Source organism: Canis aureus, chromosome 17 (assembly GCF_053574225.1).
Source record: "Canis aureus isolate CA01 chromosome 17, VMU_Caureus_v.1.0, whole genome shotgun sequence".
NCBI lineage: Eukaryota > Metazoa > Chordata > Mammalia > Carnivora > Canidae > Canis > Canis aureus.
The window spans coordinates 13,616,987-13,675,175 of NC_135627.1; the positions used below are offsets into that span (position 1 = coordinate 13,616,987).

The 58,189-nt window shown below is 38.4% G+C and overlaps 1 protein-coding gene and 1 long non-coding RNA gene across 2 annotated transcripts; one reads left to right on the forward strand and one right to left on the reverse strand.

Moving 5' to 3' along the window:
* Positions 1-604: 604 nt before the first annotated feature.
* RAP2A (RAP2A, member of RAS oncogene family) lies at positions 605-35,960 on the reverse strand. Its single transcript, XM_077855149.1, has 2 exons — positions 35,556-35,960; positions 605-4,456 (listed from the first exon to the last, which is right to left on the reverse strand). The coding sequence occupies exons 1-2, from the start codon at positions 35,867-35,869 to the stop codon at positions 4,219-4,221; spliced, it is 552 nt and encodes a 183-aa protein (XP_077711275.1). The 5' UTR covers positions 35,870-35,960; the 3' UTR covers positions 605-4,218.
* A 1,388-nt stretch (positions 35,961-37,348) lies between these two features.
* LOC144287805 (uncharacterized) lies at positions 37,349-42,548 on the forward strand. The gene is made up of 3 exons (XR_013355557.1): positions 37,349-37,622; positions 39,103-39,166; positions 40,697-42,548. It is a non-coding gene; the product is annotated as an uncharacterized LOC144287805 (long non-coding RNA).
* Positions 42,549-58,189: the final 15,641 nt, after the last annotated feature.

Genomic DNA, 58,189 nt, shown 5'->3' on the forward strand with positions numbered 1-58,189 from the left:
CAAAAGGCATAGTTTAAATTGGCTTAGGGAATGAATGGGCTCCTTATCGGAGCAGCTGAAGGCTGTACATAATTAACAGCATCTGTCAACATTCACAGGGCCCCATATAGAACAGGCAGGCCCTCCAGCCCTCCAGAGCAGCAACCTCCAGCTTCTGGTACCTTAAAATCCACAAGACCTAAACAAAAAGACAGCCCTGACCCATCAACAGAAGGACACGGATACATTTTTAGTGATACTAGCAGGACCACAGAGCAACTGCTAATTAATATTAATTATCTAGAACAATTCTGTTCACATTGGCACTGAGACTTCAAATTAGCTATCATAAAAAACATAAAATACTATTTATGGAGATAAGTTTATATTTATAATTACTGATTTTAAAGTCTTTCTTGTGTTATTATTTTTAAGGGGTATGAACATGATTTAATAACCTCCCTTTTTATACGATGCATTCTCAATTTAATTCAGCTTGAATATTTTTCTATCATGAGTATTAAATTCATTCCATGGCAAGTTTTAGTTGTTTTCCTACATATTGAACACATTTCCCTCACAAACATGTACAAAACCAAACCGAACCAAACAAATCCACAGGAAGTTTCATTAAATAAATTTATTTGTTAAAATAATTTAACTCCAAATACAACTGTTGAATTTGCATTGAGTTATAACTACAATTCATGTTTTAATCGAAATGTCAAGGTTTAACAACTGACATTGTTACAAAACAATAAACCGTTGTTCAATTTTAAATGGTCAGTTGTATTAGAGCTCAACAATTAACTGTGAACTATATCTCTGGGAAACCCCAAATCAATAATGATAAGTCTGTTTCCAAAACCCACTGCAGTCATTCTTGAAACCCTGATCAAGATTTAATAGATGCACAATGACACGTTAATTAAAAAAAAAAAAAAAAGACCCCCATAGTCTTTAACATTTGATTGGCAAAGGAGACAAGTAAAGCTTACCAGTGCGAACACAAGGCTAGTGAGAGGAACATCTAACAAAACAAAACAACAAAAACCAACAGCAACAAACAAAATACGCACTTGCACATTCAGACATAACGCAGACAGCATTCCCACTGGAAAACTTCTGAAAACAAACAGCAGACATCCTTAGGCAATATTTCCTTATAAAGAAAAGCAAGTATCAGTAGTTTGACCACAGAAAAGTGATGGCAACTCTAAGCGCTTTGTCAAAAGCTCAGTTCTAATTCTACAAACCAAAGGAGAAAATCATCAAAGCACCTTTCAATAGTTTAAGGAAGAGTTTAGGTAATGCTTTTGATCAGATGCTGGCTTGTTCGGTGTAAATCGAACAGAATGAAAGGCGTCAGTTACCATCACTATCACAGCTTAAAAAAGAACCACCCCGCCCCCCCCCCACCCCAAAGCTGCTGCAACAGAAGAGAAAAAATAATTTTTAAAAAACACTGCCTTTGCTTAAAGTTAAACGAGACAAAATGAAAACAAACAGCTAAAGAAAAAGTGGGTCTTTGGATCAAACCATAACATTTTTTAAGGCATGTTAGAAAACTTTCACTTATCTAGTTGCTAGTCTGATCAGGGCATAAAATCCATCGCGACGCAAGGTCACCGACTTTTCTCTGTAGCCACTGTGACTTCGTGTGCCAACACATTTAATCCTCCTGTTCTTCAGCTTGTTATTAACATCTCAACAAACACATTCATTCAAACTGAGTTATATTCATACCAGATGAAACACCAACAGTAAAAGCACGAGAGGGTTCCCATGTTTCTGGGTATCTTTGATGCTTTGTCACCTAAACACGAAGGGCTGTGTGGAAACACTGATCAAGCAGCCAAATTGGTTCTTATTAACATCTGTACAGTAAAAGCCTGCCTACTTGTCTGACACAAACACTTCAAACGAAAATCTGAATTTGTAGATAATCTTTTTCCACCTTATGTTTTCGCCATACCTTTCGTATTATTTAACTTCTTTTTCTTGTCTGCATAGCGATCCATAATGTAAAACTGTAGTCTTTACAGATGTTTTTAATATGTCATCTTAGTTGTCATAAATTGCTGTTAAATACGGAAATCTAAAAAAAAAGCTCATTCTGAGAAGTTAGAGGCTTCAAATCTCAACCGCTTCACTGACAGATTTCTATTTCTGTAGATAAAATCATACTTCTTGAATCTCTGATTTCTCTAAATGTTTTGAGTCGAATCAACTGTTACAGACAGGAACTGGTTTCAAGGAAATTGGTTAGAACTTTCTGTCCTGTAAACAAGGTGCTTCACAATTGGGGGTTATAAAAAACAAACAAACAAACAAACAAAAAACTATATTGAAGGATGCAAATATTCACAATTCAAAGATTTTTGATAATCCCGGCCTGGTGGTACCCACATACCTGTTTTCTCATCTGTGAAGGGTACTGTCCATCTTTTTTGCTATCCTCTCAGCTCAATGCCAGTTCACTAAACACTTGGGGGCTAGCAATGATTCCAAATAATGTGTAAAAAAACCACACAAATAATTTAAAAGAAAAAAAAGGCTTTTGATACACTATATTCCGCAGTACGGATTCTCAGTATAGGCAATTATCTCTGACTTGTGCCAAATTCTTAGGAACAATAAACACACATGCACACACAAACACACACACTCTTCTCTCAGGTACACACATAAGACCAGAGGTTACTTGCACAAGTGTGTGAAACCAACAAAGTGTGGGGCAAGTACGCAGATCGCAGGCTTAGTGATACTGAGTTCTGAAGGCCAAATTTATCTTCAGAGGATTAGCTCAAGATACTCTCTTCAGCACTTATAACTCTGAAGTTTGCTGAAAACCCTTCTACACTTGATTGTAAAACTTATGAATAGGTTTTTCCTGTGCCATTAGTCATGCAAATAATAAATACTTCACGGCTATGGAAACCAAAAATGTCAGAGCTTGAGCACCTTTCCAAAACAAAATATTCGCTCTAGCTTTATTTGCCACTTCAGTAATCAGGGCAAAATTGTTGTAAGAAAATCTTTATATAATTCCCCAGGAAAATTAAAGATAAAAGGGTTTTTTTGTCCCTTGCCTTCCACTCTATAATTTATGTTCTACTTTTGAGCCCAAATTATTTCACATGGTTATTCAATTTTTAGATGCCTGCAATAAAGCTCTGCTATAGCAAACTGGATTTTGAAAGGTTAGCCAAGAATCACACCACAACCATAGCCCTTAAAGGCAAGAAGGAATTTGCTGCTTTAACAAACGTAAAAATGCAAGATACTTGTACTGTCCTGTGAGGTTTCTGCAAATGGGAACATGTGGATGCAACATGGCTTCATTTTCCTTACACGATGGTACTATAGTTAACTAATCTACCAGAACGCTTCTTGTGAGTAAGGCTAGGCAATCTTCCCATTACAGTTGCTTCCTTCTTGTTCAGTAAAGTAATTAAGACCATCCCTGGTTTGTTAACAGAGGGTGGGTTTGGGGTTTTAATGCGGATCAAACCCTTGTGAGAGCTTCCATCTTCTATGGCAAAGCAGGTGATTTCACACATTCTAAAGCCAGATTGTATTCTTACACAACCTGTTCTGACTTCTGCTCTATCAAGGATTGATGCACGAGTTAGTTCTGCGTCACAAATTAGGATAACATCTACAATTAGGCATCAATTTTGAGAAACAGGGATACATCAGCTCAGGAAAGATTCTCTCCCTGTAATGCTGTTGGCAGGTCAGCTGTTATTATCCTACTTGATGGAATACATTGGTTAGAAGCACTATCTCAAGTCCTGAAATTCAGTACTCTCATAGGAAAATATTTCTCCTTTACTTATTTTTTTTTAAAGAAGACAAAATATTTTAACTGCAAGTGGTCATAGGGATTCTTCTGTTTTCTCGTGATTATTTTAATTTATACAATAGTTGCTTCTGTCAACTCTGTGACAATGCCATCATAAGCTTTCAAAAGGAGATCACCCTGTAGATCGATTGGCTATGCCTTAAAGTTGCAGGTGCATACAGGAGGCTGAGGACCATAGTGAAGACTGTGGTTGCTGAACCCAAACGTTACTCAGAGATATCGACTGACAATCACTGCTCAATGCTGAATGAGGGCTGCTATCTCACTGTAGATTCACAGCACACGTCCTGCAAGCTCTGTGGTCGGGCGGACGAGGTGTGTGTCGCCTATGGTACTGGGCAAGTCCCGTCCAGGACAGCCATGTGTGAATGCTATTGTATGTTACATGCAGAACAGCACGGGTCATCCTTATCAGGCTGTGCAGCATAGTTCATCTGCCTCACGATTTCTGCAAAGAGTTCATCCACCATCGTTTTGCTCTTAGCAGAAGTCTCCATAAAGGGGCAGCCCCACTCTTCCGCAAGGGCTCTGCCTTCATTGGATGACACTTCTCTCTCACTTTCCAGGTCCACTTTGTTCCCAACCAAGATGACTGGCACTTTCTCATACCTACAAGGGAGTAAACGCAACATGTGAATTGTAGAAGTGAGTGCAAAGTTCGACGGCTAAAACGTATTTCCTTTCTTTCCTTTTCTGCTAAAAATATTCTCCTTAGTTGCATGAAAAATTATTTGCTCCACTTGCCTTGACATCTACCTGAGGGCATTTAGGAGCTGCTCTTACAGTGAATCATAAATGGTTTTTCTGAAATGAGGTTAATTCATCAATTATACATCTTTTAAAATCAATTTACCTTTCCAGATATATTTGGAAAATTATTCTCAGAATTTCAGAATAAATCCTGTGAGGTGGATTAATTTAAACTTTTTTTCATTCTAGGAGATGCTTACTCAAATTTCAGTTGATGAGGTAATAGCTCTACTGAGTAAATAGTTTATAATTGTCAGCATTTTACTCTGTTCCACAAATACACACACTGGTCATGTTCAAATAGTTCCCAAGGAAAAAATAGGAGAAATCAATAGGATGGAAACTATCAAATAAAACAATTACATTCTATCCCTTTATAAAACTGTCTAGATTAGCCAGTTGAAAGACGATCATGGTTCTTTTCAGCCTGACAAGGATTAAACATTTCAATCATTAGCTTTATTGATGTTGTCTCTTCTTTTCCTTCCTAATCAGAATAGGTATGTCATAGAATGAAGGTTTGTGCCCCTGTCCTCTATGCTATATGTTGAAACCTAAGCCCCACTGGGATTTTAAGAGGTTGGGACTTTGGGAGGTGAGTAGGTTATGAAGGGGACTGGTGCCCCTTGATATATAAGAGAGAGAGGTGAATACTCCCTTTCCTCTACCACTGTGTGAAGACACAGCATAAAGATGAGTCTATGAACTAAGGAAGCAGGCCCTCACCAGAAATGGAATCTGCCTGAGGCTTCATCTGGGACTTCCAGCCTCCAGAACTGAGAGAAATGAACTCCAATTATTTAAGCCACACGGTCTATGGTATTTCTGTTATACAGCCAGATAGACTAACATAAGGTGTCTGTGAGTTATGGCATTTGGAAAAGCCTCAACCAATAAGGATAACAAAAGGTATGAAAGGAAGAAAGAAAAAAGGCCCTACATCATTTTGGTACCTAAGATGATTCTCTTTACAATGCTTTCTTACCTTGTAAAAATACATGGTGCTACTCTGCATGTTTATTTACTATTTTCATTTATGTTTGTTCTATGAAATGTTGCTAATATATTTTCATAAGGCTATTAGGTTTACTTTAAACATCATTTTAAAAGCTTCTCATGATTTTATAGTATAAATCAACGTGTGTGTGTGTGTGTGTGTGTGTGCTGTCCCCTAAGCAAAATGCATCTCTAATTTATCAAAGAAGTAAACCGCAAAGTTGCACACAAGCAACAACAAATGTGACTGGACACAGCTAATCTCTTAAGACAAAACAGTCATGTGGGTCAAGACTTCACTGGGGCGAGACAGAGTCTTTATCATTCAGGAAACTGAGTAAGGGTGGGTGGTTAATATTCGTGAGAATACTTCCACAATTTTATCATTCTGTTAAAACGGGTCTTTCCTCTCATTCTAATTTGTAGAGTAAATTATATTTCCAACAGAGTCTCACTTTTTTCATTGGCACTAGATCAAACTGAGAATGGTTTCAACAAGAGGGCATGCTCCAGGTGGTGTGCCACTTAGCAATCTGAAACATAAAAATTTAAAAATGTGGGGGAGATAGCAGTATCAAAGGTAAATCTAGAACTGTTACTCTGCAGGAAACGGACTTGGACAACTCCGATTTCTATCAATGACTTTTATGAATTTATGGTATACTACTCGTGCCTTCTGCTTTCTGGCCTCACCATACTGAGCGCTCTGGACATATGACACAAGAGTTTTCCCCATCTTCTAAGATTCTTACCTACCAACAATTACGTGTGCCCTGTGGCCTCTCAAAGGACAAATGGCAGCAAGATGAAGCTGCATTACAGCCACGGTGTATCAGCTGCTTTGCATACAAGCCCTCTTGACCTGCTGTGCAGAGAAGCTTGGCAGGAGCTAACACTGCCAGTCATATCAGGACAATGTCACTACCTTATTTTACTTGCAAAGATATAACTGCATTTCATTTTTCTTATGAGAGTATATATGCCACAGTGTGTTTTAGAACACTTGGTTTGGCCTGAGGTAACATAAACATTAATATAATTGAGTAAACGTATTGGTTAGATTTAATTAGGTTAAAATTAATTTCAATCTCTGTTTACAAGACTTAAAAAGGAAAGTGATTAGACATCATTTTCTATTATTAGCTAAGAAATAAACATTTTAGAGAATATTTTTAGTTTAAATACAGTATGCTTCCTATGTGAAGAAAGATTTCTTACACTTCTAATTAAAAACTACAAATATGTGGATTTTCAAAACTTGTAAAAATATTGAATCATTATATTCTGTACGATACACTGTTTGAATCAAGAATCCAAATAAATGTTACCAACAGATTCTCAAAAGGGCAACCACAACCCTGCAAACATAGGTTCTTATGTGACAGCATTTAAGAATTGTCAAATGAAGATGACAATTTAGTTAGTATCAGAGAACCTGCCCATTACATCATTGTTTGAATTGTCAGTGATCTTTGCTAAGACCAACATGCTAAAATTCGTAGAGAAATCGACTGATATCCTCAGAAGACTTTCAAAGACTGGGTAAGGTCTTCAGGAAAAAAGGTATTAGGTACGTTTCAGAAGAGCAGACAGTGAGAAATTCTGGCTCTTTCTGTTAACATTAAAATATGACACGGTAGAAAAGATTCTGAACCAGGATTCGGAGGCTCAGCTTCCAGACCTGCCACTGAGGCTGCGAGCAAAGCATTTACTCTATTCACCTGTATTTCACTTCCTTGTCAGTAAAAAAGGAGTAAGAGTATCTGTTCCCACTTAACACATGGGTTGCTGTAAAGCTGAAGAGATCACCTAGAAGCATCCAAATACTACATAAATGCAGGGCAGTACTTCTTTCCCCTCCTGCCCACTGCTGGGAGACTGCTGCATCTCCAAGTGTCAGACACAAGAGAAGCTGATGGAGGTGAGGAGCTCCTGGACAGGCAGGCAGAACAGACTGACCCTAAGTTAAGGAATGCGCAGCCACCTGCCACCAACCAGGTTTCCCCCTTTCTCCTCCCCCCTGCCAAGCATGAGCATGAGGTTAGCAGGCAACAAGCAAAGCAGGAAAGCCTTCTCCAAATATGGGTATCTGTGGGGAAGCAAGCTCCAGGCTTTGGGTTGGGATGACAAAATGGGTCCTAGATGTAGGGGTAAGATTTGGAGAAACCAAATCCTCTTTAAGGAAAAAGGTGGGTGAGAAAGCAAAAGGAAAGAAGAAAGAAGAGGTGCCTTGTGTTGACAGAGGAGAGGAGGGCACGGGGAAACCTTCCTCCCTTGCTGTAGCAAAACAGTGTACTAAAAAACAGACACATGACCCCAGACCCGGACTCCAGTTCCAGAACTGCTTCCAGCTCGTCTGGTGAATTTGGAAAATGAACTTAATCTCTTGGTTCTCCAGGTTCTTGAACTAGTAGAGGAGCTGGACTAGAGAATTCCTAAGGTGCTCTTAAACTAAAAATCAGAACGCAGTGGGCCACCACTGATAATCAATACCTAATCATTTACCGAGTGATTGCTGAGAGCTTTAGTACTGTTCTAAGCACAACCCCAACAGGCTGATCTTTACAAGGGGTGTGAAAGTATACAGGAGAACAAAAGCCAAAATGTAGGGGAAGTTGCCTCAGATCTCGTGGGGACAAGACACCAAGCAGTAGAGACTTCCAACTCTACCAGGGGAGCGGTCCCTGCCAGTGTGCGGGGGCTCAGGACCTTGGCTGCGGGATGGTTTTAGCCAAGGGAACATGGAAGGCTCTGATGAAAGCTGCCTGCACAGCATAAATAACTAGTGATAAATGATCAATGCATCATATATACATTCATACATGTACTTAACATATAACTCTTTGAGTAAGAGCCTACTATGTGCCAGATGCTATTCTAGGCACTTAAGATACATCAATGGACGAAACAAAGATCTTTGCCCTCAAAGTGATGACAATCTAGCAGAGACAGACATCTGACACGAAGCAAATAATTACTGAAAGGTGTTAAGTGTCCCGCAGAAAGGAAAATGTGGGTCCGGGCAGGGACTGGGGGCACAAGGTGCAATTTTAAGTTAGATGATGAGGGTGGGCCTCATTGGGAAGGTGGCATGTGAGCAAGAAGGAGAGTAAGGGGAGTTTGCTGGGCGGGTGCCTGGGAAAGAGCATTCCAGAAGGACATGCAGGAGACAATGTGAAAGCCAGGGGAGCATCCGGGGTGGTTCAGGGCCTGCACACGGCCTGCAGGTTCCGTCTGTAGAACCTCCCACAGCTCCTGTGGCCTGAAGCCTCGTAGTGCAGGGAACTAGCTCACTGGCAGCTAAACAGACCTTGCAAGTCTGGGTGGCAGAGTGGCCTTGGAAGACAAATGTGCCATTTATAACAGGGTCAATTACACTATCTAGGAAGACCAGGCACTTGCATAGCAGCTGATGGCAATTCCTCTCATTTCATGTTCTAGATTCGTTAATAGTGTTACAAGTTGCCTTCTACTCCCCCTTGTCTAACTAACATAATTTGGGAGTGAAATTGAAGATGGATTCCAAAGCCGTTCAGTGTATGTATTACTGTGAACCTGATCACGAGCAGGATACCACCCTGTCTACGTCTTAAACATCAATCAGCTGGTTTCTCCTCGACTTTAGTGTATCTTCCTTGACGTTTCCTTTAAGAGCATGACCAGGGTTATGGTGATGCAGATCAAACAACTTTTTGTTTAAGAGTCTGCAGACACACACGTTTTATCAACATGCATTTTCACGTTGTTTATTGCATCCACGAGCATGATTACATAACGTATTGGTAAGTTAGTTCTTTTAAGCAGCTCTGTTCAATGCACTGAATGGAACATCAAAAATATAGACTGGAGTATCACTTTGCTGTAGATTGCTGACAGGCTTCTCAGTGAGGCAGCTTTGTGAACAGTTCAACACATTTGATATTTCCAATGGTCTTTGTTTTCTCCCCTTTTTTGGTAACTTCCCTGATATGTGTATATGTGTATTTTATTTATGGTTGTGTCTAAACTTGGCCAATCACCAATATAACTTAAGAATTAAAAAATACTGATCCCCAGGCCCTACTCCAGAGCTACTGAATCTGAATCTGTGGGGTCAGGACCCCCAAAGAGCCTATGAAAAAATATGTACTGTATGTGTAAGCTCTGAAGACTAATTGTGAGGTTCAGCAGGGTTTAGAAATCAAAGGCCTAATTGGTTTCATGATCTCAAATAATATTGTATTTATACAGTTCATGGTTTTCTATTGTGGCAAGTTCAGAATCAGTTCCTTCTTCCCTTCATTTCTTCACCAGTGATAAGTTGTAGACAGAAACCATTCCTGTCAGCTCCTTTAACTCCCTTTCGAGGATGTTGTATGGTAGCATATTAAAAGAAGGTCATGCCTCACGTGAATTTTATCATGCTGCTTCTCTTCCTAGCCACTTTTTCACAAGCAGGTTGAAATACAATTCTGAGTTTAGGAATGAACATCAGAAAGATTTTTATAGGTGCCCTTATTCAACCTTCTACCCGTGTTAAAAATCTCATCTACCAAGAGAGTCTCAAGGCAAAATGTCAAACCATTCGATGCTCCAATCACTTCCATGACAACCTTACCAAATGGTTCTATCTGAACATCATTAGTGATGCAGAACTCATATTTCAAACAACCCGTTCTGTCCTTTCTGTCAGTTCTGTTAAACATTAGCATTAAAAAGTCAATGTTAAAAACTTTATCCCCAACTCATGAGCTGTCATTTGTAACATCTGGGCCCTTCTCATAGGTTCTATTTCTTTTACCGTTTTGAATATAGAAATCTTTTCTTTTCTCCAAAATGAAAGTAGGTTTTCTTTCCCCTCTCCTTGGTCAGATTAAATAAGGTCAGCTGACCCTGAACAATGTGGGAAGACGGCAAATGACTGCATATAACTTTTGACTCCTCAAAAACAACTGCTAGTAGGCTTACTGTTGACTGGAAGCCTTACCAATAACATAAGCAGTTGCTTAACACATACATTGTATGTTATATATATTATATACTGAATTCTTATAATAAACTAGAAAAAGAAAATGTTAAGAAACTCATTAAAAAGAAAATACATTTACATTTACTATACTGTATTTATTGAAAAATATCTGCATATAAGTGGACCCGCACAGTTCAAATCTGTGCTGGTTAAGGGTCAACCATAATACATAATGATAAAAATCTCTAGCAATATTTAAATAGGTAAAGAGGGAAATGAAAAACGTTTTAAATCCCATTTCCACGAGAATAATATATTTTGGTATCTATCCTTCCAGATTCTTTTCCTGTATGAATCTTTATAAACATAGACATAAATTCTTGTAAAAGGGGATTATACTAATTATATTCAGTGGCTTGATATTTTCACTTGATATCATGGAAATTTCTATTTCAATAAATGATATACATTCTATTAATGGCTAAGGAGTATTACATATTATAGGTTCTATATTGTAGCTGTACTATAATTTAATTATTCCTTCCCTACTGGTACATAGAAACGGTTCCCATTCCCCCCCCCACCTTTTTTTTTTTTTTTAACTAACAAACAGCAATCTGATGAACTACACCTAGAAGTGTGATTTCCATCTCAAAGGTATATTTGCGTGAGTGTGGCATGACTTTTGAACCAGAAAAATCACATTTCTAAATTAGCACACGTGTGTACACACACACACACACACACAGTGTTAACTGACATCCCAAAATTGATACTTCAACCAATAGTGCTTAAATTAGAGTGTCTGTTTCCCCACCCTTGGGATTGATATTTTTAATCTTTCTGTAAAGTATTACAGCAGTCCTGAAGAAAAAGGATTGTTTTTGGCGAGGAGGTGACAGTTCCTACCACAGTTTGCTAGCATGAAACATCAATACTTCCAAGGATGGAAAACATAAGCTAAGTAAGGCCGCTCTCTTCCTCTAGACTGACTTGTTTTGAAGTGACTAAACATTTCATCTTAAAAGGGCATTTCTGGTAATTTAGCTTGAATAATGAAAGGAAACCACACTCCTCCACTCTGACTTTCTCTTGGTTCCAGAATGCATACTGAAGAAGACAGAGGGAAACTTATAAATGTAATATAAAAGTTAAGCAAGGAGAGTAAGGACACTAAAAAGATATTCAAAGCTATCAGAGACACTCCATTCCAATGTTAATAAAGATAATCTGCTTTCCAAGAAATTAAGAGCTGACACTGTATCAGAAGAATGGATTCCTAATAGTTTGTGAGGAACCAATGGATCATGACAATGCAACTCAGGCATTTTAAATGTATTAAAAAGCTTTTGAGGGAGAAAATATTTTTACATCTGATAAAGACACATCTGATAAACGATTATAATTCAAAACATACAAAGAAGTCTTGAAACTCAACAATAAGAAAATAACCCAATAAAAAACTAGCCCAAGACCTTAAAAGACACCTCATCAAAGAAGATATACAGATGGCAAATTAACATATGAAAAGATGTTCCAACATCCTATGTCATCAGGGAAATGCAAACTAAAACAACAATGAAATACCACTACACACCTACTAGAGTGGCCAAAGTCCGAAAACTGACACCACCACATGCTGGTGAGGATGTGAAACAACAGGAACTCTCACTCATTTCTGTTCCTGTTCCTGTTCTGTTCCCATTCTGTGGGAATGTAAGCTGTTAAAGCCATTTTGGTAGTTTCCTACAAAACTACACATACTCTTACCATGCAATTCAGCAATCCTTGGTATTTACTAACCATAGGAGCTGAAAACTTATGTCCACACAAACACCTGCACATGGATGTTTATAGCAACTTTATCCAAAATTGCCAAAACTTGGAAGCAACCAAGATATCCTTCAGTAGGTGAATGGATAAGTAAACTGTAGTCTATCCAGAAAATGGGATTTTATTCAGCATTAAAAAGAAAGAAATGAGCTATCAAGTAATGAAAAGACAGGAGGAACCCTAAATGCAGATTATTAAGTGAAAGAAACCAATGTGAAAAGGCTATACACTGTATGATTTCTGCTGCATGGCATTCTGGAAAATGCAGAACTATGGAGACAGTTAAAAGATCAGTGGTTGCCAGGAACTGGGATGGGTAGAAGGAAAGGATAAATAGGTGGAACACAGAGTATCTTTAGAGCAGTGAAAATACTCTGTAGGATACCATAATGACAGATACAAGTTATTAAACATTGTCTAAATCCACAGAATGTACAACACTAAGAGTAAACTCTAAGGTAAGAGTGAACTCCATGGACTTTGAAAGATTATGATGTGTCAATGTAGGCTCATCAACTGTAACAAATGTATCACTTTGGTGGGAGATGTTGATAATGTGGGAGGCTATGCATGTATGGGGTCAGGGGTCATATGAGAAATCTCTATATCTCCCTCTTTTTCCTTCTCTTTTCTCTCTGCTCACTTTGCCAGGAAGATGACCATAGTTGTGAGAAGCAGGGCAAAAGGCTATTAGCCAATTTTATCTAATTAACATTTATAGAACACTCCACTCAACAAAAGCAGAATACTTTCTTGCCAAAGTGTGGGGAACATTCACTAAGATAGACCATATTTGGGCTATAAAAACTGTAACAAATATCAAAGAACTGAAATGATACAAAGTATGTTCTCAGACCACAATGGAATTAATCAGTAACAGAAAGATAGAAAATCTACAAATATTTGGAAACTGAACCATCCACTTTTAAATAATCCATGGGTCAAAGAAGACATCGCAAGGAAAGCCAGAAGAGATTTAATAGAAAGAAAATGAAAATATAACACAAAATTTGTGAGCCACAGTTAAAGCAGGTCACAGAGAAAAATCATAGCCCCTCTGCCAGGGCTGACATTAGCTTTCAATTGGGAACCGTGTCATACCCAAACCCTTCTATTTAGTTCTTCAGCTATATCAAACTCTTGCCCTTCATATCTAATTCAACCTTATCTCCTACAACTTTCCAAAGAGAATCTTCTGCTCTAAATTGTTTCTTTGTTCAGGGTGGTCATTTAACTGTAGTGGTCCCCACCAATGAAACTGCTGTTATTATTTTTATTACTTTTAAATTTTTTTCAAGTTTTAACTTAAATTCCAGTTGGCTAACATATAGTGTAATACTAGTCTCAGGTGTAGAGTTTAGTGATTCATCACTTTCCATCAATCGAATTCTAAATATCATTCCAAGCTCAGGTCGAATTTCATCTTTTTTTTTTTTTTTATAAAAATCTTCCCTTACTTTTGTAAATAATTAGTTCATTTGTCTGAACTCTTGTTTAGATTTTATACCATTAAGAATTTGGGGTGCATAGATTTTTATTAATATAGCTCTTGAGTGGGGAACGCCTGGGTGGCTCAGTGGTTGAACGTCTGCCTTCGGCTCAGGGAGTGATCCCAGGGTCCTGGGATTGAGTCTCACATCGGGCTCCCTGCAGGGAGCCTGCTTCTCCCTCTGCCTGTGTTTCTGCCTCTGTGTGTCTCTCATCAATAAATAAAATCTTAAAAAATATATATAGCTCTTGAGTATCTACTAGGCATTGTTGAGGGACTGGGGATATATGACAAATGATTGGTCCTTGAAGTTTATTTTTTTATTTTTATTTTTTTTTTTAATTTTTATTTATTTATGATAGTCACAGAGAGAGAGAGAGAGAGAGAGAGAGGCAGAGACACAGGCAGAGGGAGAAGCAGGCTCCATGCACCGGGAGCCTGACATGGGATTTGATCCTGGGTCTCCAGGATCGCGCCCTGGGCCAAAGGCAGGCGCCAAACCGCTGCGCCACCCAGGGATCCCGGTCCTTGAAGTTTATATACAAGTTGGATGAAACACTATCAACAAATAGATGATATAACTAAAGATTGTGATGGCTGTTATGAAGAAGATGGATCCTGATCATTATGTAGTAACTTGGGCAGGCCAATATTAATTACAAGGGGTAATCAAAGAAGGCATTTCCAGGAAGAAGAAATCAAAGCACAAGCTTGAAGATTCAGAGTTGAAGCATGGGAAAAACCCAGAATTAAACATTTTAGAAGAAAATGTAAAAGATAGGCAGTGAGAAAGTGGCAGGCTTATTCACCAACAAAAAGGAGACCACCAAAAAAAAAAAAAAAAAAAAAGGAGACCACCATGGTTATATCATAAAGAGCAAGAGGGGGGCACCTGGGTGGCTCAGATGGTTAAGCATCTGACTTTGGCTCCAGTCATGAGCTCAGGGTCATGGGATGGAGCCCCGACCAGAGTTCAGCTCCCTGCTCAGCAGGCATGTCTGCTTCTCCCTCTCCCTCTGCCTGCTGCTCCCCCTGCTTGTGTGCACACACCCTCTCTCTGCCAAATAAATAATAGTTTTTTAAAAAAAAGAGCAAGAAAAAAGAGCATGAGGGATAAAAAGGACCAATGGCCAGTATTCTAAGAACAAGAAAATACCACTGAAGGCCTTTCAGCAGGCAATTTACAAGGCATATGTGTTAAGAGATCAGTGTGGCTAACACGCAGAGAATGGATTTTAGGGGGCACGACAGTAGCAGGAAGATAGGAGACACCTGCAGTGTTCTAGGCATGAGACAACAAGGACTTGAATTGAGTTGATGGCAATGACAGTGGAAAGAAATGAAATATAAAGTATATTTGTAGTTTACACCAACGAGGCATACTAATGGACTGGTTCAAAGACACAGAGCAGGCAGTGGTTTCGACAAAAAAAAAAAAAAAAAAAAAAAAAAAAAAAGGAAATTGGAAATGATTCATAGGTAAACTATTGTTTTTACAAGTATAGTTTTATCTCATGGCTAAGAACCTAAGAACCCCAAAAGGAACAACTGTTTGTCTTCTATTACCCTGTTTCTTTTTTAAGATTTAATTTATTCATGAGAGACACAGAGAGAGAGGCAGAGACACAGGAAGAGGGAGAAGCAGGCTCCCTGTGGGGAGCCCAATGTGGAACTTGATCCCAGGATTCAGGATCACAACTTGAGCTGAAGGCCAGACGCTCAACCACTGAGCCATGTAGGTGCCCCTATTACCCTGTTTTTAATACACTTTCCCTGGACCATGTTTAAAATGATCCTGGTTATCAAATCACTACTTCTTACTAAGAAGATTTTGGTTTATCATGGAATTCTTAATAGACATTAAAGACCATCTCCTCTTAGCTTCAAGCTTACAAAATGGTGATTTTCATGTGGAACTGGCTACTTTTTTTTTCCTATAAAAGTTTTATTTTTAAAATATCCTACTCAGTAGGTTATTTACTTCATGTTTACCTTAATATTATTCTGGATTTTCACCTATCCTTTATTGACAATACCTGTGAGTCTCTTTAAAGATGTATGTTGTCTCCAGACACAAATGTTTCTTTTACTATGCAAGATAAAAATCATTTGCCATTCAAATTTTACCTTATCAAAGGTCTTCCTATATATTCTCAAATTACTACTAATAAACAGAGAATGATATTTTAGTCTTCAACTCTTACCACTTGGACATTTTATTTCTGAAAGTTTGTGGATGGTAATTATGCAACACTGTAAATGTACATTTTTTTAGCTCTTTCTATATTATTACTTTAACATTCTTTAAGAATCTTAGAAAAATATATTAGGACACACACACACAAAATAACCATAAAAGGAAAGATTAATGAATTGGAATAAACTCATTAAAATTAAGAATTTATGTCATTGGGGAATCCCTGGGTGGCTTAGCGGTTTAGCACCTGCCTTCAGCCCAGGGCATGCTCCTGGAGACCCGGGATTGAGCCCCACGTTGGGCTCCCTATGTGGAGCCTGCTCTTCCCTCTGCTTGTGTCTCTGCCTCTCTCTCTCTCTCTCTCTCTCTCTCTCTGTGTCTCTCATGAATAAATAAATAAAATCTTTTAAAAAAAGAATTTATGTCATTAAAACAAACTCTTAAGCAAGTGAAAAGGTAAGCCAAAAATTGGGCAAAGGAATTTGCAATACATGTATCTAACAAAGGATTTCTATCCAGAATGTATAAAGAATTTCTACATAAGAAAATGATATAGTTTTTAAATGGACAAACACTTGTAGGTGTTTCTTATAAGAAGACACCCAAGTTATCAATAAACATGTGAAAAGGTGCTCAACATCATTATACACCAGGGAAACAAAAACTAAAACCACAACGAAGTACCACTAGAACCTTACCAGATTAGCTAAAATTCAAAAGACTGCCAAGATCAGTGGAAGAGGAAACTGGGAGAGCTACTTGGGAAAATCATTTGGCAGTACTTACGACTGCTGAATGTATGCATTTATGACCCGATCATTCCATTCCTACATATACACACCGAAAGAAAGCATATACAAATGCAGCCAAAGTTATGTACTGAAATGTTCCCAGCAGCCTTATCATCATAGCCCCTATCTAGAAGCCACCCAAATGCCCAAGCCCAGGAGAGAGAATAAAACCATAGTGTATACATAGGAGGGGACTACTGCAGCTCAGGAGGGAGTTAACTATGGCTATAAGCAACATGGATGAATCTCACAAAGAGGATGTCGAGGGACAGAGCCAGCAGCTCAGGAGTAGATATGGCTACTGTGTGTCAGTCTTTGAGTATGGAAGTGACAGGGACAGACCAGGAGGGAAACTGCTCTGTTGCATGAAATGTCCATCCTGCACCTTCATGTAGGATCTATCCAGCTGCACATCTAAGATGTATGCACTTAATTGCATAGAAGTGATACCTCAATAAAAAAAAAAATTAATTGAAACTGCAAAAACAAAAAACAAAAAACAAAACCCAAACAAACCCCAAACCAATCAATAAACAAGATAATTATCTAAATGGTTTCCTCACTGGGGCACCTGGGTGGCTCAGTTAAGTGCCTGCCTCTGACTCAGGTCATGATCCTGAGATCATGGGATCGAGCCCCACATTGGGCTCACAGCTCAGAGGGGAGTCTACTTCCCCCTCTCCCCTGCTCATGCTCTCTCTCAAAAAAAAATCATAAAAAAAAACTTAAAAAAAAATGATTTCCTCATTAAAATAGGAACAGAGAATAACCTTCAAGACAACCTGAGTGAGCATGCATGATGGCTATGGGGTTTAAGGCACATCAAGTGCATGACTCAGTTGATCATTTATTACTCAGCTGAACACAGCTAATCAATTTTAAATTTCTGTCCAAGTTCTATGCTGTTTAATTTATATTCAAAATTGGCTAAAGATTGAAAGTGTAAGGAATACTAATACTAAAGTGCATGTCGCTGGAAATAAAAATGGTAATAATTTTGAACATTTTCTTCACTCTCAGATCTGTAAATTGGATCCACCTGACCAGAGTTTTTTTTAGGCTTATTAGGATACCACAGCACTTCAAATGTCTATATTAAAAAGAAAGAAATAAAGTGATGACTACACATTTAGTTTGACTTTTTATTTATTAGAAATGGAGATTTTTCTATCCCAGTAATGTGTTCTTTGTAAGGAAGTCTTTATAACTAGAAGCCTAAAATCTTGTCACTTAAGAACCAAATGCAAAAAATTATCTGAATAAACCTTAAGTTGATTATCTTATTTTTTTTTAAGTACCATATTCAAGATACTCAAAATAAGGCAGAAGAAAGCAGTTACTGGTCTACATTTGATACTTTAATGTGTAGCTAAATCTCAATCTGTATTTTAATATATATTTGGTCACCAAATCAAAATAGATAATTTTAAAATCTGTCAACAAGGTATGGGTCTTCCTACATAATTTAAATATTGGGCAAAATTCAAGTTGGATACATATAAGAACACTCAGCTTTCCTCTATCAAAGGAACAAATGTGTTCAGACATAAAACATGAATTTTACCTTTAGTGAGAGTTCTAATCTGAAACCTGTGTATTTAAAGACTGGTCCAACTAATTGTCCTTGAAGAGACCACACTGAGTCAACTGCTCAGGGATATGCAAGTTATCTGAACTGTTACCTACATTTGTATCAGATTAAGTTACAGAATACATCTTCTTGGCACCTATTCATTTCAGAATTTGGGGCAAAAATGTTTATGAATGAAAACTTGTATGTATCTGGTACACAGTTAAGGTTCAATTACAAATATTTCTTAAAAGCTACCTTTGATTGAAGATGACTTAAAGATGCAAGCAAAGCTAGGAAGAGCTAAAATTTTTTAAGAACTTTTAAATTATGATTAGAGAGGTATTTGTCCTGGGAGGTTGTTCTACTATTGCTGTAGGATATCAAAGTATTTCTTACTTTTCAAATTACAATACAAATAGCACCAAATAAAACTGAAAGGAAAAACAAACCCCAAAACCCAACACACTAGACTTCTAGAAAGCTTGGGTTACCAGACCAACAGAGAATTAGGATTTCTTCTCCCCAGCAATAAAGAGCTCAGGGGAAGAATACATCAGTTACACATGACATGTTGTAACTGGTTGGTTCAAGTGGCAGAAGATGGGTTGGTGATGTCTATTAAAAAGGTTTTCTCATTTGAACCAGGAGAAGTAACAGGTGACATATGGAAAATACAAAACCAAACAAATGCACAATGAAAGAGCTGGAAACTATCACCATTGGCAGAGGTTGTGGTGCCCAAGAGTAGCCAATGGAGAAGGATAGGTTACAGACAGTGTCAGGATTCAAACCCACATTGAAGTTAAAAGAAATTAGAAACAGTTATAAAGAAGTCTCTGGGAGCCAGCAAGGGAGAATAGCTAGTGAGAAGTCTTCAACAGTCTTTAATAGTTGGGGATGGGGTTGGGATGAGGGGCTGTCACAGATCTAGTATAGATTACAGAGGATGGGAAGAGCAAGGATTATTGGACATGAGAAAATCTGTCCCTTTGTTTGCATTCCTGCTATAGAAACCTTTCCATTTCCAAAATAACTCATGCCTGAGCTATGCAAGTCTCATAACTGATCCCACCTTCAATTTTCTCACCTCTGTATTTTACTCTTTATGCCACTTCCACAGTAATTATATTAAAATACTACACACAGTTTTCTCCCCATCCCCCCAAACTGCTGCCTCAGAAAAATATGCAGTGGCTCTGCAATGACTAGATAAAGCTTATCCTTAGGTTAAGAGTCAAGGTCAACCACAATTTGCCCACTGGCTAAAATCTTGATGGAGTGTATCATAAGGGAGAGAGAACTGGATTTGGATTTAGGGAACCTAGAAAAAGTCTGGCTCTGCTCCCTTGGATGTCAGGTGATCTTTCTGAGCCATAGGTTCCTTATTTGTGACATGGAAATATTAATGAATCTTATTATTATGCTGAGGAGAATGATGGCGATGACTTTACTAATAATAGCTAGCATCTGTAGATGGCTTAGGAGATGCCAGACACTGCACTAAGCAGTTTACATGAATTAGCCATTAAAGTATTATGGATACTGTAAAATACTACAGAAATGCTAATTATTCTTTTCTAAGTTCTCTCAAACCATCTGTTAGTAAGTCAGTTCTAGAATCTTAATTGTGATGATAGATTTGTAAAAATGTACAAAAAACGTTATATAGCATCTTATCTCCTCTATCTCTGGCTCTCATTTGCCTGGCAAGGATGACCAAATCTACTGAAGATCATTTGATTTTAGAGAAAAAAAAAAAAAAAAAAAGAATACTATTCCTTCTAATATCAAAGGCTGACAATTTCCCATTTTCTCCAAACAGAAGTATCTTTTCTTATTCCAGTCATCTTCCCACTCCAAACACTGCTAAGTCATTAGATATGAACCATGGCTCTGAAGCCCTAGTGAGATAATGAAAGAAAGGAGAAAACAAAAACAAAACTGTGAAGAGAGTTAGGAGTTCTGAGATAAAGTCTTGTTTCTGCTTTACACCAGCTGTGCTATGTTTGAAGTTACATCTGGGCCCTCAGGAAAACAAGGGCTAGGCTTGTTTTTAACGCCGCTCTATTGCCAACACTGGAATCAATTATTTTATAGACATTCAAAACAGAATGGGTTAATGAAATGAAGATCTTCAAGTATGACAGTTTTTGCAATGTAGACTGTAGTGGAAATATCACAGAAACAATGCAAACATACCAATGGCTGCCAGTCTGAGAAAAGCATTTTTGGATGAACCCTATTCAGAATATTTTATTCTTTTTATACCTTGCACCAGATACTGAAATACTTAATCTGATTTGTGGTGGTGGGGGGGAGGGTTGGGATCTCCAGATATTTGGGAGGAAATGGCCAAAATCCAGAATGTAATGACCTGAAGGGACCTATACTCATGAATTCAACAAACTTTCTACATGCCAGGTGCTGGATATCAAAATTGAAGCAGTTGACCACCAAACAAATACATGGAAGAAACTTTTTTTTGTTAAATTAAATGGTAGTATATGTCAAAGGGCATACATATACTTAATTTTATGCTGAAACTAAACTTTAATATGTTATAGTCTTCTTCATTTTTTTTTTAAGAGAGGGATAGAGAAGCATACAGGGAGGTAGACAGAGAGCGAGCAGAGCCCTGATCCAGGGCTCGATCCAAGACCCTGAGATCATGACCTGAGCTGAAATCAAGAGTCAGATGCTTAACTGACTGAGCCACCCAGGAGGCCCTAATATGTTATATTCTTAACAAAATCAAACGTGGTCTCCAAAGTGTGGGTAGGAACAGTAAAAAGACACTGGGCAGATAAATCGTGAGGGCAAATGGTAGGTGCTTACATCAAGTTGCCACCTTTTATGATTTAAGATAAATTAACTCATTTACTTATCATCTATCTCCAGTAAGTATTTTTTTAAGATCTTCACAGAGAAATCCAAAGGATCAACAGTACTTTTGTCAAAATAATTTCTACAACAGGTACCCAAAAATGTTTTGCTGTTTCAGATAACTACTGCTGCATAAAAAACCACCCCTAAAACCTAATGGCTTAACATAATCATTTTACTGTATTTCATGATGAGATGGGTCAGGAATTCAGGCAGAGCTCAGTTGGGCAATTTTGCTCTGTGTAGCATTGACTGGGTGTTGGTTAGGGCTGGGCAGAGCGGAGGGTCAGAGATGGCTTCACTGCAGGCCTGGCATGCTGGGAGGCATGGCTACTCTCCATTGTAGCCTCAGCCCTCTTTGTGCGTTCTCCAGCAGGGTAGCTGGACTTGTCATAGGAGCTCGGGTGGAGGAAGGTGCTTACTCCTCTTAGTGACTAGGCCCAAAACCTGCTTAGCATCACTTCAGCCACACTCTGCTGGTCACAGTAGTCCCAGGCCAGCACAGACCGTAGGGGAGGGGAAACAGATCCTCTGCTCAATGGGAGCTGTGTCAAGGATCTGCAGCCATCTTTAAGCCAGCATGCTTAACAAAAATTTTTAAAAACTGCATACAAGTTCCAGTTCATCAGGATTTGCTGATCCACATTAACAAACGCAATACCAAAGAATGTTGGTTAAAGAGACAGACTCTTTATATAGACTAGATTATCACAAAAATATAGGTAAAAATGGGATGTGAATTGTGATGATTCTAAAAACAGGGAATTTGAGGTTAGAGTTGAAAATGACCATGTAATTTAATCCTGAGAGTTCTGAGATGGAAATGGGCACTGTAAATAAATGTGCCTTGCCAACAGGCAGACACATGAACTGTCCCTGGTAAACAGAGACATGTGGTCACTTTTAGAGAAAAGAGACCAGATCAAAGCACTGATACGAAATCAAAGGAATGTTAGGAGCCAATCAGTATGGCCTGCAAAGAAAAGCTTCTAGACTCATTATGTTAATAGGATGTGTTGATGAGAGCCATGGACCAAATCTCCTTCCCCCAAACAGTCCCTTCTTCCATAAATGTCCAAGTGTTTCTTTCAATCAAACCAGTTGATGTGCTCAGGATGGTCTTAGGAATAAATATTTTCTATCATCAAGGGCAGCCTTTCAAACATATGTACCTCTGGGAGGTATCCTACCATAATCAAGGTGCTGACTTGTTAGGCACAGATGTAAACATGCCACATTGGCTGCTTCTCTCAAGGTAACTGCTGCTGGTGACCACAGCATTCTTGCTGCTGCACCCACATGCATGCTGCTGGAGGGTCCTTCCCGCCCAGCACTCCATGCAGCAGCTCCATCTACTGAGACACTCTGTTCATGTCCTTCCTCAACTAAGGCACCTGGAAGCTGAACCTGAGTAATGGCCTTTTCAGAGCAAGAACAGATAGTTTATGCAAACATTACTGCTCCTCCATGCAAGTCTACTGAAAAAATGTTTTGTGTCATTAGGATTAGTCAGTATGCACGAACTGAATTAACCACTGAGAAATTACTTTCTCATTTCTTGCTCTTCAGAATAAACTAAAAAAAGTTGTCTTAATTTCCAGTTAGCTTCCAAGTATGTGTTCATACATGTATTTAACTATTGGTCTTACTGTGGGCATCCAGCCCTTCACTGTACCAACATTACTGACGGCCACAGTTTGTTTGGAGTGTTGATTCAAAAGCAGATAAAGAATAAAGAACAGTCTTGAGCATAGGTGTGGGTCATTTGGTGGAGGAGGGCATTATATTTTGGATTCTGTGGTTTTATATACACTGTATTTGGATATTTTGCTAAATGCAAAAATAAAAAAAATCTATAAAGATAAAGCTCCTTTTTTTATTTTTTAATCTATATTAGACTATCCTTGATAATTAACTTTTATCTTTAGCCAGGAGCCCAGCTATGTTCTCTGAGGACTAACTATTCTACTGTTTTTCTTTTTCTCAATTTTCCACAAATCGGTTTACTTTTCTATTGCTTTCTAAAATAACAATTCTGCCCAAACCATTCTATAACTAAATACAAACAGAAAATAAGATTTCATTTCCAGGGAGGGTCAAAATACACTAAATGTAAAAAAGTGAATATATAGTCATCAGCATTACTCTTATAGACAGATTTTTCATTTCTACAATGAGTTATAACGGATGAAAAAGTCCTCAGAAACATGGCCTAGTAAAAGCAATGTTTTTCGGTGGAAAAATATTTTGAAAACTTAGAAATCAAATTGTTTTAGAAAATGCATTTTGTTCCTCTCTCTATATACAATTAACTCAATACTGTCACATATACATTTACAGTACATTTTGGCATACCAGAAGAACAGGTCCTATCTTGTACTGATTTTGCCTAACAACCTTAGCAATGTATGCAAATGAAGTGGGTTAAACCCACCAGTATTTAATGTTGACAGTGATGACTTTAATATAAAGACAGATAAAACTTTTGGAATCAGTTTATGAAAAAGTGCTGTCAACATATTTCTCTCTCTAAAGTAGCCAGCTATCTATCTGTCTATCCATCTATCTATACTGGCCATATCTATCTACCTACCTACCTAATCTAGCCATCAAGAGTGTTAAAATAATCTTCAAAATTAAATAATTAAAATTATTTATTATTTTAATTTTATTTAAATAATTAAAATTATCTTTCTCATGTAGTTTTTGGTATTCATAAAAAGGTCTATTATTATCAACTTAAAGATGTTATTTAAGAAATATTATATGTGCCATCACTTTTTATAAAGTATTCTTTATACTTAAAATATATGTACTAAAAACATTATAATTCTTTGTGAGTCACAAAAACATATTGTCACCATTTATAGCCAACACAGTGTCTAGTGTAAGGCAAAGACAAAATAACATACTGTACTAGCACTTCAGACACAGATGAGAAAGCAATTGGAAAAAATGGAAAAACACTACTAGCTTAGCTAGTTTATCTAGATATGGGGAGGCAATTGAATCTAATTCTTAAGAAATCATGTGGCAGTATACTGTTTTACAAAGTCAGATAAATGTTTGAATGAATTCCTATGTGTGTGATTTTTGGGGAAACTTTACTACTGATATTTTAGGGTTACTATGTAAATGAAACACTACATTTAGTACTAATAATTAGTATTATACCCATACTACAGATGAGGAAGTTGAGGTGCAGATGTTAACTTCTCCCTAATTACATGACTACTAAGTACTGTGACTCAGCTTTAACCAGATTAACACTTACTATCTTCATAAATAAGATCAGTGTGCACAATAAAATAAAATGCTGAATTAGAGCAATTATCATATATGCAGTATTTATTATACTCACTGGAAACCTAAACATGGATGTATTTAGAATTTAGAACAAAACAACAAAGTTCTCTATCCCAGAACAGAGAAAAACACTCTCAAATTTCATTGACAGAAAGCTGTGAAAATACCTGATAAAGAAGAAATACTAATATGTGCTGAATTAATAATATGATATAGTATTTCCACATTTGAATTATTAATTTTTAAGGGTTGCTCCTAGAAAAGAATGAGAAATAACACTCCTACATGTCTTAAGTAAAGGTTTATGATCTTTCTCTTGGGTAATTCTATTAGGTGATACTAAGATATATATATAATTATGACCATCTTCATCTATTTTTACTGTCAAAGGGAGAACTGAATCAATATCGTCCTGGACAGATGCAACAAACCTCATAAAAAGATGACTTTCCCAAACCTCCTAAGCAACCTGTTGTCATGATGGATAATACTTGTAATTGGACATCCCGGTTTGAATCCTACTACATCTTTCTGTTTTAAGTTTTCACAAGGCAGGAGCTCCCCTGACTTATCAGAATGAATAAAATTACACAAGAAATGAGAAATAGATCCACATATTTCTAATATGTACAACCGAGAGAAATAAACACTTCTTCAAAAGATAGACTTCATGTTATCATTTTGTTTAGTGACTCAATGTTCTCTTTCTCTGTAACAGAGGTAACATTACTAACTCATCTTAGGAAGCATTTCACTTTTGTAGAATTTATATACGGTTGTCGGAAACTGGAAAAGCAGGAAGAAAAGATAAATGTTTCAAATTATTACAGAGATAGTTCTATTTATTTTTCTTAAGAGGACAAATATTCTAGGATAGCAGTTTTCAAATTGTGTGTAACAAGATAAATTTAGTGGATCAAGAGGAATATTTAAAAACAATGAAATAAAAAGAATAAAATAGAAAATATAATACAAGCAACATCGCAAATTTAACTATTATTTCATGAAATTTTGGTTTTAGTTGTATATATTCATGCTGTGTGTATGTGTGTCACAATGTAAAATGTATTTCTTACTGAGGGCCATGATTAAGAAAATGTGAAAGACACTGACTACTAAGTAAATACAAGGAAGCAGACAGAGAGATGTGTTATTTTTTTCAATATTTTGTTTTTTGACAGGTGATAACAATTAAAAAACAAAAATTTTAAGATATTGATAAAAGAAATTGAAGACAAATAAAAAGATATTCTGTGCTCATGAATTGAAAGATACTGTTAAAGTATCCATACTACTCAAAGCAATCTACAGATTCAATGAGATCCGATCACAATTCCAATGGCATTTTTCACAGAAATAGAACAAATCTAAAATTTGTGTGGAACCACAAAAAATCCTGAATAGCCAAAGCAATTGTGAGAAAGAAAAACCAAGCTGGAGGCATCACATTTCCTGATTTTAAATATACTACAAAGCTACAATAACCAAAATAGTATGGCAATGACAAAAAAACAGACACACATCAGTGGAACAGGCTAGAAAACCCAGAAATTAACTTATGCATACATGATCAACTAATTCACAACAAAAAAGCCACTAAGACTATAAAATGGGGAAAGGACAGTCTCTTCAGTAAACAGTGCTGGAAAAATTGGACAGCCACATGCAAAAGAATGACACTGGGTCAGTATCTCCACCATACACAAAAATCAACTCAAATGGATTAAAGGCTTAAACCATAAGACTAAAAGCCATAAAACTCTCTGCAGAAAATATAACAGGCAAACTCCCTGACACTGACCTTGCAATGATTTCCTGAATGTGACACCAAAGCAAAGGTAACAAAAGCAAAAAATAAACAAGTGGGCTACATAAGACTGAAAAGCACCTACACAGCAAAGGAAAACATCAACAAAATGAAAAAGCAACCTATGAAATGGGAGAAAATCTTTTCAAATACAGATCTGATTAATATCCAAAGTATAAAAAGAACTCCTACAACTCAATAGAAATAAAACAAACAACCCAATTAAAAAAATGGGCAGAGGTTCTGAAAAGACCTTTTCCCCAAGAGAACATACAGATGGCCAACAAATACATGAAATGGTGCTTTAAATCATCAAGGAAATGCATATCAAAACCACAATGAGATATCACCTCACCACCTATTAGAATGGTAATTATCAAAATGGCAAGAAACAATAAGTATTGGCAAGGATGTGGAGAAAAGGAATCCTTGTGCACTGCTGGTGCTAATGTAAACTGGTGTAGCCACCACACAAAAACAGTATGGAGGTTCCTCAAAAAGTTAAAAGTAGAACTACATATGAGCTGGTAATTCTACTTCTGGGTATTTAACCAAAGAAAACAAAATCATTATCTTGAAGAGATATCTGTACCCCTATGTTCACTGAAGCATTATTTACAGTAGCCAAGACATGCAAACAACCTAAGTGTCCACTGATGGATGAACGGATAAAGAAAGTGTGGTATGTCTGTATACACACATATCATCACAGACGCACAGAGTATTTTTCAGCCATAAAAAAGAAGGAAATTCTGCCATTTGAGACAACATGGATAGGTCCTGAAGACATTATGCCAAGTGAAAAAAGTCAGAGAAAGACAAGTACTATATGATCTCACTTACTTGTGAGATCTTAAAAAGCTGAACTCACAGATACAGAGAACAGATTAGTGGTTGACAGGATGTGTGCATGTGTATGTGAGAGAAATGGATGAAGGTAGACAAGTACAGATTTCCAGCTATAACATAAATAAGTCCAGGAGGTTTAATGTATAGCATGGTGTCTATAGTTACAATACTGTAGTGTATATCTGAAACTTGGTAAGAGAAAATTGTAAAAATTGTCATCACACACACACATACAATTGCAACTACGTACTGTCATGGATGTTAACTAATTATAGTGATCATTTTGCAATATATACACACATCAATCATTGTATTTTATGAGGAGTTACACTTCTAAATGTTTTAAGTAAAGGTTTATAATGTTTCTCTTGCATAATTTTACTAAGTGAAAAAACTTAAAAATAATACAAATTATATGTCAATTATATCTCAAACAATTTAAAAAAAACACAAAAATCATATTTTCCCTTAAAATACCAATTTTGATATTTTCAAACCTTAAACATATAAAGAAAATAAAAAATGTAACAAAGTGGAAACAATTTATCCAATTCTGACAGTGAATACATTTGCGCATTCTGAGTAAAAAGAGTGTATACTTTACAAGTGTACTTAATTTACACACTATAATCTATTTAAATAGCTTATTCAGATAGAGTTTTCAGCAATGTGCAATATTTTCCACATTAAGTAACAAAATGCATCAGATCTTAAAGACTTTCCATGCTGCTTTGTTACTGGACTTACCAAACCATGACTTCAATACAATGTGTTGATGATGCTTGATTCAGATACCCAATAATTTTATTTTGACTCACAGGCTGAAAAAAAATTTTTTTTTCAGTTGTGACCTTTAATTTAAACTGAGCTGTATTAAAAATCAGGCTAATGTAGTTGTTTTATTACGGTTTTCCTATCAGAACGAAAGGTGAAACAGTTGGCATATTGGGCCCAATGGTTCCAAAGGGGTTTCAATCTTTTAGAAGTATAGAGTTAAATCTAGTGAAATAGTATTTAGTATATACCATGTTAAAATCTTCACAACTAGAGTTATTCTATTTTTAGATATTTTGATAACCTTTAACTTTACAAACATATTTACATTTTACTTATATACTTTTTGAAATGCAGATGTCTAAAATCATAGCATTACCATTATTGGTATTATTCTACCAAAGGGCACAGTTTGATATGGTAAAGCATAAAGGTATGCTTAAGAAACTTAACTTTTCTCTGTCAGGCTGAGAATAATTTTTAATATAATGAACCACAACTGTGAAAGTAACAAATATAGGATGTATTTCTGCATACTGTTAAAATTTCACAACGCATTTCCTACAGAAATAATATCTCTACATTTATACTTTTGAAACTATTCTGTCTCCAAGTTTTATCTCATGTTAGAGTCTACTCCTATCCAAACTCAAATATTTTTCCAAAAAATGTATAGTACTTACAATTCTTTTTACTACTATAGGCCAGAAAAATATAAGTATACAAGAAAATAGTAAGTAAGAATAGGGAGAAACAGATAACAAGGAAAAAGTGAAAACAGAAGCAAAAAAAAACAAAAAACAAAAAACAAAAAAACAAACCTAGAGTGGAATCACACCTCCTTCCCCAGGGGCTTAGGTTTGAAGGCAATGGCTAAGAAAGAAACTGTGTTAAAAATTATCCTTGATTTAAAAAAAAAAAAAAAAACCAAAAAAAAAAAACCTCATGAATTAAGTATGGTGTACATGTTTTTTTTTTTTTTTTTTGGTGTACATGCTTTTATGTAAAGTTCATTACTTAGAAATACATATAAATGTGTAATTATGCATTATAGTGTGGCACATATAATTTCCTGGTAGAATACACAGAAAACACTCAAATGTATCACTAACTGGAAAACCTTAGCAAATAAAAGGATTCCAACTTTGTTGGGTCTTCCTGTTGGTTGAGTCATCTAGAGACATTTTATCAGTTCCCTCCCCCTCCTCCTAAGTGTTTATCTAGTCAGGAACTGACCCTACTTTTTCCTAAAGGAAAGTCGACATCATCCACTTGCCTGGCAACCGGAGTATTTCTCATTTGATGGTCAGTGGGTCACCTTCAAATCACCCATTTGTTCCTGTGGGAGAACTTCTACCCATATGCAGGGAGAGGTGGTTTGTCTGTGCGCACTAGGGTTGGTTGGCTATTTAAATTACTTTGGCCCCCTCTCCCTTAAAAAAAAAAAAAAAAAAAGTTGTAATCATGATCCCTTGGATTATTGATTTCATTGACAAAATTATAACCAAATCTTCACTAGACAAGATTTGCAAGTCACAGGTTGCTCATTCTCTAAGGCTCATATTAAAACCCACCTCTTCCATCATGGAGCCAACTACAGACAAGTATCAACAGAATATTGGGGTCAAAGGGAGATCATCTGCTCCCTCTGCAAAGTGAACTTCAGCCTTCTGATCCTGAGATGGCCAAGAGAGAACTACAATATTGTAATGTTCTGATTTTATAACGCAGCAAAAACAAGTTTCCCCCTCAGGAAGATAACACTTGGGGCTATAAGAAGTGACTCATGGCTTCTATGCTCTGCACCTTGGAGGTCCAGCTTTCAATTACAATTTTGGTTACTGGAAGTATCAAACTGAGGAAGGAGATATTTGTGGAGGAAGGAAGGGTGGAAGACTCTAGAAATTTCACTTACTTGGGACAATATTTGATGTATTCCCTGGTTTCGGCTCCATAGCACCAATATGTCGTGGGTCAAGATCTATGAGTGGCAATTGGCCACTTGCCTCTATTTTAGAGGTTTTTATGGCTACTTATTGTGAGGAGAAAAAGTACAAATGATCAGTTGGGTCACTTAAAAGTGATCATTTAAATAATATGGAAATAATGGTAATAAAAGTAAAAAAAAAAAGTTACTAATTTGCTTTGGGGAGTGCAAATCAACCACCTCTTCTTCTTGTTCTCTTTTTCCAATCTTAAAATGCTCCACACCTTCTAGGCTATAGTAACATGTGAAGCCTCCTCTATATTTCTTACAACTCCCAATTTCTATCCTTGGCCATATTCCTTTACAATTTCTATTTTTCAATTCTCTCTCTACATATTCTACCCAGGAGGTCTCATCTACTCTCCACATCTGAACCACAGGGATGATCCTGAGTCTCTATATTCACTCGTGAAGTCACCTTTCAGGCTTTATTCAAATATTCTAATTACATCTACTGGATGATCACCATCCCCAACTTTTGTTCCCCAGCTATTCCCCCATAATCCCGCTCACTCATGTTTCAAGCGTCCAGGTTACCTTGGACCCTTCCCCCGCCCTCTCCAACTAAATTTACTTCATTCTTTACAATATTATTCACATCCATTTTTTCCTTTCTGTTTCTACAAACACCATGCTAATTCAGATAATTTAGAAACTAGATTATCACAATATCGTGTGATTATTCCCCCTAACTCTGGTCTATTGCCACTAAACCGTCTATCAGATCACCTCCATGTTACCACTTCTATACCACTTTTGCTCTTGGTCCTTCACTACAAAACCAAGTCCAAAGTCTTTTAACCTTCTGGAACTTAGCTTTACATTTCTGAGCCTTACCTCCCTCCTTTCACACTTCTCTATGATTTCCTTGTTTAGCCAATCTGGTCTATTTAATGGTCAACAAACATACTTTATGAGTTTCCCATGCCACTTCCCTCATCTGAAGACTTTACGCTCCTGATGCTTCAAGATTCTTATGAAACTTCACCCATTTCCTTATCACCCCAACTAAATACAAGTACTGTGGCAGAATGTGAGAGCTGAACAGAGGTCATCTACTCCATGTACAAAATGGATTTTGAAGAATTATCTCCCCCATCTATAAAATTCAAATGTTTGGGGAAACTGAGGCCAGGGGCAACTAGTGTTCTTTTCAAACACTAGTCTTCTTTCAACACATTTTTCATGAGTGTTTCCTCTGTGCCAGGAGCTGTGCTAGCCACACAGGACTACAGTTTAATGAGAAAGACCAATGACATGTCTATTGTCCCACAGATAGTTAAACATAGGTTAGTACCTCAAGAGTGAAGTACAGGGTGCCACTAATGTCTGAAGTATGCATGGTTCAGGGAAGGGGTGAGGCATGACATTAATCTAGTGTGGGAAGACAGGAAGGAGTTAGTTCAGCTTGGGAGAGGAAGAAGGTTTACATGAGGAGGAAATCTTTTAAGTAGGGGTGAAAGTGAGTAGTAATTAACTGCAACATTGCTACGTGTAAAAGGAAAGCAAAGAACAAAAAGTGAGGGGGTGCTGGAATCTAAGGGATGAAGAAGATTGCAAAAGGTGAGGCAGGAAAAGCAGAGATGGGCAGGAGCATGTGTGCCTCGGAAGGTCATATGGAAGATTTCTGGGCTTTATTCTAAGAACAACAGGCCTTGGATGACATGTTCCAAGATACTTTAAGTCAGGACCATAGCTTACCCTGGGAGGAATGGGAGAAACAATTATGAAATCAGAAAAAAAAAATCTAGTTTTATTTTAGTCGAAACACATTCTGTATCCCTATCACACTTTCCTGAGTGTGTTCTCATCTGATGTCAGTTGAAAAATGAAAGCATATGAATTTATAAGTATAGCCAGTTTTAGTTGGCCCACTTGGCTTAGACAGGAGGTAGTGTATGTATATGAATGCCCCTGCACCTGTAAATACTTAAGGCACTATGGGCTTGTTCTATATTTTCTAAAAGCACAACATTCCATATAAGAACAGTCCAATAAAAAGTTCCATTTCACTGTCTGGCCATGCATTGGTGCTATACTTGAAGTTAAATCTTCAGTTTCCTCTCCTTTCCCATAAGACTCTTAATAAGGGAAAATATTTTGAGAATATACTAGCAAAATTTTTCCAAGGGTGGTTTTAACCCCTGCTGCTTTTTATTCTCATCTTGGGTACATCAAGTAATGAATTTCAAAAAGCAATCATGAGTTTATTACCTTTAAAATTATGTTTATATCAAGGATAAAATTTAAAGAAGGTAGGGTGATAAGGTTATTAATAAAACAGCTGGAATTTTAGAGGAATTTCTGTGTTCAAGGTATTGTGTTGGACATCTTGCAATAAATTATCTCAATCTTAATAAAGACTTTGAAAGGTGCATCTGTTTTATAGACAAGAAAACTGAGGCATATTATTTCCCTATGATATATACACCTTAGACCCAAACTATCCAATATGGTAGCCTGCAGCCACATATGCCTTCTGAGCGCTTGAAATATGGCTAGTCTGAATTGTGCTGTGCTATGAGTGTAAATTACACTTCAGACTTTGAAAATTTAATTAGAAAGTAGTAAGATATCTCAATTTTTGAATATTTGTTACTTGTTAAAATGACAATATTTTATACAGTGCATTAAATAAAATGCATTAACTTTATCTGCTATAATTTAAAAAAATAAGCTACTAGAAATTTTTTAATTAAATGTGTGGCTCACATTACACTTGTATTGAACAATGCCACCCTAGACCAAAAGCTGGATTTTGAATTTGCCAGTTAATAAGTTCAAAGCCTGGTATAGAAGAAGAGTTCATGGATTGTTACAGATCTTGGTTTAAATCCTTCCATCAGTGACTAGTCTTGGATAAAATACCAAATCTCCCAGCACTTCACTTCTGTTGTTAGCATTATAGCATTATTAATATCCCCAAACAACTGTTCTAATAGGTAAAGCAGCTAGTGGGCAGAGGGAGGGAACAATTAGTGAATACTTCCAATAGCAACTGGTTAATTTAAAAGTTGATTCCCAAAAAGAGTAGAAAATTCACTTATATGAAAGACATGTTTTATTCTCAGTAAGTGGGAGGAATTAAATAACCAGCACATTGAATACCTGCTTTAGCACGATACATGGGATATATGCATTATATATTGTAGTGTAATACACGTAATATACACAGATCCTTTCTATGCTAAAGTTATTTAGGATATGTTATAGGCTGGGAGGCCAGACGACAAGTTAGAGTGAGGTATAAAATGTCAGACACAGAAGGGCCCAAGGGGTCCTTATGGGTACAACAGATAAATTCCAGTGAAAAGAGTTTATGAACTCTGCCTCAGTGGATCCATGGTCTTTTTACGTCAAGAACTGAAGACTAGTTAGTAAAATGACATCTGGGCAAGTAGAATTTTACTTTTTTTTTCTCTCTGGGTAGTAGTGCAAACAAATAAATAGTTCTAACCTATCAAGTTTAGACTAGCCCACTATCAGTAATCTCTGCTGAATCATAAGAAACTACAAAATCATGTGGACTAAACTATCTGAGGATATTTTGCCATATTCTGTCCCGTAGGCTTTTGTCAGGAAGTTTGCCCTTTTTATGTGACTTTATGAATGTTTGAATTACATGTATACATTTAAATGTAAAGTATGGAGCAGTTGGGGCATTTACTTTATTATTTGATGTATGTATATGGTTTAAGATTGACATGTGACAATGTATTAGTCTGCCTTATCCTGTACTGGTTTGTTTTGTTATTGTTGTTTTAGAAGTATGAGGTGGCCCACGTTAATTAAGGATTTCAGTCACTTCAAGTGACCCTTAAGTACACATTTATTAAATGTAGCACCAAAACTGTTCATTTGTTATCTACAGCAATTAACTTTATGAAAATGAGGCTGGAGATGTAAAAAGCTATCAGATTTATAGATCTTAGAACAGCAATGGAGATCATGAAAATATTCACTTTAGTCTGAAATTTAACAGAAGAAATAATACAAAATTTTAGTTTAGCTATTAAAGCGCATGTGCAATAAGTTAAAGGGGGATGGGGACAGGGCCTCTCCCTTGATCTCACACACTGCATTAAAAATCCACCTCTTGGGCAGCCCAGGTAGGCTCAGCAGTGCTGCCTTCAGCCCAGGGCCTGATCCTGGAGACCTGTGATTGAGTCCCACCTCGGGCTCTCTGCAGGGAGCCTGCTTCTCCCTCTGCCTGTGTCTCTGCATCTCTATTTCTCTTGTGAATAAATAAAATCTTTAAAAAAAAAAAAATCCACCTCTTGTGGTGGATTTTTGAGTACCCACTGAGTACATGTGAGTTGGTCTTTGCTTTTTCAAAATTTCTAATTGACTTACAATGTAATTGTGTCTACAGTACATTTACAACTATCTTTCAGGAAATGTCTTCAAATTTAGGGCTAAAGCTAGAATTCGGTAGGAAAAAAAATCACACTAGATCAAAATTATTAATGATCAGCTAATAATAAGAATCACACAGAACAATAATGTGTAACTAATGATTAGAAAAATTTGCTAAAACTTCGAACTAAGATATTATTACACTTCTGATGTTTGAAATTATAGAAAAATATATGCTCAGTTAATATAAAAACAATGATTTTAAACCATTTAAGCTACCAGCACTACTTTCAAAATGCACACTGTAAAAAAAAAAAAAAAAAAAAAAGAGTTCTTACCAGGAAAGAACTTATTTGCATTAACTTTAAATTAGCTAATACATGAGAGTTACACCTTTGAAGATACTTGTTTTGCTTCCAGGAATGCTTTTTTCCCCCCTTCCTTTTCCTTCTGTTTTTGAGGGGGTTAAGGCAGTTGGATTAAAAAAAAAAAAAAAAGTTAAGCCGCATTCTTCATGTGAAGGGCATGTTTGTACTCCTATATGCTAATAACTCTCCATCTCCCTGAACTGTTACGATGTCTTCGAATAATTTAATGAAGTCTTTTAAAGTTGGGCCTTAATTGCACAGTTCATTTCTGTAAAACGCCTCAGCGCCACTCAATCTTTTAAGAGAGCAGAAAGGTCTCTCTCCTCTGGACTTGACATTTTTACCATATACGTGGGAGCGATTTTCGCTGTCAAACATCGCCTAGGTAGGTTTTGTGTTGTTGTGGTTCAATCCGGAAATGTCTCCACTGTGCACAGCTCCCCTCTTCCCAACACAAGCCTACCCAACCCTTTCCCCCACTTCAAGTTCTCAACTTTGTTTCCTTGGGGTTCTGCACAAGTGCTACTAATAATATCCACGAGACAAAGAGCTGTGTGTGCGCCGTGGGTGCACGGGATGCCCAATTTGAGTTGTGGAACAAAGCACTCAAATTTGAGATTCAAGATGATGGTGGTGGTGGTGGTGGTGATGCTGCCAAAGGAAGAAACACCGACTCCCCGGCCAGCCAGCTCCCCCCGCCCACGGCCGCCCCGAGCCCGGGACGCCAAGCCCCCCGCCCGGCCCCGGCCCGGCCCCGGCCCCGGCCCCGGCCCCGGCCCCCGCCCGGCCCCGGCCTCTCACCGCTTCACTCGGATGATCTGGTCCCGCATGGGTTTGATGTCCTGGAAGCTCTGCTGGTTGACGAGGCTGTAGACGAGGATGAAGCCCTGGCCGTTCTTGATGTACAGGTCCCGCATGGACGCGAACTGCTCGGTGCCCGCCGTGTCCAGGATCTCCAGCACCGACGGCGACGAGTCCACCTCGATCTCCTTGCGGTAGAAGTCCTCGATGGTGGGGTCGTATTTCTCGATGAAGGTGCCGGTCACGAACTGCACGGTCAGGGCGGATTTGCCGACCCCGCCCGAGCCCAGCACCACCACTTTGTACTCGCGCATCGTCCCTCCGCGGCCGCCGCCGCCGCCGCCGCCCGCGACATAGACCTACGCCCGCCGCGCTGCGCCCCCGGACCCTGCGCCGGCGGCCGGCCCCGCCGCCTCCCGCGGCCGCCCTCACCCCACGGCCGCCGCGGCCCCCCGGGCGCCGGCGGAGCGAGCAGCAGCCCTGGGCATGGGCCGAGCCGGGCGGCAACGCGGCCCGCGGGCTCCGGCAGGCACTGAGCACGAGCAGCGAGCGGGAGGAGCGGGAGGAGCGGGAGGAGCGGGAGGAGCCGGAGCCGCCCGAGCCGCCCGAGCCGCGGGCCCGCAGTGCCGCCCGCCCGCCCCGCCCCTCGCGCCTCCACGCCCAGCTCCCCGCCCGCCGCCGCCGCCGCCGCCGCTTCCTCGGCGGCCGGAGCGCGCGCCCGAGCGGGAGCCGCAGCGCTGCCGGGGGCGGGGCCCGGCGGCAGGGGGCGGGGCCCGGCGGCAGGGGGCGGGGCCTCTCGCCGCGCAGCTCCGCCCCCGCCCCGTCGCCTAGGCGACCGGCCGCGCGCGCTCCCGGGAGCCTGCGCCGTGCGGAAGCCTCGGCCCGCGCTTAGGTAAACAACCTCCCCCGCCACCCCGCCCCACCCCACCCGCGCGCCCCGTCCAACCCCGGGGCCTGCGCACTGAGCATGCGCGGGTCGGCGGCCGCGGCCGGAGCCGGGAGCCTGGTCGGCTCGAGACTCCCACGCTCGGCTTTTGAGGGGAGGCGAGATGTGAGTGGGGCCAGAGCTAAGTCTGCAGGCGCCTGCAGCGGGAGGCGGAGAGTAAAGAGAAGAAACGGGCACGGTCCAAAGCGAGGTCTGGACAGCACCCGGTCTCTCTCAGTTCTCCTGAGAGCTTTGGCTTTATTTTGCATAAACGAAGCGAGCAGCTTTTCTTAAGGGGACGAGCACAAACACAACGAAGTGAAGCTCGGTCTTAAGCGTCAGGACCCCGAGGGACGCACAGTGGCGGCAGGGCCCCTCCTCCGGCCCCCTGCCCAGGGCGGCGCAGGCGAGTCCGCGGACGCCAGGCCCACGCCCGGGGACGGCGCCGGGGGTCCCGCCCACCGCCCCCAGCCCCGCCCCGCCCCGCCCCGCTCCGGCGCCGGCCTGGTGTCGAGCTCTTCCCACGCCCTCTCAGCTGCGGGCGCCTGGAAAACCGGGAGAGCGGAGCTCCAAGCCGCGACAGAACGCCCAGGGCCACCTCATAGCAACAGCTAGCGGGGGCACCTAGCCGGAAGCTGGGAGGCCTTCCAACCAACCGGATCACGGTTCTGTAACCCATGGTACCATTCTCGGCCAATGGAGGGCCGCTTCATACCACGTGATCCCCGCCCATCAGCCAATGGGGAAAGCTCTAGTCGCGGGATCCACCGACTCGCCTCCCCTTGCGTGGCCCGGCTGGGCGTTTGCCCCTGCGCACGCTCTGCCAACCAATCGCAGGTGAGCTGACGAATGACGAGGTTTCGATGCGAGCCAATCAGGACTCGCGATTTCCTGGCCACCTCGGGCTCGGTGGTATGGAGACAGGGCAGCTAGTGGGGTCCGGGAGGGGCCGGAGCTGGAGGGGCCGGTCGCGGTGCCCTGTGCTGGCAAGGAGCAAGGTGTTTTGCAGGCGAGAGTGATGAATTCTGCGTTTAACGACGTCTCCTTGGCATGCTACCTAAACGATGGGCATGGAAGTGGTGCTGAGGGATGTGGGCGGAATCGTGGCATGAATCGAGAAAGCAGGGACTTTTGTCTTTAGGGTGAGAAATTTTCCGGTACTTAAGGAGACCTACTGCAGCAGTTGGCACGGGTCTTCCAGGCGTGCCTCCTTCCTGAGACACTTTTTTTTTTTTTTTTTTTAACTAGTTTTTAAACTTACCGTTCGGTCTCTAGTATCGTGTGTTACACAGTCTCATAGCCACAACGTTAAATTTAGGAGAAGTTAGATTTCCAAGTACCCCTGGATTGTCTTTTGTAATAAATGGTTATTGGATTCACTTAAACTGTGTCCTTCGCAGACTAGTCTACACCCAGCTGTTACTAAAGCACATTTCTTGGGAATAATAAGTTTCTGCAGTTCCAGCGTTTGATCGTATACCTCTTGGCCCTTTCTCTTCCCCGCAAGGACATCTTGTAGAGAGGTTTTTGGTCTGGGTTCCTCGAAAAACCAGGTGTTTCTTTACCATCTTCCCTGTCAGTTATCAAACTACTACAAAGGTGTGCTTAGATTCAGCAGTGTTCTGTTGCTCTGTTAGTCCATTCATTATATTAGAACGGAGAACTTTTATTTGCACTATCTTGCTATAGTATAGCACATACCAAGTTTTTGCTTAAAATGATTGAGGGCAAGTGTCATGTCAAAATGTGTAATAAATATAACTCAGTCTTTGTTTCTTAATTAAATTGTTCAAGTATGAGTGGTTAATATCTGAGCCTCTGGAATCAGCAGTGAAGGCAGATTGCAAAAATAATATATATATATAGGGGGATCTCTGGGTGGCGCAGCGGTTTGGCGCCTGCCTTTGGCCCAGGGCGCGATCCTGGAGACCCGGGATCGAATCCCACGTCGGGCTCCCGGTGCATGGAGCCTGCTTCTCCCTCTGCCTGTGTCTCTGCCCCTCTCTCTCTCTCTCTGTGACTATCATGAATAAATAAAAATTAAAAAAAAGAAAGAAAAAAATATATAGATATAGCTCTATATCTATAGATATATATGTATATGAATCAGAGGAATGTTTTAAGATCATGGAAACCGTAGAAGGTCTCATCTCTGATTCTAAATTAGTAATGTGAAAAAGTGAATTAAAATTAAAGGAGCTCAAAAAAAAATTAAAGGAGCTCACATGGATTCATTGTATCTGAGCTTTTTTCACAGGGATATTTCAAGAAGATGTAGGTGAGTGCAGTGTTCACCTAGCCTTTTACAAGTCTCATATTTTGTGTGAAACTTGCATGCTAATTTAGTTTTGAAGAGTCACACTTCTTTTCAGAAGAAAAGAAAAACTGTCTCTTTAAAATCCAAATTGTGCATAATGGTGGTAAATTCCTAGGCTTTTTGAGAAGCATCAAGCCTTCTCTCTTTGTATAGGTCATTAAGACCTGTGTAGTACCTTGCATTACAGTGGAGCTGAAAAATCCTTTATTTTGCAAGCAAATAAAGGTCTAGTGGCTTTTGTTTTTGAAATTTGCTTTGGGATTGTGAGTCCAGGATGTAACCTTAAGCAACTTTTCATTTCCTAGGTCCTCAGAAGTTGAGAAGCTCTGGATTGCCTCGCATCTGATAGAAGTTGTCACAAAAAAATTAGTGAGTAGGCTCTCTGGTCACTGCACTTAGCATAATAAAGAGTAGGAGAGCTTTATGACATTTATCAGGCTGCTTTCCCTGACCTTTCATTACTGCTGGCTTTTCTTGATAAGGAGAAGTGTACAGTCTGCAGCCCTTAGGGTAGGTGCACCTCTATATATTTCCTCATCTTGATATTCGATATTCATTCTTGATGAATTCATATTCATTTGATATTCATTCTCCATGTTCATTCTCAATGTAGCCATAAGGGTAAATTCTTAGCCACTAATAAGCAAAAGAAACATGATAAGTAGGGCATATCTTCTTTCCTATTCTGTCTTACATGATGGCACTTACCTAATTTGAGGCTATATATGAAATGCTGGTTGAAGGAGTAGCTGCCATAAGAAAGGATGTCAGAACGTGTAGAGAGAATTTTGAAGATTTGGTTGGGAGATGGGTGTCTGTCTCCTGATTCCTTAATCATGTTCATTTTTATGCCAGCATGAACTATCTATCCAGAGAGTGATTTTAGAAATACAAACTTATGTCTCCATTCATTTGTTTGTGGAAGAGACAAAATAAAAGCGAGATAAAATGAAATTGAATTTTCACCAAGAGCTGTAAATCTGTATGATGGTGAAAAGTTAATGCTGCATGCTGACACTTTAGGGTCTCATTACCTTCAGAAGGGCATTACTGGAAGAAAAAAAAAAAAAAAAAGAAAAACTTCATTTCTTCTCTCCACACTATATCTGAGAGGTATCTCACCTATGCCCAGATACCCTCAACTGTCACACTTGTGTTACCATGGAAACCCAGCTCCTTCTTTGCTTCTGTGAAAGATGTTGGAAAAGGTGGGATGAAGTGGGAAATGCACTGTGTTAGGGGACTTTCTGACTACAGCAAGAAGCAAGTATGCAAAGAATTTAATATAAACAAGTTAGAAGAGGATGTTTGTAATATTAGCAGTGCTTCCTGTCCATAAAACCCTGATTCCTATTGCTTCCTGTTACAGCCTATGTATGTGTGATTAACCGATAAAGGGGAAGGGCAAGTCAAGTATATTTAGTACCTATGAAATGCTGCTGGCAATTATAAAAAGAGCAGAAGACATTTTCTTGACCTCTGAGGCTCCTGATACCATTGAGAAATGAAAGTATATATAAACAATGGAAAGGAACAAAATAAACTTGTTTCTTTTTTGAAAATGTGGTAGGTCTCAGCACTTTTGAAAAGAAAAAGAATGCAGAAATTAAGTGAGTATATAAATAAGTCAAAGAAAGAAACCTTTTGGTTGAGAAAGTAAGTGTTACTGAGGGAAAAGGCTTAATGATTAAGATACAGGAGCAAGAAAGAAAGAAAGCCCGAAGAATCTTAAAAGCTTGAATGTTCAGAGGAAAATAGAGCTCTAGTGTGGTTGATTTCACATGGCCGAAGAGTAAACACTGTCGCATCACCAGCAGTTTCCTTTTATTTTGGCTGAAAACTATGTGATAGATCAAGATTGATCACTAATGGCAGTCCTTTTCCTCTCTGCCCTGTAAGTCCAGCAGGAGGCACATGACTCAGTTCTCATCACTGGAATGGGAAGAGGAAGCCATTGGGACTGGGGATTCCTGGGATTCTGACAATGAGTAGATCTCATTGTTTTGGTGTCACTCCCTCCTGCTCTGCAAATTGACATAAGAGAATGTGGCCACCATCTTTGGGCTGTGATGCCTTATGGCTGAGGTTGCAAACCAGTGAGTTTCAGATGGCCAAGAAGGATGGGAAGAATCCAGGTCCTGGAAAACACCGTGGAACTGTCATGCCAATACTGGAAATGCCTACCTTTGGACTACTAAGTAAACAGCTAGCCTTTGGTTTAAGTCTGTTAGTTTAAGTCTGTTAGGTTTTCTGTGTCTTGGAGTCAAATACATCCCAACTATGATAGAAAGTGTGAAGTATTTGATACAAAGTCGGCGAGCATTTGTGATATTCTGATGGGTATCCTACTGAATATCCCGAGTGGCATTTCAAAGACATTACGGTATTAATTGAGCACTTACTACGTATATTATTCTAAGCTCTGGGGATACAAAAATAGTTTGCCAAAAGAGCTTGTAGTTATAGACATCATAAATAGAAGAGACTAACATTAAACAACTGATTGCTCATTTACATTTTATAATAATCACTTATTCAAGCTAACAAGAAAAAATTAGAGATTTCAAGGATGAAATAATAATATAAGTAATAAAATACTATAAAATATATAACCACATAACTGAATAAAATTATAAAAGCAAATATTTTCAAGGACATGATAATTTTGTATATAGTTTATACATGAATTCTTAGAGGTTAAGAGAAACAAACAAGTAGGTTTATTTTTATTTTTAAGATTTTATTTATTCATGAGAGACACTCAGAGAGAGGCAGAGACACAGGCAGAGGGAGAAGCAGGTTCCCTGCAGGAAGCCTGATGTGGGACTCCATCGCAGGACCCCAGGATCATGAACTGAGCCAAAGGCAGATGCTCAACCACTGAGCCACCAAGGTACCCCTGAAGTGGGTTTAATAAAGGAAAGCTGTCTGAAGGAAATTAATATGGAACCAGGTTTTGACGGAAGTAGCCAAAGAATAGACTACAATGGGGCAGGCTGGAACACTCTATGTGAAAGGAACTGAGAGCAAAAGGAAGGAAGCAGGAACGAAGTAGCAGTGAAATATGGAAAATACAGATTCACTCGATTCTTTAATTCTCTACAGCAATGCCATTCTAGGGACAACCATCAGGGGAAAAAAAAAATCAGAGACTAGAAGTCCTAATGCAAAATTACAAAAGATATAGAAATAGTACAGAAGAAAATAATACAGAAGAAAAAGTAGAAAGAGTAACAAGGGTACATTTGAAGAAGTTAGGGTATTATTTGAAATGATGAATAATTTATAATGTGGGCATCATGAAAGAATTGTCATAAGGAGTAATTATGGACTTGAGGGCATCAAGAAGGTGGAACTCAAACTTCCACAAGCAGAAATAGAAAGAAAAATGAGGGGGTAGCAAAAAATGAAGACAGGCAGCAAAACAGTTTTTGCTTATGGTTATTTTTCCATGGTAGCTGTTACTGACATGCATTATGTAAAAATGAATGGAATTTGATTGAAAAGAAAATTTTCAGTAGACCAGTAATATATAAAGATAGTCTTTTAGGTAAATAATGTAATTTAGAATGTTTTTCCTAGAATGCCTTTTTGTACCTTGCCATAGAAAAGTCTTTTCAGTGAGGAAGCTGTAAGGAATAATATGTTACAGATTAGTGATGCATTTTGGAAATTAAAAAAAAAAAACCATAGATGTGCCAAATGTAATCATATAGCAACAAATAATAAATACTTAAAACAAAAATCAGAAGTTTGTCAGATTTTATGTGGTTTCTGCTCAAATACGGTTTTAGTGTTTTTCTAATGCTATTTTCTGTACAAATATAAGAATATTTCTAAAAAATTAGGCTACAGTAAACATATGAACATATTTTGATATCGTTTACAATAATGTAATTAATATTTATTGTGCTTTGCCATTTCCAGAGCCCTTTTCTACATGTCCAAGAAGTTTGTAGTTTTTTAATAACAAAAAATACGCAAATTATTAGGAGCCACCATACAAATATGTGCTATGAAGATGCTGAACTAGCATTATTACTGCCCCTTCCTCACAGTTCATGGAAGCAATGTAGAGGGTACAACACCATCAAATAAAGAAAACTATAAGAAAACCATGGTAATGAGAGAATTTAAAGGAACTGTTTGGTAAGGGGGCTGGGAGGAGAGGGTGGTGGTGATGTAGGCCAAGGACTGTAAGCAGCCAGCCACCTTGCAGGACAATAATAAGATAGGAAAATAACTATTATACATGTACTCACTCATGCTTCTCACTCACTATTGCCTTGAGAAAGTCAGTACCTGCCCCCACATGTGTGGTGACTCAGAGGTCTAGTCCAAGTGGACTCAAGAGGAAAATCAGGGCCACACAGAAGTCCTGTGCTTATAAGGAGCCAAGAAACTCTTTAGGTCCTAACCAACTTAGGGCATTTGGCCACCCATACCTCCTGCTCTTACTTCCCTGGGCTCGTGAATTTCAACCTAAGGACTGTTCCTTCTGATGTTGCCTCCGCCCTCTTGGGGAAAGCAGAAGATGAACTTTAGACCTAAAGAGTATTGGCAGTGATTTTCCTGGACTTGGGGTTCTCTGCTCTAGAGCTCATTTACTGTCGCCCTGAGCAACCTGGTGTGACTCAAAATAGGGTCTAGAAAGGTGATCAATCATTTGGTTTACCTGGGACTGTCATGGTTTTAGTCTAATATCCCCCGAAACCCCCTCAGCTCTAGTGGGTCACCCTACGTCCATCCTCATAGGCATTTCCAGAGAAAAAAAATGAATGCACATGATAATATATTTTGAGAAGTACAGCTATTTCAGAAGAAAAGAAAGATTTTGGGTTCCAACAGAAGCATAAACATTGGGGCACCTGGGTGGCTCAGTAGTTGAGCATCTGCCTTTGGCTCAGGGCATGATCCCGGGGTCCTGGGATTGAATCCCACAGGAGGTTCCCTACAGGGACCCTGCTTTTCCTTCTGCCTATGTCTCTGCCTCTCTCTGTGTGTCTCTCATGAATAAATAGATGAAATTTTTAAAAAGCATAAACATTAGAATGGACCAAGCATTTAAATTTAGCTCAGTACACATGCTAAAAAAGATAAGGGATAATGTTAGACATCTGAAAACAAAGAAACACAAAAGGAACCAAATGGACATCCTGCCAATGGGAATGTCTAGTAGTTGACACAAGAACAAGAGAGAGAAAATAAGACGGCAGAAGGGACACAATTAAGGTACACACGAGAGAATTGGAGGACTAGATTGAGGTCATCTCACAGGAGGAAGGGAAGTTCAAAGAAATAGAAAAAGGAAAAATCTAGAGATACAGAGAAGAGAAGAAGTGGCAACATACAGATAATAGGAATTCCCAAAAGAAAATGACTAAGTTCTTATAGAAATGATAATGTGAAATTTCCCTTGAATGAATGGATAGATCAGTAAAAAAAAAATCCTCCTTCAGGATGGAGGGCCCATGGAACTTCAAAGAAAACAATCTGGAAAACCTATACCTACAGACATATCATAGTGAAATTTGAGATATCCAAGACCAAAAGTTTTAAAAGTTTATAGTATGAAAGGTTAACATCAGATTAAACATCAGATTTCTGCATAGCAGCAGTAGAAGCCAGGAGAACAAAGGAATAAGATTTTTTAAGTATTAAAGGGAGAAGAACTAGAAACAGAAGTTTAATATTCAGCCATTGTGACATTCAGGTATGAGAATGAGATACAAATATTCATAGACATAGAAAGCCTCAGATTCCCAGAATTGACAAGGATGGATAAATCCACTCTCATAGTGTATCTTTTTCTCTCAATTACTGATAACTCAAGCAGATGAAAACTATAGGGAGACTGAAGATTTGAATAGCCCATTAACAAAATTGGACTAGCAGACATATAGAGAATTCCATAGCCTACGATGAGAGCATACATATTTTTTTCTAAGCACATAACATTTGCAAAAATTGATCATATGCCGGATCATAAAGAAGATCTCAATACAGTTCAAAGAGTAGATATTCAGACTTTGAATTCATAATTACATTAGAACTTTAAAAACAACAAAAAGATAAAGAACCATATATATGGATATTTGAAAACTTATAATGCTAAATAATTTGTGGGTTAAGAAGAAGCTTTAAAATGCTTGGAAGCTAGTGATAATGAAAATACTATCTATCAAAACTGAGATACAGCAAAGTGCTTCTTTGATGGAAATTTATAACTTTAATGTGTATACTAGAAAAGAAATTAAAGGAAAATCCTGATCTCACCTACTCCCCTGACATACTGAGTCTGTAGCTACTTATGGGACAATTCTCTTTTAAAAAAAAAAATCTCAAGGCTGACTGAGTGATCAATACACATTGGGCAAATAAGAAAACCACACTGAAAGGAGTAGGAGAGGCTGCAACGTAATTGTTCTGTAAGCCCCATACCTGTAGCAGTGTCCCATCATGAGGAGGGAACCCAAAATCCAGAGCTTCTTTCTGAGTAGTAAAAGGTTTAAACCTCACATCAAAAATGAGAACACTAACTTGAAAAGATCTGTGCACCCGTATGGTCATTGCAGCATTATTTACAATAGCCAATAGTCAACATATGGAAACAACTTTAAATGTCCATCAGTGGATGAATGGATTTAAAAAATCGTAATGTATATACATTGGAATATTAGCCATTAAAAAGAATGAAATCTTGCCATTTATGATGACATGGATTGACTTTGAGGGTATTATGTTCAGTGAAATAAGTCAGAGAAAGAAAAATACTGTATGATCCCTTGTATTTGTAGAATTAAAACTTTTTAAAAAACAAGCTCACAGATGTGAAGATCAGATTGATGGGTGACAGGGGTGGGGAGTTGGGAGGTAAGAAATATGAATGAACTAGTTTTTAGTCTAAATGAATTTAAAAAAATTTTTAAAAGAGAAGCATCCTACAATTTACTTGATCAGTGCTTCTCAAAAATAAGAAAAGCCTGAAAAATTCTCACAACCAAGATGAACCTAAAGAAACATGAAAACTAAATATAATGTAATATCCTGAGTGGGATTCTGGATTGAAATAAGGACACTAGGTAAAAACTAAGGTAATCTAAATAAACTATGGACTTTAGCTAAAAACTACATATAATGAAAAAGAAAAGCCTTGGATTTTTAAGAATCAAATGCCAAACTAAAATATAATACATAGCAGAAAAAGTAAAAAAAAAAAAAAAAAAAAAAAAAAAAAAAAAAAAAACGGGTAAAATTAGCATTTAAAATATATTTTACTTAATCCAATATATTAAAATGTTATCATTTCAATGTATAATCAAGACAAAAATTATTAAGATTTTTTACCTTTTTTCATACAAAGCCTTTGAAATCTGGTGTCTATTTTACACTTACAGCATCCAGACTGGACACATTTCAAATGAACAATAGCCCAGTGTGGCTAGTTGCTACCAAATTGGTGATAGATTGTTAAGGGAAGCATGGAGATTAGATTTGAGATGCCGTTTTATAGGTAATGTTGACAAGATTAGATGATGGTTTGGTTGAAGGGGTGATGAGAAAGAAGAGGAATCAAGGATAACTTTCAGATTTTTGGCTTGAATGTACTAGCCTGTGTGTCATCTGGATGGTTGGGTCAGATTTTCAGAGTGGCTATGCCTTGGATTCTCCAGACTTTTACTTCACTGGTCCTTCCCATATCCCACGTTTCTCTTCAAATGTCATCTCTTTAGAAAGACCTTCCCTAAACACAATCTAATGCCTACTTCTAGAACACTAGGTTATGTTACTGTTTTGTTTATATACTCATCCTCACTGCCTGAAATAATCATTTTGCTTATTTGCTTATTGTCTGTCTACCCTACTACAACGTAAGATCTTGATCTGTTTTGCTCTTTGCATTCCTCAGTATCCGGATCTATGCCTAGTACAAAACAAATGCTTAATACATATCTCTTGAGTGACTGAAAGGAATTTAGATAAAAAAAATTATCTAAATTATTAAAAGATCAAATATCAAATGGTTGAATATCAAGTATTTCAAAAGTCAAAAGAGAATTAAGAAGACACCTGTGTTAGGGAAAAACAAACTCTTATGCAATTCACAGCATGCTGTTTAGTTTCTAACAGCATTCGAAGAATAATTCTAAACCACTGACTATGTACAAGGTACTATGCCAAGAATAAAAGGTGGCTTTCTGCTCATCAGATAGGGAGATAGATAAATAAACATATAACCAAGTGTAATGTTAAAGACTAGGTTTTGCTTTGAAAAAGTGACTTGCAGAAGTGTAGGGGCAGCATTATTTAGGATACATCTCCACGTATGGTCTGTTCTCTAAATTTTTTTTTCCCGATTTATGTGCAGGTTGTAAATTTCACAATTCTTATCATACTTGGGTGGATAACCTAACGATTTTGAATGAGAACATAATTTTCCAAAATAACTTTTCCCATTTGAAGTTAGGGCAAGTGCTAGTTTCTTGCTGGATTGACAAGAGGGAGAATGTCCTTTTTATACAATGGGAGAAGTGTCCTTTTTTTTTTCTTTCCAGTTCATATAGTAGCATGTACTGGAGATAGAATTTACTACTTACTTCTTGTGACCCCTGGTGTAACCCTGAGCAGAGTTCGGTCTTAACACCAATAGCACATTGTTGCGCTGCCTTCTCTACTAACTGAAGATAAGAACAGTGTTTGGTTCATTTGGGTTTTAGCAGCACTTGGCACGTTGTATAAAATATTGTGGGAACTCATAAGACATTCACAAATAAATGATTGAATAGACTGTAACTTGGCTTCTAAAAATCCTGTTACACAGAGAAGATGAAGGCAAGGGAAAAGAATGGGGAGTTTCTCAACATCAAGGAGGAGATATAAATATTTCTCTAAAACTGGATTTATCCCCTCCCAGCTCTAAAACTCTAAAAACTCTCCTAGTCTGTAATTGGCAAGGTAGGAAGCAGTCTATGAGCTTGGACTTTAGAAGTGCCAGAAATGATCTGGAAAATCAACTTTTCAATCAACTGACGATTGCCTGAAATTCTACACCTGGAGCTTTAGTCTTTTGATGTGAAAGCTTTTTTTGTTTTGTTTTTTTCCAGTTAAAATACAAGTGGGAGAAAGGCAGTTAAATTGTACTGTCTTTCTATAAACGTTGGGGCATTCAGCTAAACTCGCCTGGTGGGAAAAGAAAATGAGGAAAATAAAATAGAAGAAAAGAAGTTAAATGGCCTGAGTATATCCCCAGAGTGAGAATGAGCAGGCCGTGGGGATCCATTGTATTTTGCATCATACAATAACTTTTTTTTAATGCTAAGATTAATTTCTTCACATGGTATAAGACGACTAATAACAACCTTCACAGTTACTAAATTCTTAAATTAGATTCAAATAGCATCTTATTTTCAAGTGATTATAAGAATTTTCCAGACTTTAGAGCTGCATCCCTCATCTGGTTGTTTTTTTTTTTTTTTTTTGTATATTTTTTTATTGGAGTTCGACTCGTCAGTGTATAGTATAACACCCAGTGCTCATTCCGTCATATGCCCCCCTCAGTGCGCATCACCCAGTCACCCCATTCCCCACCCACCTCCTCTTCCATTACCCCTTGTTCATTTCCCAGAGTTAAGAGTCTCTCATGTTCTGTCACCTTTTCTGATATTTCCCACTCATCTTCTCTCCTTTCCCCTTTAATCCCTTTCACTATTTTTTATATTCCCTGTATAAACTACTGCTATTCAACATAGTACTAGAAGTCCTAGCCTTAGCAATCAGACAACAAAAAGAAATAAAAGGCATTCAAATTGGCAAAGAGGTCAAACTCTCCCTTCTTGCAGATGACATGATACCCTACATAGAAGACCCAAAAGACTCCGCCCCAAGATTGCTAGAACTCATACAGCAATTCGGCAATGTGGCAGGATACAAAATCAATGCCCAGGAATCAGTGGCATTTCTATGCACTAACAATGAGGCTGAGGAAAGAGAAATTAAGGAGTCAATCCCATGTACATTTGCACCCAAAAACATAAGATACCTAGGAATAAACCTAACCAAAGAGGAGAAGAATCTATACCCTAAAAACTATGGAACACTTCTGAAAGAAATTGAGGAGGACACAAAGAGATGGAAAAAGGCTCCATGCTCATGGATTGGAAGAATTAATATTGTGAAAATGTCAATGCTACCCAGGGCAATTTACACATTCAGTGCAATCCCTATCAAAATACCATGGACTTTCTTCACAGATTTGGAACAAGTCATCTTAAGATTTGTGTGGAATCAGAAAAGACCCCGAATAGCCAGGGGAATATTGAAAAAGAAAACCAATGCCAGTGGTATCACAATGCCGGATTTCAAATTGTACTACAAAGCTGTGATCATCAAGACAGTGTGGTACTGCCTCATCTGTTTCTATCAGTTTCTTCTGCTTCTCACACTATTACGTTCAACAGTGGTTTGGGGCCCGCTGGGGAAGACAGAGCGGTCACAGCAAAAGGCTCATCCAATTGTTCTTCTCAGCAGCCAGCCAGTTATTTTGTCAAGGAGAGTTATCCATCCTACCCTTCACTCATCCTACCCTTCACTCATCCTACCCTACCCTTAAAACTCAGCTTCTTGCTCTGACAGAACAGTACTTCCTCTTTTATTATTGTCCTAGTTAATGCTTCTCACACAGCTTCACAAAATATTAGCACTTAGCGAGTAATTAACCACATTGAAATGGCTACACTACTTGGGAAAGAGAAATCTTGTTTATTTAATCAAAGTACTACCTCCGAGCAAATGACCTGATAGCAAAATTGATTCCAGTCTACATCTGAATGAGAGAAGCTGAGGGAGACATTTCAGGGATAACTTAGCCTTTTTGTTTTCCTTGGAATGCCACGTAGTGGAACAGAGTTAAACTATTCCATAATGTAAGTTGCCTTGACTTCATTCTGTTGGGGACTGGTCTCTGGTATTTATTAGTTTGTTTGTTTGATGAAGGTTTTTGGCTATTTCCCATGCAGACTTTCCAAGGAAAAGATGCTATGTAAATTGTCTAAAAATATTAATCTGTCAACATAATTAGGTTATATGAACAAGAATGAGCTCCAAGAGTAAAGTTGAATATGTCAGTTCTGCACTATATACTGACAACGTGAAAGGAACTAAAATGGGCAGCTTATGGTGTTCTAGGGTTATGATTATGGTGCTCAGAAGAAAGCAATCCAAGTAAAATTATTGAGAAAGACCAATCAATAGCATATGTTGCTAAGGTTTTTATACTGAAAATGCAGAGTTCCAGGGGCTCACTGCTGTCTGTGTTAGGCCTGTAGATTGTCTGATACCTAGGGTATTTCTGTCTGGACCTATGACTGATGGAGTGGGGGTAGGGCTGAGGCTTAGGAAGACATTTAACCCTGGCTCGGTGAATTACCTTTGTGTGGGATTGGGTCTGTTTATAGTACTCTTCAAACACTGGCTCTCCAAAAGCAGAAATAAAGACTACTAAGTCATTCAGGTCACTAGCTATCCATCCAGATATCTATCAACAACCTATTTTTTTTGTGTGTGTTTACTCTATAGGGTTCCAGAAAGGAATGAAGTACATTTCATAAGTATATATAGGATAACCTTAAATAAAAATTAACTGTAATGATAAATTTTCTAATTTTAAGAGTAAAATGAGATCTTCCCAAGGAACTTGAGCATTATCTGTCCAAAAAAAGTATTTATAGAAATTGTATTTCACACTGAAGTACATGTTAAAGCTTTCACCATGGCCTTTCTTTCTTTACACTTTGTCTTACTTTCTGTATATGTGTATGTGTGAGGGGAGAGGTGTGCCCAAACCCCACCCAAGTCTCTCCAGTTAGACTCAGGGGTGGGGCTTCTGTATATTGAGAATGTATATATTTAGCAGAATCTTCTAGATGATTCTGACATGTCCCTGTGTTGAATATCAATGTGATGTATTAATTCTGTATTTTCTGAAGTAAAAAAAAAAAAAATTATACTTAAAGTGATGATCCTGAAAATCACTACTGAGGATAGTAAATAACCAGATTCCTTACCTCAAATCCAGAATCTAATTTAAATTCCATTTCCTCATGTATCCCTGAAACTAGAATTAATCTCTCTCTTTCCGTATTCCCCAAACACTCCATACTTTTCTTGTTTTTTGTTTTTGTTTTTGTTTTTTGTTTTTTTTGGACACTCCCTACTTTTCATACTTATCACAGTTTGTCTTGTGTTATGTTTATTTTATCTCCATCTATCATGTGGACTCGTGGATGTTTGGGCAGTGGGAGAGAAGGATAGAGAAGGTGTATTTTCTTCCCATCTTTCTAATCCCTGTAGTGCTTTGGCTAATCAATAGTATGTACCCAATACATGTTGATGGAATTAAATTAAATATGAAATGGTATTAAAAATTTTTTTAAATGGTATTAAAATTATAATCAAGTTCCAAATTATTGAATTTTTGTATCATCGTCTTTATTAAAAGGTGTCATTTCTACTTTCATTGTACTTAAATTCAATGGTGTTTTAAAACTGAGTGAATCCAACTAAAATTGTAACAATGTAATTCCTCAAAAAACAGTAACATAGGCTTAATTCACAAGAACCATAACTGGGTTACCTCCTTTAAGTAATTTTTTGTTAATTTCCTAGCTAAATCTTATATTAAAACACAAACTTTGAATTTGACAAACTAATGGAAAATACAGAAAAGCTCCCATTTTGCTATCTCACTGTGTGTAAATTCATTCTTAAAAGGAATCACATTAAGCTGTGTTTCAATAAATAATAACCAATAAGACAATCATAATTAGGTAAAAACACAAATAATAATTACTGTTTTTTAAAGACTTATTTGTTTTAGAGAGAGATAGGGAATGTGTGTGCAAGTGAGGGGGAGGGGCAGGGAGCCTGATGCAGGAGTTGATCCAAAGACCCTGAAATCATGACCTGAGCTGAAAGCAAGAGTCAGATGCTTAAATGACTGAGCCACCCAGATGTCTCAAACACAAACAATTATAAAACAAATCACAAAGGCAAGTAAGTTTTAAATGAAATGAGCCATCAAGTTTTAAAAATTTTGGATAATTTATAAAAACTTAAGCCTTTGGTATAGTGTTGTCTGTGTACCCCTAAAATTTCTGGAGCTTTTCATGTTGCTTAGAAGTCAGGGTTGTCTGAATGACAAGATTGGACAAGCTGCCTAAGGATATATTTATTATGTTTTAATCACTTTATCAAAAAGACCCTCTTTATTTTCCAGCCTAAGGTCTGATGTAGACAGGATGTGAAAACATAGAGATGATAGGAGGCACAAGGCTTAGGCAAGAATAGCCAGATGACAGCAGACAGGGTAAAGAGTAATGAACACCAGCCTCCTGGCTCTGAGTCCACAGTGGGTGCCTTGATTGGCACTCCTTGGCATGACTCTCATGAATTACATGATCTGATCTTCTGTACAGAAGTTTCAGAAGCAGTTGAGTGTGCTGAAATTGCATTACTTTTTACTCACAACATGATGTATTCCTGTGCCCATGTATGACCAATTTGTTTCCAAATGTATTTGGGAAAAACAGAAAATAGACTTCCTTGGTATTAGAGAAATAGAGTAAAAATGCAAACAACCATTTTATACCTATATGTAGATTTCTTTGGGAATGTTTGCTCAAGTCAGGCTCCTTAAGATCCATGTTTATATTTATTTGTTTAAGTTCTCTTTGGTCATAGCTCACTGATACATCCTGCCTCCCTCATGGGCCAGTCAGATTGCTTCCTCCCAGGAATTTAGAATTGGAATCCAGAGGGCTGGGTACTTGAGCTAGGAGGTGATAGAAAGCTACAATGGGGATGCCTTTTGGGGAGCTCTGTATACAAATAAATCAGCAGAGAATGCTAATATACAGAAGAAAGTCAGAGAATGAAGCAGATTTATGTAGAGAAGTAGAGAAAAAAGCAGTGATGGCCCACTTTATTCCAGAGATGGTAGCTCACTTAGTGCCTGAGAGCTGTTCCACCTTATGAAGAGATCCAATCGCATTTGTGGCTTCTGATGTGTATGATGCTTACCTCATGTCAACCTTACACTAAATTTTTCAACACCAGTGGATTTCTATTACTCACAACCAGAATATTCTTGACAAAGACAGGATTATTCCATTAGGATATGTCCCTTTAAGCCTCTGTTAGGTTGGAAATGAATAGCATTCTGCTGCCAGTTGGTCACATTAATTATATGTTATAGCCCAAGCATTATTCAGAACCTAACTACGTTTATGACAATGACTTTGGAGTTGCTGCCTCATGGTTGGTTAGAGGGTCCTGCAATATTCACTGGAGGACATAACATGTCCTTTCTGTAATGATGGAAATATTGTCTCTCGTGTATGTTATTATTTGCATTAACAACAACGTGCAATGTTGGAGCTCCAGGCAATAGCCGAGTCATGCAATGGAAGGCCTAGCTTATCGCACAGACCCAGGTATATGGACCTCCAAGGATGGATAGTCCAGGAGGGTTTGAGTGTTTCCTGCAGCTAGGCATACAGAAGGAGGTGTTTTGCTTCAATTTACCATTTTTGTTGTTAACGTGGGTAATGTTCTTATCTTCTGGAGAAACTAAAAATTAACATGAAATTATCTAGTTCCTCTGGAAGACAGCACCTTGCTTATCTGGAAAACAGTTGGATTTTCTCCTGTGAACACAGGGAATTCCTTATTGTCCTATCTGCAGTGAAGGGCAGGTACAGCTTGTGGATTATAGCTATATATATCACATATATATATATATATCACATTTGTAAATATTTGCTATCATGTCTAAAATAGCTTTATATTTAAATTTTTAAACACTTTGGAAATGAAGTGCTTAGACCATACAATTCATCATCCAAGTTTGGCCACTTTTGAGGGTAAAATGGGATGCTATTGATAGTAAAGCTAAGTTGCCAAGCATACATTGGGGCCTCTGCAGGCAAACTGGATACTATTGTCACCCTACTCTAGGCTTTATATTCACTTAAAAAAAAAAGATTTTATTTATTTGTTCATGAGACAGACTGAGAGAGAAGCAGAGACACAGGCAGAGGGAGAAGCAGGCTCCCCATAGGAAGTCTGATCTGGGACTCAATCTCAGGACCCCGGGATCACACCCTGAGCCAAAGGCAGACACTCAACCACTGAGCCACCCCGGTGCCCCTCTATTCACTTTCTGAGTAACTTATGTATTGCCAAGTCCAAAGTTTCTTGGCATAATTTTTTTTTAATTTATGAAACATTTTAATTATGTGTTTATTCTAAATCAGACAAGAACTTATACAATAAGTGAATAAATGGTAATTGTGACCAGAGAAATCATTCAGCAAGTGGAGAATGTCATTGTTGCACAATGAACACAGAGACCACATGGGTATGGGTATAAAGTGGGCCAAGTTAGCCGGCCATTGACTCAATCCCCCAATGTTAATCTAGTCATGTTGGTAACAATGATAATAATAATCTAGCTAATATTATGCTACACATAGTGCTATTTGTTTTATTTATTTTATCTTCACAATTGGCATGGTTTTTGGACAAATTAAATTTTAGCTGCCATTTTGGAGAATTGTTCACAGTCTCACCGCTAGTCAGAGGTTGTGTAAACTTGGACTTCTCAGTTTCCTCATCATTAAGATTAAGTGGGTTGCACTCTATAAACCCTAATATCCTTTTCAGCTATTAACAGTCTATAATTGGGGCACATGGGTGGCTCAGTTGGTTAAGCCTCTGCCTTTGGCACAGGTTATGATCTCAGGGTCCCTGGGATCCAGCCCTGCATCAGGCTCCCTGTTCAGTGGGGAGTCTGCTTCTCTCTCTCACTCTGCTTCTCCCCTCAGCTTGTGCCCCCCGCCAAACAAATCTTTTTTTAAAAGGTCTATAATCAGTGATAGATCCTCTGAAGATTTTACTTCTTTGGAGAAGTTTTGATTATTTTGATTCTGGTCCTTAATACAAGATAGAGAATATGCGTGTTAAAGAATATATTATAAAGATGTTTTGTACACAAATACTTAGTGTGAAAAGCAATCTTAATGATGGATTTATAAAGTCACACTGGCAGCATGGTGTAGCATCCAGCACCTGGACTAGAATTCAGCTACTTACTTTCTCTGTGAATTTGCAAAAGTTACTTAGCCATCCTAAGCCTGAATGACTTCAACTGTAAAATGAGAATAAGAATAGTTACTTTTCAGTGATAGTATGAGGATTAAGTGTTTTATAGTATGTGAAGTATCCACTGTATGCCAGATTTAAAAATGAATACAATCAAGAAATAGTCCTTTTTCCTATCATTTCCAGAATGATAGCATCATTACTGAATATTTATATCACAAATGTGTGCTACATCTTCTTATAATTAAACTAAATATTGCCAATGGAGTTCTCTATTCCCAATATTGACTTTTACTATTAGAGGCAGTAGTTACACTAGATAAAAGCACATCCCTGATAATATACATTATCAGAGTCAACATACCTGCGCCCAAATGCTTCTCTTGCCTTCCCCAAATGACCTTGGGAAGGTTAGTTTCTGTTTCCTCATTTGCAAACAATGAATGAGTAATGTAGATAAATCACATAGCCCAAGTCCTAGTTTACAGTCAATAATATACATGATTACTACTACTATAATTGAGATTAGAGAATAGAAGTCAAGATGTCCATTTAAAGTGGGGAACAGAGAGAGATGTTTCCATTAGAAGAGTTTTATATGGTACATGTACACTAGAAAAGTGTCTGTAAGTGAATAATGGCAGTCGAGAGAATAAATCCATGAGGACTTCATTAACACTGTGGTGTTCCCACTGAGCAGAATCTCATTCATGATCATTGTTGAACCATCTGTCATGGATGGGCCATGATGCTGTGACTCCAAAGAATCCCAACAGCTTTAGATTTACAGTAGGATTGCAGTTATGTTTCCCCACACAGGAACCTGACAATGAAATAAAAGGCTTTGATCAATGAATTCTGTAAACAGTGCTAAGTTGCTCTTACTCATTTTATTGATGAAGCAAAACATTTAATTAACAATAAACCGAGTGATCCCTGGGTGGTGCAGCGGTTTGGCGCCTGCCTTTGGCCCAGGGCGCGATCCTGGAGACACGGGATCGAATCCCACGTCCGGCTCCCGGGGCATGGAGCCTGCTTCTCCCTCTGCCTGTGTCTCTGCCTCTCTCTCTCTCTCTCTGTGACTATCATAAATAAAATAAAAATTAAAAAAAAAACCAATAAACCAATTTTTCTTGAGTTCTACTTATTTCTCTTCTAAATGTTCTTTTGGGGCAATTCACTTCTACAGTTTGTGAAGAAATCTGTGTGCAGTTTTGATTACATTTAGAGAATTGTACTGGGATATTAATTAGGACAGGCAATGTGGACAATAATGATTCATTCAACGTGCATAAGAAACAGAATTAGCAACCTGACTTTATCTGTGCTGTCTCAATTAATACTAATTTAAAAAAATGATTTAGACGATGGTCAAATGTATCATTGTTTAGTAAAGATTCTGAATTTTCTTTTTTCCCAGGCCTTTTCAACTGAGACTTAAGTTTACTGTCCAATTCTTTTTAAGAGGAAGGATCTAGATTTAGTATATTTTTGGTTAACTTCTGGTCCCTACTTCATGAATTCAGCACTTCCTTTAGGTCCCTGGCTAAGGTGAAAACTATGGGAACCATATGGATGCCAAAACCCCAACCTGCCTCCATTCCCCAGGACCTGAACTTGTATCAGGCTGCCTGGTGGACAGCCTACGTCTCTATTCTTACTTTCTATTCTGGGCTTGAATTTCTTATCTGTTTCTATATCTAATGATTTCCTATTCCATCTTCCAACTATATGGTTTGGAATGGGACCAAGGGCCTATCAGTCAGTCTTCAGATGTCAGTATAAATGAGGATTTGACTTCTCCTGATCTTCAGAACTCGCAGAATGCTGTGTCCAATGTTTGCCACGAACAGAATTGGCATGAAGAAACCAGAGCTAATATCTAAAATCATAGAGGCCATCACAATATGATAGGTTGTTTGGAAAAACAAAAGAAAACAAAACAGTCTTCTTTCTACCCTGAAATATTTAATATCTGGAGTAAAAGCCATAAACTTTAACCTTTTATGGCAGTAAGACTGCAAATTTTAAACTTCAGGGAGTAACTGAGATCATTTGCTTTACTAGGGATATATGAAAAAGGTCAGGTAGTATTTGTGGAATATTCACTTTTGAATAGGAATATGGTGGTCCCCTGGGAAGGTATGCCAACATCAACATGCTCCTCTTGGAACATGGAGTGTAATTAGGACAGAGATGTATATTTACCCTACCCTTGTAGTGTCAGGATTCCTATCAGTATGTCACACTGTTCTCCATTTTTCAAGTTCTACAGTCTTTTTAAATTTTTCTTTTTAAATATTTATTTTATTTATTTGAGAGAGTGAGAGAGCACAAGAGTGTGTATGAGTAGGGGGAGGGGCAGAAGGAGAGAATCTTCAAGCAGACTCCCTGCTGAATGTGGAGCCTGATGCGGGGCTTGATCTCACAACCCATGAGATTATGACCTGATATGAAACCAAGAGTCCAATGCTTTGCCACCTGAGCCACCCAGGTGTCTCTCAAGTTCTACAGTCTATGTTTATTTTTAAATATTTTATTTATTTGTCAGAGAAAAAAAGCACAGCAGGGGGAGCAGCAGACAGGAAGAAGGAGGCAGGCTCCCCATTGAGCAGGGACCCGATATGGGGCTCAATTCCAGGACCCTGTGATCACAACTTGAGCCACAGGCAGATACTTAACCAACTGAGCCACCCAGGCTCCCCAAATTCTACAGTCTTTAAACATTTTTCATTTGGCACCCTTCATTCTACCTTAACTGTCTTCTGACAAAATGTGAATTTCTGGAGAAGCATCTTGTTTCCTTGAACACTAACATTCATATTCACACAGGGTTTTCCTGTTTCTGTTCCCCCTACAGGTTTAGTTGGCTGGTTCTCCAGGGCTTAGTGACATTCCTGGGCAGCCTGAGCAGTCCTGGGCAGCCTGAGCAGTCCTGAGCAGTCCTGAGCTCTGACGGGGACTGATGAGACCCAGGGCAGCAGGGATGTGTACAGACTCACAATAATTCTCTTCCTTTTTCTTTTCTCCTTCCTGGTGTTTAAAAAGTGTCAGATTACATTGTGAATAAATCCATATTGGAAGGTTATTAAAGTGAGTGAGCACTGCTTTGCCAACCACGTACATTTACAGCCTTCCCAGAGGAAAAGCTGGCTGAGGTTTGTTTCTGGATGCCGGGACCTGTGTCCCAAGAGTTGAGCCTCCCTGTGTTCTGCTGCCTCTAACAGAAATGAG

Coding starts and splice junctions, on each gene's coding strand:
- RAP2A (XM_077855149.1), bottom strand. CDS start 35,869: ATGCGCGAGTACAAAGTGGTGGTGCTGGGCTCGGGCGGGGTCGGCAAA. Junction 4,457..35,555: donor CAGATCATCCGAGTGAAGCG/GTGAGAGGCCGG, acceptor ACTCCCTTGTAG/GTATGAGAAAGTGCCAGTCA.